Raw genomic sequence first — 72089 nt, 5'->3', positions numbered from 1 at the left:
ATGTGAGTGAAATCAGTATGAAAATTTATCCAATCGAGGACATGGAGGATGCCACAAATCAAACATTAAACATTTATGTTCCCCAGGGCAAGAGTGATGGGGACACTTGCATGATTGCAGATTACGGCAGGGAAGAGAGGTGGAAGCAAAGCTGGGAAGGGGTGCACTTCATTTGCAACGGGTTTTGGGAATTATGTAAATCCAATAGTTTTTGTCAAGTTTTTGGTGTTTAAGACTCCAGTGAAAGGTAGAAATTAGGTAGGTGTAAACCAAGTCTAGGATTGTTCTCCATTTCTTAGAGTGCTTCTTCTTCTAAATTGGAGCAGAAAGTTCAAAGAGACCTGAGAAACAATGAGTCTGATATTTTGATGACAATAATATCAAGGAGTGGCTTGTCAATGGCTGCTTAGTTTCTGAAGTTAGCACATGTGGCAGTGAGTGAGAATTGTTCCTGACAAGCTGTCAAAGCACCTATGAAGCACAGTACCTGAGGTTTTGTGTATACAATATAGAGCAATATGTGAATCTAAAGAATATAGAAATATATTATAGATAATAAAGAATACTGTGTAAAACAGTCTTTGTCACTGTCTGTGCCCTTCTTAAGGAGAGAGAAATATTGATTTTTTGTTCCACTTATTTATGCATTCATTGATTGATTCTTGTATGTGCCCTGATTCGGGACTGAACCCACAGCCTTGGCCTGTCGGGGCAACACTCTAACTAACTGAGGCACCCAGACAGAACCTTCACACTATTTTCATTTCCTTTTTTCTTCTTTGCCAAGCATGCAGTTCAATATCAAGTTAACTATGCATATGATATGATTCTTCTGAAAAATATTAATAATTATTTTAGTAAAGCTTCCATTTAAAGAGTGGCTTCTTTTTTACCAGAACTGTGCTGTAGCTTTTGGATATATTATTTTATTTAACCCATACAATAACACTGTGAGATATTCTTGGTCAGTTTTATAAATCAGATCAGATTACATACCTCACACTGAGAGAAGTTTATAATCATGTAGCCAGGATTTGCTCACAGTTCACTCATCATAAGGGAAATACAAATTAAAGCCACGGTGAGATATTATCTCATACCCGTTAAATGGCTATCATCAAAAATACAAGAAATACCAAGTGTTAAGGGTGTGCACAAATGGAACTATTGTGCACTCTTGGTTGGACTGCAAATTAGTGCAGTCACTATGGAAAACAGTATGGAGTTTCCTCAAAAAAAAAACAAGAAAAGAAAATGAAAAATAAAAATAAAAGAAATGATCCGGCAATTCCATCCGGTATTTATGTGAAGAAAATGATGACACTAATTCAAAAAGATATATTCACCCACATGTTCTTTGCAGCATTATTTACAGTAACCAAGATCTGGAAATAACCTAAATGCCTATTAATAGATGAACGAATAAAGATGTGGAATGTAATGGGATGTTTCTCAACCCTAAAAAATGGAATCTTTCCATTTACAGCAACATGGATAACATTGAGGACATTATGTTAACTGAAATAAGACAGAAATAAAACAAGTACAGTGTGATTTTACTTATGTGTAAAATCTAAAACAAACAAAAACAAAAATAAGCCAGATTCACAAATATAGAGAGTAGATTTTTGGTTGCCGGCGGTGGGGGCAGGAGCATGAGATCAGTGAACATCAAAAGGTATAAAACAAAGGTATAAAATTCCAGTTATAAAATAAAATAGATAAGTTGCCCTGGCCAGTGAAGCTCAGTTGGTTGGATCATTGTCCCATAGACCTAAGGGTCAGAGGTTCAGTTGCCACTCAGGGCACATACGCAGGTTCTGGGTTCTATCCCCAGTTAGGTTATACAGGAGAAGACAACCAGTAACTGTTTCTCTCACACATTGATGTTTTTCTTTCTCTGTCTCTCTCTCTCTCTCCCTTTCTCCCTTACTCTCTCTGAAAGCAATAAAAAAATGTCCTCAGGTGAGTATAAATTTTTTTAAATAAATAAAATAGATAATTCATGGAAATATAATGTACAATATAACAGCTATGGTTAACAACATGGTACTATTATTTGAAAAATAACATTTGAAAGTTACTAAGAGTAAATCTTAAAACTTCTCATTATAAGAAAACAATTTTTTGTAATTGTGAATGGTGGCAAATTGTAACTAGATATACTGTAGTGATCATTTTGCATTGTATATATTGAATCATTATGATGTACACCTGAAACTAATATAATGTTATATGTCAATTGCCCCTCTAATTAATTAATTTAATTAAAATCAAGGATTAAATTAATTAAAAATTTATACATAGTAAACATGGATGCAGAGAAAGAACATAGCTTTATAGAAATGTTTTTTCTTTTTTACCCTTCACATTTTCCCCAGTAGAAGTCTATTAAATTTCAGGCAATTAGAAAATTAAAAATAAGACTGTAGGAGACCGTTCTGAGTGGTAGGGGCCCAACTCCCCCTCAGAGATGCACAGGACTAACGCCCATGGATAGGTTCTCCTCTGGGGAATCAGGCCTGCAATGTGCCTAGGCCGCTTTGAGTCTTGCTTTTTGCTAAAAACTCCCTCACCCGGTTTGTGGCAAATATTTACAGCAAAATAAGTTTCTAAAATCCATGCTAAACCTTCCAAGGATCAGTGTAACCGAATCAACTACTTTTGCCTTTTCATTTGCAAATATCCCTCTTCTGCGATGTGATTAGCAGCATTGGCTCCTTTGTTTTCTGTAAAAGGTAACCATCTAAAGCAACCTGTGCACAGTAAATGAAGACCACCATGTAATGTGCTGAGAAACCCAATAAAGGCCGGTCATGGCAGAGGCCATGGGCTTCTGCTCCCCTTGAGGGAAAAGCCATGCTGTCCCTTTTCCTCCACCAGACTCGGTAGTCCATGTGAATGTCTCATTTCATCCATAATGACCCGGACACGGCGAGCCAGTGTCCGCATCATAAGACTCCTTACCCCTACCACCCCTTCCAAAAAAGAAATGTGCATCAAGCACAATGACTGGAATAGAGTCAAAAACATTTTTACCCTATGCCCTATGCACACACATATTTCCCATTTCCTAGCTAGCCCCTTGCTACTGGTGTACAAGTACATAAGCATTAGTAATGCCAAGTGATTTTATAAAACTTCTTAAAGCCAATTATCAACTGGAAACAAATATTTCTTTTAAAGAATGCATACCCCTTCTGAATGTTTATTTATTAAATATATTTACAATGCAGATATTTCTGAAAAAAATAAAACAAAAAATTGGTGAGTAGTGGATGGCATAGATATACTAAATATAAAATCCTTTAAGCACTTTAATGAACATTAGACAAATGGGATTGTTAATAATGCTTCCAATGTTCTGTTTAGTAAATTAGGTAATTCGCATGGCTCTTTAATTCCACCACCACATTTAAGTTTTTTTAGGGCAGCAGCATAGCCTAAGCTTCAGACAGTGGTTTTAATCCTTTCTCCATGCTTTGAAGCTAACAGCACCTCCAAGCTATAGATTTTGTATATTCAAAATGACACACTAGTATATGGAATAATCATATCAAGTAAAAACAAATTAGACAATAGATAAGTTTATGAATCTAAAATTTTAAGCAAGAGCACCTGATTTTCACAACTTGATAAAGAGGCCTACTCATGGTCAAATCCCATTAGTCTCAGGGTACAAGCACAGTTATTGGCAACAGCAACCCTGATAATAACAGAAGAATCAGAAATCTCAGAGAAAGGCCTGGCTCGTGTGGCTCAATGGATAGAGCCCCGGGCTGTGAATCAAGAGGTTACCTGTTCGATTCCCAGTCAGGGGCACATGCCTGGGTTATGGGCCAGGTCCCCAGGAGGAGGTGTGTGAGAGGCAACCACACATGTTTCTCTCACTGTCTCTCTCCCTCCCTTCCCCTCTCTAAAAACAAATAAATACAATCTTTTTTTTTAAGAAACCTCAGAGAAGGGAGTGTTGTTTACAGACTGCTCAGTCCCATCAGAATGGATCCACTACAGAGAAGATAATGAAGAGCTTTGTTTATCATGCTAAGTAGTTCGGACCTGCTTGATTTTGAAGGCAGTCAAAAAGGGAAATAATTTGAAAGCAAGCAAGTAAAATATTCATAATTATTTTTTAAGAAGAAAACTCCACATTCAGTTTGAATGGTAAAAGTTGTTACCCTTTGGTGAACAAACAGGTGGGGGAAAAACAGCTAGGCAGCTATAGACCAGGTAAAACTTGACCTGCAGTGGCAATTGCAAAGAAGAACAAAATTAAGAAGCATATATGTTGCGACTCAGCACCCATTCCCCGTCTCTTAGACATCAGAGCAAAGAATGATTTGTCTATAAATAGATGCATCAGGCAAGTAGAAGTTGAACCTAATAGCTACAAATTTAACAAAGCTTGTCTTACCTACTTGCAAAATTTACTCAGAATTACAATAGAAATATTGAATTTCAGGGGATGATAACAATCTCGTAAACAATTACTGGTAATGCTTATGAGTTGAATTCCGAGAGCAATGTTGTCATGTAATGGTAGATCATCTTCCATTCTTGAAATATGCAGAAATTTTTCCTCTAAAGCTAGAGACATTAAAACCATTTCCCCACAATGCTTACTCTCCACAAATCAGGATTATGGAAAGTTCTTAAAGACACATACAGGTCTTTTAATGACAGCAATTCCAGCCCACATGCTAAGTGGTTGGTGTTATTCATTAGGTCGCAATGAATTGCTGTCACCATGCTGTATTGAATCACAGACCATGATAAGTTCTCATGATAAAGGCAAACTGGTCCAAAATATATTTATTTGTATTTTAGTTGAACATAAACAACAGTGGGTATAAATAAATGCAGCTTGACGGACTGGCTTATTTCACTTCGCATAATATTCTCCAGGTCTACTGACACTGTTGCAAAAGGCAAGAGGGTTTTTTTTTTCCTTTTAACTGCATTGTATTCTATTTTGTAACATAACCCAACTTTTTTATCCACTCCTCTACTGATGGGCACTTAGGCTGTTTCCAGATCTAGGCTCCCATAGATAGCACTGCTATGAACATGGGGATATGTGTCCTTTTTTTTTTGTATTGAGGATTCAGGGCTCTTAGAATATATTCCCAGACATGGTATCTCTGGGTCAAAAGGGAGTTCGGTTTTTATTTTTTAGAGGATACCCCATAGTGTCTTCCATAGTGGCTGTACCAGTCTGCATTCCCACCAACACTGCACTATACCACATGATTTCATTTATATGTGAAATCCAATGAACAAAATAAACTAATAAACAAAATAGAAACAGAAGCATAGATACATGGAACAGACTGACCGCTGCCTGAGGGCAGGAAGGTACTGGATGAAAGATGGTAAAAGGATTAACCAAAGAGCATTTACACTTGACCCTGGGACAGAAACAATGATATGGGGTGAGCTGAGGGCGGGGAGGGTGTAGGGCTGGGTGGGGGTGGGCAGAGGAAGAGAAAGTGGGAAAACCCTATAGCATAAGCAATTTTTAAAAAGCAGATGGAAGGCTTTAAAAAATGATATAATAAATACAGCACCACAGCACCAGCAACCTTATTTTCACAGGCATGGAGGATAGGTTAGCATGTTTAGGGAGACAACTTGAGAGGCTAATATCATTAAAGACAAAAGCCAATTGTTACACCACTTTATCAAAGAACAAAACCGTAATCACCACATAACTCCAAGCTCCTTTTATTCAAGGCCTTGACACACGGGGTTATTAAAAACTCTCCTCAATCATCACAAGTTTCTGATTATTGCAATTAATAAGGGCTGCCAGGTAGGCACCACAAATCAGAAAGGAGATGAGACCCACAGAAGCCTTACATAGATCTGGAGAGGCTTATCTCACGGAAAATGCCATTATTTCTTAAAGCACCACTAAAGCATCACTAATAAACAATTTCAATATCGGCGTAACCACAATTTGGGAGGCAGATCCCTATGTAGCACTTCTAATTTTAGATTCTTTCATTTTTGCTGTGTTTTTGAACTCTCCGTTTTGCATTTTCCTTTCACACTTGCTCTGAGGAAATCTTTAATCTTATAAAACCAGAATCATAAAGTGATTATCATAATCTTCAGGAGACTATATCATGTTGCTGTTTTCAACTCTTCTAATAGTCCAAGTTTTATAAATTAGTACATTTTTACACCAAGATTTCAGAATGATATATTTAAAGTGACTACTTAAAACATTTTAATCTGTGTTTATGTTTGCCTTTGTTAGTCTCCCAGTAACCAAAGATATATGACTCTTAAAAGAGAGAGGAACTTTTTCCTGGGTAGAATGGTATTTTTAAAAAGCACAGCCTGGACTTTTACTTCTATAGTTTCCCGCCCCCTCCTTACCTTATAAATAGCATCTATTTGGACTCATTTAAAAGACCTTGTACAATATTTTTTTGATGCTTGAGGAATGAGATTTCTATGCAAGTGTTTTTATTTAGTTTGGGCCCACTTATTCTCTATTTTCATTCTAATTGTTTTTAATTAACCACACTGATAATTTAATTGTTTTAGAAGTATTACTATTATATTTTATTTGAAAACTGGATAAGTTCCAGTGTCCCTCTGGAAGGGAACCAACTAACTGACGATGTATCATATTGGAGTCAAAGATTTTAACACCAGCTGGACCCAAACAAGGGTGGAAAATGCAACATCTAGGAAAATTATAAATGTTGAAAGTGTAGGAAGCAAAATGTAGAGTTTATCCAAATAGCCTTGTACTTTTTCTTTTAAAAAAAGGAAGGGGACTTTTAGTCAGAATTATATAATGTAAACAATATTTTCAGACTATGGTGGGAGTTTTGCCTGTCTCCATAACAAAACTCCTTTTGAGACCTGTACAAGATTTGTTCCCCAGACCAGCACTATGGGGAGACCTTCCCCTGGGGCCTCATTAGAAATGTAAATGCGCTGGGCCTACGCAAGAGCTACTGATTGAGTCACTGAGTCAGAACCCTGCAATCTGATTTAGCAAACCCTGCAAGTAAAAGTGGTGCATGCTGATGTTTGAGAACAACTAGATAACAAACCTGAATAGGCTCAATCCATGAGCAGGCCAGTTATTATAACTTTACCTTAATGGCACATGTTGCATTCGCCGTCACGAGAAACAGAGGTTCGGAGACTTTCAGAATTTTCAAGATGTTACTTTATTGGCCAAGTTTTACCTGCCAGGGGCGAGCTCTCTGAGTGTCCCAGGACACTATGCTCAGGAGAGCTGCAGATGAGAACCGCGCCCCAGCGCTTACAGCTATGTCCTTATATAGGGGTATGCAAGCAAGCTTTGAACAGAAGCACATGTGGCTGTTAGCTATTGACTAGCTCTAAACAGCTGATTGCCATTGGCTTATTAGGGAAATTCAAACGGCTCTTTGTGTAGTTGGCGGTTAGCCCTTTTAGGAAGTAAAAATTTCCCTGCTCCTGGTCAGCCTAACTTTATCCGGGGCTCGTTCGGGATTGTCCCTTTTCAACATCTGTTTTGGACCTCAACAGCACACACTATCTTCTCGTTAGGGGCTAAATTGTGTCCATCCAAAGTGCACGTGTTTGAGACCTAACCCGAAGTACCTGGGAGTGTGACTGAATTTGAAGATAGAATTGTTGAAAAGGTAGAGGTAAGATAAGATCACCATTAGAGTGGCTCTAATCCAATAGGACTCGTGTCCTTATCAAAAAAGGAAAGTAGACCCAGACAAAAGACCTTAAAAAGGAAAAGATTGCAATCGATAAGATGAGGCGATAAGACTCAGAAAAAAAGTCTACCCTCTTGGTACCTTGATCTCAGACTTCTAACTTCCAGGATGGTGAAGAAGTAAATCTCTGTTGTTCAAGCCACCCAGTCTGTAATACCTTGTTACAGCAGTCCTAGCAAGCTAATATGCCTTCTAATCAACTCACTTAACCATCTAGAAATCGTTGTTAGTCACAGAAGACATATAGCAAAAAAGAAAAAGCATTACGCAACAGTATGTTTTATAGCAAAAAAACAACTCAAAGGTCACGTCTTAACGCTGATAGGCCTCAGACTTATAGTTGAATACTAAGAGTAATATTGTCACCAAACAAAAGTGGGGTTCTGCTGCTGTCATCACCCATAGGAAAATCCCCAAGGCACAGGGTGATGCAGAAGGAAAAAGGTCTTTATTAAAACGTTGCACAATTTGAGAGGCTGAGGACTCCCCATCTCCAGGCTCATCCCAACCACAAAATACAAAACCCAGCTGTTTCCAAAAGGACCAAAGCCCCCCAGAAGACCTTAAATTCCCACTCCTGTCTTTTGAAGCCCAAGGCTGCTATGCAGGTTGCTTTCCAGCTTCAGGAGCCCCCCTGAAGTCAGCGTGTGTTGTCAGAACAACCATCCACCACCTGACTTACGACCCAAATCTGCAAACGCTCCGACCCACACATCTGTCAGGTGGATCCAAGAGGAAGAGAGGACGTTTCTCTTTCCCTCTGTGTAAATCTGCTACCTGTGTGAGCCAGACGGGTCCTCAAACTTCCGCACGCTCTGTGAAGGTCTGCCCCCATCCCCGGCCAGCCAATCCATCTTTTTTAGCTAGACTGACAGGACGGCGCCTCCCACTTCTGCTATGTTGACTTGACCCTCACAGGCGACTATGTCCTCTGCCCACACCCACACCCAGAGACCAGAAGGGAATAGGAGAGTTTTCAGTCTTACGCGCGCTCAGCACAGCAACTTCTTTCTGCCATGCCTTTGCCCAGGGGTGGGGAATCTGGCATCAAGCACGCCGCTTGCCTCCCGTGGCCCCTCCCCTCTGCTTCCACTTGCACTCCTGGCACCAGCCAGGTTACTGGTGTCCATACTACTTTTATTATAGTACAGTCCCGGCTAGTGTTTTCCAGCCATAGTTAATAATAGAAACCAAGTGAGCTAAGTTCAGTATTTCACAAAGCTTAATGGAAATTTACCCAAAGATTTTTAAGTATATAACTAACAAATTGTTTTCTAAAATTTTAATCATGTTGAAGGGCCTGTTGGTTATACATCTGGGTTAAAATGAAAAGTTAGATTGTCATCTCACAAGAAACAAAAACATAAACTCCATGAAAAGTATAAAATCTAAAGTTAAAAAACAAGTGCTTTATTGTTGTTCAAGTACAGTTGTTTCCACCCCACCACATCCCCCGCCCCACCCATCCCCACCTCTTACCCTTGTGAGTAGGTTTGGCTTTGTCCATGTGTCCTTTATACATTTTTGATGGTCCTTCCTTTATTATCCCCCATTATCCCTCTCCCCTCTCCTCTCAGGTTACTGTCAATTTGTTCTTTATTTCAGTGTCTCTGGTTGTATTTTGCTTGCTTGTTTGCTTTGTTGATTAGGTTCCTGTTAAAGGTGAGATCATATGGTATTTGTCTTTCGCCACCTGGCTTATTTCCCTCATCATAAGGCTCTCCAGTTCCATCCATGCTGTTGGGAAGGGTAGACTCTTAATTGTAGAAAATGTTATAGGTGGATATATTTATTATCTTTGAAGACAAGAAGTCTTTATAAACAAGAAACAAAACAAAGAATTCATTAAAGATTAATTCTGTGCCTAAGTGCAAGTGTAAAATTCTTATCTAGTGAGACAACTTCCATGCAGAAGAAAACGGTAGTCTGGGAGAAAGGCACAGTGGTACTTTGGTACTGGTCAGCTTCAGAATTCATCATACCCTGTACTCATCACATTTTGACAAGAAAAAAAAAGTTTCAGCACCCAGCACTTGATCAGGACTGGTTGCACTTGTATGAGTCACAAGGCTGCCCTGCAGGAAAAGATGCTTCATCATTCGGTACTTGTCAGTCTTGGCACTCATCACGAGTTCCAGAACAAATTAATGACGAGTACCTAGGTACCACTGTGTGTGTAACATATATTTAAAATAAAGTGTTAATATCTGCTTTAGACTAAATTGTTTGCCTCCCCTCAATTACCAGTGATTGATAATTTAATCAGTCCAGCCTAGGTGATGAAGCATCCATAAAAACCTAAAAAGATGGGGTTCAGGAAGCTTCTGGGTTGGTAAATACATGGAGGTGCTTGAAGAGTGGGATGACCAGAGAGAGAAGAGAAGGGAATCTCCGCACCCCTTTCCAAATACCTTGCCTTTTTTATCTCTTCCATCTGGCTTTCCCTGAGTTATATCCTTTTATAATAAACTGGCAATCTACTAATACATTTCTCTGAGTTCTGCAAATTGTTTTTGGAAATTAATTGAATATAAGGAGTGAGTTGTGAGAACCTCTGATTTATAGCCAGTTGATTGGAAGTACAGGTAACAACCTGGACTTGTGATTGTCATCCTGAGTTGCAGGGTCATTGGAACCTCCAATCTGTAGCCAGTTAGTCAGAAGTACAGGTAAGAGCTTGGCTTTTCAGCTGGCATATGAAAGGTGAGGAGGAAGGGAGAAAGAACAGTCGTAGAAATTGCACCCTTAACCTGTGGGATCCGATGCTATCTCTCGGTAGATATTGTCAGAACTGAGTTGAATTCTTGGACACTAGCAGGGTGCACACACACACAGGAATTGAGCCCAGGAACCCTAAAGACTAGGATAATATTCTTAAAAAACAGTCTTCCTAAAAGGCAGTAAAAAATTAATGTATTAAAAATGAATGAAGATCAGGAACAAGAAATAGACCAAAGAGCAAATGACGAACAAAAGTATAAAAACAAGCTCAACTTCATTAGCAAAGAATGACATAAATATGATTTAGTTTTGGCAATCAGATCAGTAACAATAAAAAGATTACTGAAATACACGGTGGGTGATGTCAGGAAGAGGGTGTTTTTCTCTCAGGAGCACACACTGTTCAATTTAGCAGTACATACCAACAGTGAGAACGAGCATGCCTTAACCTGCCAATTCCACAAAGCATGCGCAAAGAAGGTAGAAGGATATTCATATTGAAATAGAATTATTTGGAAAAATAGCATTATTAGAAAGGGGGATGTGACCGGAAACAAAAACGGCTCTCCTTTAATACAAAGTTCTTAAAGTATGGTGCAGTTACATTATGTGATACTATTTAGCTGTTGAGAAGAACATCCTGTGTGAGTTGACATGAACTAAAAAAAGTGCAAAACACAACAGCACATTTAGTATAATGTCATTTTTTAAAAATAAAATTATGTCGGTGTATGAAGGGGGGTCAAAAAACCCACAATTTATTTATTAAAAAAATGTGTATTTATTCTTACATGTTTGAACTTCAGTCACCTTCAAAGTACTCTCCATTTGATGCAATACACCTATCCAGACACTTTTTTCACCCAGGGAAACAAAATAGTCACTTGGGGAAAGATCGGGTGAACAGGGAGGGTGGGGTATGGGGGTCATGTCATTTTAGGTCAAAAACTGCTGAGCCCTCAGCACGCTGTGGACAAGTGCACTTGTAAATCACCCATCATGAAATGGACAAATGTGTTGAAGTGTCTTCAAAGAAATTTCACTAAAGCTTAACGCAGCCTCTCACAACAACACCAGCTGGTACCCTGATACAGGTGGGTTCCTAGGACACTCACCTAGTGGAGAAGCCTGTACTACAAGGGGCCCGCCCTCCAGAAGATAATTCCAGGGTTTGGGGGATCCCCCTCATATAGTAGTGTGTAGGATTGCCTCATTTAATGTGAGAAAGTTAGTACAATGACAACAGGGTGTATTTTTAAAATATTTGCATTTATTTGAAGAACATTTGTGGTATTTTCTAAATTTGGATTTTGCAAAATGCTAAAATTAATTCAAGAGAAATTAAATATGAAACATAGGACTGAATTTATATCCTTTTATAAGTAGAAATGTAAAATGCACTCCAAATCTAAAATATATTTCCTTTAGCTTTCAATAAATCTGCCTTCATTTTATTAAGAATAAGATGTAGCCCTGGCTGGTGTAGCTCAGTGGATTGACCACAGGCCTGCGAACCAAACAACTGCGGTTCGATTCCCAGTCAGGGCACATACCGGGGTTGCAGGCCAGTTCCCAGCAGGGGACGCACAAGATGCAACCACACATTGATATTTCTCTCCCTCTCTCTTTCCCTTCCTCCTCTAAAAATAAATAAATAAAACCTTTGGAAAAAAAAAGAATAAGATGTAGCCCTGGCTGGTGTAGCACAGTGAACTGAGTGTGGGCCTGTGAAGCAAAGGGTCACCGGTTCGATTCCTAGTCAGGGCACATGCTTGGGTTGCAGGCCAGGTCTCCAGTAGGGGACACATGAGAGGCAACCACACATTGATGTTTCTCTCCCTCTCTTTCTCCTTCCCATCCCCTCACTCTAAAAATAAATACATAAAATATTTTTTAAAAAAGAATAAGATGTATATAAAATGGTCTTTTCATTATTTTCATAAACTATCTAGATTATTAACTAAAAATTAGCAAGTATGAGACTTTTTGATACTATAAAAACTTTCAACCTACTTGTCAGAACTGCATGTCACACCTTTATCATATTACTTGCAGTTGACACTTTTGCCAAAAGACAGCTCCCTATGGAAGCTTTAAGCAGAACACTTGATATATAAACTTACATGTCCGGATTACTAAAATTTAATTTTAAACAAGATTCTGATGTACTTCCTCTCCTATTAAGATTGGGTTGAAAATGAAAGAACTGTTCTCACTTGGAGAAAAAGGAAAAAAAAGGTCGTTTCATCTTGTTCCAGTGCTGTTGTCTTACCTCAGGTTTTCTGACAGTTTAATTAAATTCAATGGCATGGGGCATTGCAGTCACAAAGAAACTGGAAGTACAGAGACAAAAATATGTTTCAAACATCTTTATTTATTAGAAAAGCAACAATTTCAGGCAGTGCTGCCACTTGGCAACGTATGGGCATTATACGGAAATGTCTCACTTCTTGCATTTTTTTTTATTATAAAGTCCCATTTCTTTTTTTTTTAAGATTTTTTATTTATTTATCTTTAGAGGGGAAGGGAAGGAGAGAGAGAGAGAAACATCAATGTATGGTTGCCTTTCATGCGTTCCCCTGCTGGGAACTGGCCTGCAGGGAACCAGCCTGCAACCCCTGTATGTGCCCTGACTGGGAATCGAACCGCAATTGTCTGGTTCACAGGCCCACGCTCAATCCACTGAGCTCCACCAGCCAGGTTCAGTCTTTATTTTTATAGTTGTTTTTCTTCATCTAAAATTTCTATTGACTGCAAACAGCATGTGTGGCATTTATTTTGCCTTTTCTTTATAAATTGTAAGATGTTTAGAAGAATGAGACCTAAAGGTTTTCATCCTGTGATATCCCCCAATAATAAAAATGTTTAAAAAGAGAAACAAATGTGTTTCCAAGTTTCAATTATATTAGGAAGGCAAGAATGAGAGAAGTTGTTACTCAGTGTGGAAATCATTAGTGCTGTCCTGCAATTATTTTCCATTCTCCTGGGCATGTCAGAGTATTGCACTTACCTGCCTCCCTTGAAGTTGGTGGGACCATATCACTTGCTTTGGCTCGAGAGGTGTGAGCACAAGTAGTCTGTATTACCTCCAGCCCAAGCGCTGTCATCCAGTGCATGACCTGCCATGCTGTTTTTGCCCTGTAGCATGGCAAACAGCAACATATAGGGCGGCAGCTGCTTTGTCACCTGTGGTCTCTGAGTGATTACACTGAGCAAAGTTTCCCCTCTGAATGGACAGGAGCCACAGGTGAGATTCAAACGTTTGTGGGTTTATGGCACAGAGATTTGGGGGCTGTTATCACAAATATACCTCGGCTATCCTGATTAACTTCAGGGTCATCGTGTGGTAGAAATGAGCAGATTCACATCATAATTATGACCTACCTAAGTAAGATGTGGCAGGAAAAAGAAAAAAAGCAGGTATCACAGCAGAATACACAGAAAACGATAGCAAAAGGTAATGATAGAAAACAAGTTGAATTTCTTCCCATCTCCTAGCACAGTGATTTTTCAGCTGGCATGCCACAGAGTACCAGTGTGCCACAGAATACCAGTGTACTGGTGTGCCACAGAGTACCACTGTGCCACAGAGTACGGGTGTACCGGTGTGCCACAGAGTACCAGTGTGCCACAGAGTACTGGTGTGCCACAGAGTACTGGTGTGCCACAGAGTACCGGTGTGCCACAGAGTGCGGGTGTACCGGTGTGCCATAAGAATTTGTAAAATGTGTACTACCTGACTGCATAGTCAAGGGGCACTCCCTTAGGTTGACAAATTAAAAAATGACAACAGCCAACACAATAGTGACCATTTGGTGTGAATGAATTATACCTATATTGCTGATCTGGAAGTCAGATCAGCAAAAAATTTATTTTCCAGTGTGTCGCAGAATTTTAGTAATTAGTTTATGTGTGCCATGAGATGAAAAAGGTTGAAAAGCACTTTCATAGCAGATAAAAATGGGAGTTTAAATTCAAGAGTTCTAACTTTTTAAAAAAGATTTTATTTCTTTATTTTTAGAGAGAAGGGAAGGGATGGAGAAAGAGAGGGAGAGAGACATGAATGTGTGGTTGCTTCTCACACGCCCACTACTGGGGACCCAGGCATGTGCCCTGACTGGGAATTGAACCAGTGACCCTTTGGTGTGCAGGCCCACACTCAATCCACTGAGCTACACCAGCCAGGGCAACAGTTCCAACTTTTGTATGATTTTCTTAAAAAATAACCACTCTTGATAAATGCTAGTTCAAGTTTATTATAAAACCATTTGTTTGAAGTTTTAAACTAGTCAAATTGCAAACATTACAAATTGAATACCAATGGACACAACAAAATATGTCATTATTTACCCTCTTACACAATCCGACAAGTAGGAAAAACACAAAATACATTTATTCACACAAGACACAGATCTACTATTAGTTGACATGTCAGTAACAAGTTATGTCAGTACCAAGTGGAAGTCCAACACTATCTACTGGGTAGTAAGATATTCTGACACCCAGATGAAGAATTAAGAAAATGTACGTTTCCATCCTGTATATTCCAACCACGGTTTATTGATTTGGGACGATAATGGCAACACAGGTGAACCCAGCAATGAGTGTCACAAAAAATTCATTCTCTGTATCTAACAAGTGCTCTTACTTGGGTTCTAAGACCAGGCACATAACTAAAGCAAGTTTTTGTTTTTAAGTCTAAAAGGCAAGACTAGAGCAAACAAGACTATTTGTTACATAGGACAGGTTTTGCATCGTGTGTGTGTGTGTGTGTGTGTGTGTGTGTGTGTGTGTGAACTTTTAGGTATCTTCCACTTCAGCAATATGGATAAGTAGAATCAAATCTTCCCCTTTAGAAAAAAGTCTGCAAGAGCATATTTCTATCACCTAATTAAATCCATCAGTAAAACGTCTCATGTTTGGGATCATATCCACAGCTAATTATGAGTCATCATTCTCTGTCTTTGTGTTCATAATTAGAAAACCCATTTGCTGTTGGATTTCTTTTTCTTATTTTTTTTTTAAATTCATTATCATCAGGAAAAGCCTGGCATTTTCAAATCATTTGCCCATAATAATATAATTACCCAGAAATAATATGACAAATAACATGAGAAGTTGCTTACTACTTTACCCAATGACAAGAAAAATTCATTTACTCTGGTCTAATTGTGAATTTTAAAATAGAGTTTGAAACTGCAAAATCAGTGAACTTGTTGAACACTATTTATATTATTTATTTCCCATAGTCGAACATATATACTCCTACTTAAAAAAATCTATATTCACCAAAAAGTTATTGGTGAATGCTCCACTCTACTATTCTTGATGTAATAAATTGCCTAACAACATTGAAATATGATTAATAACAAGAGTAAAATTCTAAACTCAGATAGGCATCTGGTGGTGTTTGCTTTGTTTCATTTTCCTTGGGTGAAAGCCTAAAACAATGTAAATGAATATTCTTCTACTAGACATTTTTTTTCAATTTTTGGTGTCTACTTCTTAGGTTTCATCTCATCATAAACCCTAATCCTGTGCTCGGATAATATAGATAATTCTCCCAGGACATGTGCAGAACAACTTTGCGTGCTCACGCATTGCCACACGTGGTCACGTCCCCACATCTCCTCCGTTCAGACACACATGGCCAGGGTGACATCACAGCAACAGAGCAACAATTCTGCCAATCAACTGGAAAAGCCTCAAGGAGAAGAGGACCAGAAGTCTGAATGAGACTCTCTCCCCAGCCCCTCACCAGGGTCACAATACAAGACAGTGTGCACTGCAGCGTCTTGCCCAGCCAGCATAAGGAAAACCAACAGAGGTCTGGTTCCCTGTGTCTCAGCTCACAGGACACCAATATTTTGAAGCAACTGTGACAAATAGATATTACCTGGGAACCAGGCTTTCAGTCCTCTTAAAACACAAGAGAGCACTTAGGAATATAACAGCAATCATAAATTGTAATGGCTTTTTTTAAGCATCTACACTATATATACACACAAATATATGTGCATATATATACATATACAAGTATATATGCATATATCTCACAATTACCACTGTAATTGTCCATTTAAATTAAAAATGTACAAAATCTTTGCACTTCCATGCTCATTTCATATTAAGAAATTCTTGCGATTCAATTTGGTAAGTATTTATCAAACATCTACTATGTGCTCTATAAATAGAACAACCTAAATTTGTATGATTACTCATTTACTGGTCTTAAATTAAGAACATCACATACCAGTATGTATATGCGAGTTTCCCTTCTTTAACTTCACTGAATGAAATGGTTGCCATTAAATCTTCACTGAGGCTATTCACTTAATCTTTTTTAACTTATTCATGACAATTTTCCAAACTTCACAAAAGTAGACAACAACTTCTAATGTACATTACCAGTCAAAAACAAAAATCTGTGAATATGACTTAAGTCTAGTTGAACTGCCCAAATTTCACAGAGAATCTGAAATCAGTCTCACAGGAAAGATTAACTCTGAAATGAGCCCCAGTTAATGAAGGCAACAGAAGTGCATTTTACTATTACAAAGCAGAACTACCTACCCTATATTCTAATGAATGCAGGACATTTTGAAAGATTACTAAAACTTCATGGGTTGAATTACACAAACAAGCAAAGAAAGAGTCTAAAGTTTTAGCAGGAAATTTGGGAAAAGATTATTACCCCTAGAGCTCTTGGTTAACCACTATTATGATCTCCAAACACCTAGCTACTTCCAATCCTTCTCTTAACACGGGTAGCACAGGCTTTAGAAGATGCCCTCTGACAGATTTAACGAAGTTGCTTTTAACGGAAACTTTTGATGTCCTGCTGCTGTGTGTGTGTGTGTGTGTGTGTTTGTAAGTGGAAAGTAAAAACGTGCCACCTGCAGATAGAAACACACTACGTGCAGATAGTCTTCATATATTTATACATAGATTGTGTTTCTTCTTTTCTGTGACACAAATATGATTATTTAAAGTAAAGTGCCTTTGTCAGTGCTCTTTGCACCTACCACTGTATTGAAGTTCTGTCTGCATTATCCATGGCAGAGCTGCTTAGGAACTGCTCTAATGCAAATCACCTCTACCCAAGCCAAGATAGAGTCTTTGTTTCTCTAAAAATTATTTCTGTGCCCTTGAATTTCCAAAGGAAAAGGGGATTATTGGAAAAGTATGCAAATCTATGACTTACCAAGAAAACCTTCAAATAACAGTTGACCTTCATATACATCAATGTAAGCAGTCATATTTGTCAAATATGACAAGGACAGCATCATTCTAAACAGGGCTGCAAGACCAGGCAACCTGTCAGCCACGTCTGGTGTATATGGAGGTCATTATAATAAACCACAGTGAACCCCATGTGACATAACCATACATACATTAACTGAGGTTACACAATGAAAGGTAAAACAGGCCAGATCAAAATAGGAGGGTGCTCCATTTCAGTGAGCCTAGTCTATAAGGAACAGCTACAGAGCAGTGGCCACCAAATAGCTGTTTCACAATGCGGGTAGTTTTAAGATGTTCTTTGGCAAATAGGCCAAGTAAATGCTTTAGGACTCAACAGAGTCACTCATTCCAAAAGCATAAATAACACAGATAAGCCCGAAATTGTTTTCAACTTGACTTCCATGGCATTATTTCATCATGTTTATCTGCAGTTGGCAAAGCAAAGTGAAAATCTGCAATTACACAGTTAATTTTACAAATTTCAAAAGCTGAATCTGACAAAAGTGCTCCCCACACTATTTGCTGATGCCTAAATTTGACAGTTAGGCTTTATATACTCACCCAACTAACTGAAACATTGCCAAACTTCTCTTAATTTTGTCCTAAACTTACACTGAATGACTGTCCTATTAAACCGGGTGATTGCTGATTTATTTTCTCTGCAACTGGTGACTCAGAAATTGCAGAAACCTTTAAGGAATTTTTAATGGAGCTAAGCTCCCAACCATGTAAGCTGATGACATTCACTCCACAAAAGCGTCTGGCAACCTTGTAGAGATTCTTAAGGACAGCCTTCCGTAGAAGAATATAGACCCAGGGATCTAAGATTTGATTCCATGTTGCCATTCGGAGAGCAAAGAGTGTTGTTTCACAGGTCTCAGTAGAACGATTTCCATTTATTCCAATGTTGGCCATTGTCAGCTGCGAAATGAACAGCAAGGGAAATCAGTTAATAAACATTTTCTTAGTCCTAATGTTTGTTTTTTTTAACTTAACTAGCTATGATACATGGTATTCATTTCACCTTCCACACTGTGACATTGTTTTGCAAAATACTGACCAAAAAAATGAGCAATAGCAGAAATGTTGATGCATACATCTGAATCCTTTGAATTGAAATTGATATCAAAACTACAAAAATGATAACTTACATGGCAAGTCAAATTCGCACAAATAAGACTCGAGAGGCCCAACACTGTTTTTTTTTTACTTCCAAGAATAATAAGCTCAAAGCCAACATACATTTTTATATTTCAATTAAAAAATCTAAAATGTATTTTTGTGAATAAAATATAGTTAAGCTATATTATAGATAATGTATCGATAAGGGTTTAAAAAAGAAATTTAGAGCATCTGATATTAACTTGTACATGGCATATGATATTTTTCTGAAATGTTACTTTTAGAAATTTCTTCTTGATAACTACAATGATGTCAGTTATTTCATTTTCCCTTTCCTCCATCCATCATAGATATTGCTTGGCTAAAACCTTCCAAAAATTCAATGGAATTTTCTAAGGGCTTTGAGGAGATAAGTTCTCAGCTGCCACTGAGATTTGATATAGATTGGTCTCACGTGGCCATTTTCTGACCACCCGTAATGTAACAGACCGTTTTGTGGAATGAGTTCCATAAATGGTCCATGCTACATGCTAGAACTGGTCTAATCTCAGGTTTGAACCCAGCTTTGGACACCAAATAAACAGTTCTAGAACTGTTTATTGAAACTGAATTGTTGAAAAGAGTTTAGCTATAAAAACAATTAAGAAATAAAGGGCCCTGACTTGTGTGGCTCTATAGGTGGGAGTCACCCCACAAAGCAAAAGGTCGCCGGTTCAATTCCTGGTCAGGGCACATGCCTGACTTGCAGGTTCCATTCCCAATCAAGGCACATGGTAGAGGCAACCAATCAAGGCTTCTCTCTCATATCAATGTTTATTTCCCTCCCTCTCTCCTCCCTCCCATCCTCTGTAAATAAATAAATAAATAAATAAATAAATAAATAATAAAATGAACGAAAGGTGAAACAAAAATTAAGAAAGTCTTGGACCGTTATGACTCCAGGATTAAGAGAGGATATAGCAAAGCCTAAAATCCAAATGAGGAGGAAATCAAGTCTTCTTGATCTTCTTAACAGACCATTATCAGAAGGAAATGTCTTAATTTGGCCTGATGATACTAATGGTTGAGGGATAAACGTCCCTTATCAACACCTTCATAATTTACATAACAAAGTACAAACTCCTCAGCTGGTACCTTGATTATGCATCCGAAGTGCACCTCTACAGTCCACTCTCCCTGGGAACACCCTACGCTCTGACCACTGGGAAGGCTTCGCTGGTCCCACGTGCACCACACCTTTCTGAGCTTTGGCTTGCACGACTCTTTGTTTTGAACTATCCCCCCTTTCTTTGCCTGACATACTCTTACTCATATTTCGAACCCCATTGAAAAATAAGCTACCTCCACGAAACCTTCCCCAGCTTCACTGAGATGAATTAGCAGGTAGCTCCCTCCTTTGTGCTTTCACAGAATCTTGTACGTACCCAGTTATATCCCTTATCACACTGCAGGGGAATTATGCTGTGTATCTGCTGTGTGTACATATATGTTGTGCACATGCTAATTATGCTGCAGTAACTGACTGTATACCTACGAGCATCTCTTCCTCTACATTCTCTTCTAGTACCCAGAATAAAGCTGACACCTAGGATTTATACGGTAAGTGTTAAAACAAATAAAATTGTGTTACTTTTATTCATTGAGGCTATTTCTGGAACTCATCAGAGAAACATCTGGTCAGCCATCACAACAGTCTAATATTTTAAGCCTAAAATGTCAATAAAACAGCATGTAATAGTGAAGGACTTCAAGGTGTCAGTAGAAGGAACAGGATCCTACAGACCACGCAGATCCCTTGGGACATGATTCTTTCCCCCGAGGATCATGTCCCAGGGGAATAATGTACCAAACAGCAGACCTAAAGATTCTGTCTGTAAATCAGGACAAGCAAGTTTCAACAGAAAAAATTACAGTCCCCACACAATAGAGCCTGGGTCAGGTAAGGCTGTCGCTCCCCAGGTGAGCCAACAGGATTGAAGAAATAAACCTGCATGGACCCAGTTTCTTTCAGCAAAAGCAGAGTCAAGACCCAAGTGGCAGGTGGATGAGATAATATTACTAATATTTTTTCTTACTCATCAAATATTTATTAATTATCTGCTATGTGCCAGGCAATGTGCTCCGCACTGAGGATACAATGGCAGAACCAGTAGACACGTGCCTGCCCTCGTGGAACTTACAGTCTATTTCCTAGGTTTGGGGGTTGGGGACAGGCGGGTGGTTCGAGAATGAATGAACAAATATTTCTCTGGCCTCAAAAGTATTAAGTGCATGCATTTTCTAGTAATGACTAGGTGTGTTTCTGAAGATCTCAGAGCCCCATTAAGATACAGCTCTGCATAGATGGAACGAAGATGGTCAGTATAAACTGCATGAAAGAGCTGGGGCTAGTGTGGAGATGAGCACATTTAAAGTGCCTGAGTTACCTGGCATGCATTTTTCTGACTCTTCTGTCTCCTCTGCAAAAGGCAATGTCACCAACTGTGAAAAGACATCGAGTCCTCCACTGAGAGAAACCAGGGCCCAGGCTTCTCTCCAGAACACCTGACAGTGCCCTGGCCTTTACACCTGCTCTCTCTCCCTCTTTCCACCCCCTGCCCAGCCTGGAAGAGAGGTTGCTCTAGGGCCTGGCTGGGAGAAGCACCAATCACTTAGCCACCAACAAAGATATGGGTGGACTATTTATGTCACAGGATGATCATTAGTACATTATTGATAATAGTGTATCGCTGAATATTTGGGATCACTTATATACCCAACAAAAAATAAAAACATGGTGATTTCATGTAATGGAAAAATATGCAAGCATTAATGTCTGTGATTCAATATTAACATTTTAAAAAGCGAAATTGCATTGACTATGTGATCCCAATTTTGCAAATTAAATATATGTATGTTTATATATATGTAATTTTGCACATGCATAGGAGGAAGACTGGGGTATGGCTGTGTTTTCACTGGAAAACTCTAGATAGTAGAATTACAGAGGATTTTTATTTCCTCCTTTGATTTGTCTTTAATTTACTAATATTATTAGATAGACCATGCATTGCTTTTGTAATTTGTGCTCCCCCCCAAGTAAATTTATTGAAATATACTATTGCACTAAAGAACCAGAACTAATGTGCACCATTTATGAACGTCTATGTGTATGTGAATGAGGTGCATAGACTTCCCCGAAACATTCAATCCCTGACAAGACTTGCAGAAGCGAGGAAGCTGGGGTGAGAAGGAGGAAGCTCCGCCAGTCTTCATGGGCTCTGTCAATAGTCACTGCACAAGCCCTGAAAGGCTTCTTTTTTGACTAGCACACGTCATGTACATGGTCCCGTCACACACATAGCTTTTCATCTAGTTCCCGAGAGCTACTGGGCACACTGAATTATTATGTGTTATTTTCTAAAATGTCTTTCTTTGGACTTTGACATGTTGCAATTGTTCCTCACTGTTGGAATGATGATTAGAATCTTAACTGAGAAGTAGACAGGGCCAAGGATTCAGACACCCTATGGAAAAATTAATTAATTAATAGGATACCTCTGAACCACTCAAAATTAAGAAATACCGAGGTCAATGGAATGTATGGGGAGAAACGTTTATGTTCTTCAACAATTGCAGAGAATGAAATAGTTAACACTTTAAATAAAGTCTCCAAATCTCCATTTATTTAGGCTCCATAATACAATTTATGTCAATTGCTGAGATCACCAATATTAATGAATCTGCCAGGCTACTTTACTCACACATAACAGAGCTCATGTTCACTAACGTTATATTCTGGAAGTGATTCCATTATCCCTAACCCTACAAATTTCCTTTGTATGTCTGTTGGTCAGTGTCAGGACTCCACTGTTTGTTCACATTAAAAGCAACAGTAAATTCAAGAATTATGCTTTTTTTTTTGCACAATCCTAAAAGTAAACCAACAGAGCAGTGAGTAGTTTTTGAGTGTCTACCATGTCCATGTATTGTGCTAAATGCTAGTGAGGCAGAGATGAATATTTAGGAGAATCCTATCTAACATATGATATGTTTTGCTTGTTTATCTAGTTTTTATTTCTCTCTCTCACACTAGAATGTACTCTCGAAAGCATATTTTTGTCTGATTCTTTCTCTGCAATATTCCTAGCAACTGGTAGACTGTAAGGAAGCTGATATTTATTGAATGAATAAAGTCCCTCTAAGGAAAGACTGACAAAAGCAAAATTATGATGCTTTAAGTGACATAATACAGGCATGTAAAACATGTCACAGGCAGGGCTTTTTACTGGTATATGACCCCAGATGTGGTCATTAAAAAGTGTATTGTTTTGGTAATTTTTCTGGTACATCAAAACTTCAGTTATTTGGAGTGACTAATTTTGAATTTATGGTGATTCCACTGTAGTTTGTCTGAATTTCTCCTTGGTACTAATTTTTATGACAATTTAATTGAAACCATTTCTGGTAGAATGTCCAACTTCTTTAGGTACAAAACCATTTCTAGAATATTATAAATATTTATCTTCCCATGAACAATGTTTATCATGATTACACATGGTGGCATCCAGTCTCTGAAGTGGGTATTTTCTTATTTCAAGAAGCAGACCATTCCTTTTCTCCTTTGTATCATCAAAGAAGACTAACTCAGGGACAGTTCTTTGGAGTATGAAAGAGTACACAGAAGTGCAATTCATAGATTTACAAGTTATTGTCCCTTATAACACTGCCATCGAAAGACTGGTCTTTAGGTTTGGCATTTGAATAACCACAGAGATAAGGGGCTAAGTGTGATTATGAGATTGCAATCCAGCCTTACTGGAAGATGAAAAAGTCCATCTGGAAACTTTGCCAAAGGACCATCCATTCCGTGGCATCTCCATGTTAGAAGTTTAATCTATGCGTTAATTTGGATACTACTGACTAAAGAACTATGTGTAAATGGTTGGTTTTTTAAATGTCACAGCACCTGTGAGTGTTGGCAAGTGAGAAATTTCATTTTAATTTAACTTCAATAGCCAATTTGGAAAAGGCACATTATACAAATCACCAAATCTTATCAATTCAACAGGTGACTTTAAGAGTTAAATATATTTGTGGTGATTTAATTTAATAGGGTTTATTCTTGAAATTGATTATTTTATCTCTGCAACAGTGATCATAAAAAACTTCAGAAAAAAACTTACTCTTGTGCAACTCCAGAATAATAGGCTTAAAAATAAAGTTACCATATGGAAACATAGAGGCTTTGATAGGCTGTATCTTTGCAACTATGAATTTATCCGTACTTAATTTTTGTAAATGTCTACATTGTTGAATATTAAAGGTAACAGCATTTCAACCATTTTCAACCTATTGAATACTCATTAAAACTAACACAGTATTTTGCACATATGAATGATTTAGAGATAACACAGAAATATTACAATAGGAAGGAATAAAAGGACAAAAGGGTATGGTAGCTCTTATATGCCAACTTTTGAACAGCTGTGAAATGTTGCTCACCCCAAAGTGTACCTCAGTGTCTTAAAATATAAAAATAGTTGTGCAGATGAACTTCTTTCTGCTTGATTTGTTGGTGGAGAATTAACCAATAGCCAAAATGATACCACATTCCTGTCTTTGCCAAAAGACTTTGAAAGTTGCCAAGAAATGAGAAGACACGTCATGGTATATACAAACTGTTCCCTTCAAAACGGGACGTTCCCAAATCATAATACTGCACATGCATCTTCACTCCATGCCAGCTGAAGAAAGAATGTATAAAATAAAAAAATTTAAGTGGAACAGTACATAGGGGAAAAATGGTTTTTCAGTACATATCTGAAAAACCAAAAACTTAATCTTTCTAGAGAAGGTTCATTCGCAGAATCCATGTGTTTTCAGATCTGTATTTTTTTTAGTCTATTTAGTGGGAAGATTTGTGTCAAAACCCCAAGGAATAATTGTCCCCAGTTCTCTGCTGCTAATCCTTACAAAATAATGCTGTAATTTCCTTTTGTGACACTTTTTGAGGGAATAAAATATAGTCATTTAACCTAGAATAACAAAATAATAAACATTAAAAATAAATAAAATTTATATATATTATGTTGCATGGGGTCAATTAAGGGAAAAATAAGAAATGTAAAATGAATACAATGATAAAGTATGTTCTACAGACCAGAGATTGTACTGAGTAACAATGAAAGTAAATTAATCAAAACTGAATGAGAAGACCTGCAGACTCTATCACAGAATGTGACTGCTATCAAAACACAGGCTAACACCAACTCATAGGAACTGGTCATTCTAGCAGTTATGGCATCCTAATCATGGGAAAGGCAGAAAGTCTCCTGTAAACCACAGCACCATGCCATACCGCCTGGGAGTGATGGATTCAGTCATGAATAATAACAACAAAAGCTAGAACTGACTATTTCCCTATGCTGAGAAATCAGGCCAACTAATCCGCATTACAACCCTGTGACATATGTGAAAGAAAGTTCGTATATATTTTTGTTTTAAGGAATGCCTCAGACTTTTCAAGACTATTAATTTCTAGTCCACGCAAAAAATGCTTATTTACTTAAGATTAAAGGAAAGTGGTATGATTAAATGAGTTTTAAATTTTTAATTGTTTTAAGGTGGTATGTCACACGTCCCCCCAGAAGCCTTTACTGTCCTTAGGTATGGGTCATAGTCCCTGGTCAAAACTGGGAATGACTGGGGAGGGTGGAAAGGAGAGACAGATGCAGGGATGCCCACCTGGTCCGATCCCAGGGGGGTTGGAGAGCTTGGAAGTGGCAGTAGTGGGGCAGGGAGTGTATCCAAGGCACTGCGATGCACTTCTCTGCCTTAGAGGTCTTTACCTTGGCTAAAGAACTTCTGCTATCCCTAAATCTTCTCCATAATAAGTTGTTAGATGCAACCACTGTTACGCTTGCTGACTAATCAATCAGGTTAGTTTAACTTTAGAGAAAGTTTGGTCCACATACTGCAGGCCTTGGAATATCCCTGTCAGTATCTGACTCCTCCCACCACCACGGGGGCGGTGCAGAGGACCAGGTCGCTGGGGTGGCTGAGGACAGTAGGAAAAATGGAGTCCTCACCCCACAGAGTTTTCAAGGAAAGCGAGGAAAGGGAAAGGAAGTCATGCTGGCACTTCATACATGTCCATATCAACCCACTTCATCTTGACTAAAGTCCCGGTGTAGTTACTGTGTTTCCTCTACTGTGAATAAGAAAACTACATCACAGACATGTCAACTTGCCCAGTTCACAGTGCTGATATGGGGCAGAGGCGAGATTTCGACCCAAGTCTATCTGGCTTCAAAGCCTGTGATCTTTCGCTGCATCACTCCCAGTGATGACACCAGTAGCGCTGTGATATATTTATGAACAAGATGATAAAAAGAAAATAATAGCTAACCTTTACTGACTACATACTATGCTCCAAGCACTACTTTAATACTGTATATTTATTATCTTATTCAATCCCATTAGTAACTCTTTAAGGAAAGCAGTAAGTTCCCTCTTTGTAAAGAAGGAGCTAAGGTGCAGAGAAGTTAAGTAGCTCAAGGTAACACCTAAAACAAGGTGGAGTCAGGATTTAAAGAGCAGGAGATGGTAAGGACTCATGTATTTGGCCTCCTAGGCAATAGTAGACCCTAATTTAAACTCTCTGGGTTTCTATTTCTGTTTGCCTACACCTAGTGCTCTTCTAGCTGATTCTAGCACTCTCTTGCTCAGTACTTCTATTAAAATACTTTCATCAGTATAAATCAGAAACATATGCTAATAACTATTTTTCCACATCTCTTATGCCTATAACAGATGTACGCTGACAGGTAAGTCAGATGAGCTGAGTAACATACATCTGACGTGTCCTTCAGAAAGACGGCTGTGGAAAGGATGTAAGGGAGGAGGACAGCTATCTGTCTCGGAAAGGAAAGGTATTTTTTTTAAGTATAAACTAATAGATGTACAGTAATAGACTAAGACAAAGCTCAGCACCTTTTTATTCTTCTTCATACCTACTCCATAAAGAATGGCATGGTTTTCATTTTAGCAGTCTCTCTCTTCTCACTCTTTTGACTGGTCTTCAGATGTCCTTTCAGTTCTTGTCTTTTGTTTTTTTAATACAGGCTTCTAATTGTTATCCTTATTCCATTGTTTCAGCTCTTTGGCAATGATGAAAATAAAAAAATCAGTAGGCAAAGTTTGAGGTCTTAGAAGAAAAAAATGTGTGGATTAAAATATGTATGTTTGCTTTTATATTCTGCCTCATTATGATCATTATTCAAGGCATTTTACTCTGAGTTGTGTGTTTAACAGCACTGTGAATTCTGGCTCTTTCCAGCTGTGATCACCTACCTCAAACCCATAGTTAGGCTATCGAAATAATCGGTTATGCTCTAAACACTGGCAATAATAGATGCATAAGACACGTTCATCTTAATCAAGAAATGTTTATCTAAAACATGATAACTAAAGTAATTATTAGTAGCTCATATATGAAATAAAGAGAAAGCAACTAGTTAAAAATCAGTTGAAGTATTGGAAGCACGCTGTTATAGGAACAAAAGACTATTTTGCTGGCAATACTGTGGTAATAGCAAAAACAGATTGTAGTAGTACAGTGTTTCAGTAAAACATCCACCCTGAAATGCATTATGTTTTGCCAAAGAAATATTTCCAACTGGAAAAGCTGGTTTATTGCTACAGACATTTTGTAGTAATAAACTACAAATGTAGTAACATTTGTAATGTTATTGTCAATAACACTAGGGATAAGTTTTATTACATCTTCTTTATAGATGAACAAATTGAGACACACAACACAGCTAGAAAGGGTCTTGGCCAAGATTATAACCAACATCTAATTAACTCTAAAGTTTAATATGAGTAGAATTAAAAAATAAATCAACATACACTTCTGGTCAGGCCAAAAATCAGATGGTGCAGGTTACCCAGTTAATTTGATTAAAAATAATTCCATTTTGTGGTGACACTTGAGTCAGTCTGGCAGTTTTTTTTACACAGATAAAAGACAACTGCTTGATCATTAAGATTTTTTTTCCCTGAGCTTATTTTTCTGGAATTATGTAGTTACATTAATTTTTCTTTACGGCATCTAAATGGCAAAGTGAAGTTTATCTTCCTTGGCTATAACTCAATTTATATTCCAGCATTCACTTGATAACATCCCTCTGGCCTAACTCTGATCAAATTTGCCCTCTCCCCTGCAGTCCCCAGCACTTCAGATACATATCTTACCTTGATTCAGTTCCCAAGCAGAGAGCACAGTTGAACCTACAGAGTTGGGAGATAATAAAGTGGGCACTGTACTGCTAAATTAGTGGGGATTTGTTACTAAGCAATAGAAAACTAATATAGTACTTATAAGGGACTTAAATTAGGAAACAGAAAAGTTTATGTACAAAATCTACAATAGTAATTAATGGAAATATATAGGTGCATTGTAAGATCTGCAACAAGACAAGTATACCCATTATTACTATCACTGCTTAACATAGTATTATAATTCCTGGTTATGCTATAAGAAAAAAATGAGGTATATAAGGATTGAAGAAAAGAGACAAACTTTTGATATCTGGGAGTGATTAGCAGCAATACATGATTGGTGCTAATAAATAAAAATTGATGCTAATAATAAATAAATTGGTGCTAAACCAATAAAAGAGTTAAGCAAGTTGTTAAATACATGACCAACTCAGAAAATCGAAAATGTTTCTCTACATTAACATTACAAACCATAAACTATAATAAAAAATACCATGCAAAAGAGCACAGAAATTATGAAGTATTTCTGAATTTACTAAAGAAATAAACAAGGCTTTTAAAGGGACTTACATTTTTAACTTCTTTTCTGTCGTTCTCAAACTTTATACAATGAAAATATATTATTTTGCTAATAAAAATATATTATACTATGGTAATATCTAACATATTAGAACATTTGGCACCAATCAGAACAGCACAGGCAATAAATAAGTAGTTCAGCCACACAAGCATGCACATGGTGGAAAAAAGCCCTGCACCCTATTAATCAATTGATTATTTAATTTAATGAAGTGATTATTATGTGTCTCCCAGACTTGACTGGGAAGGATAAACTGTAGTCTTCTACTTGCTCTGAAGAGTTTTACCTCATTATTTTTCCTGTAGTCAGGAAAAGGAGACTAGAACACATTTAGATCAACAGGACAGGATGGCAGGGAGCAAAATACTGAGCTGGCACAGAAGGAAGAAGATGTCTGTGGAGCTGGAGAACGGGAATGTAAGAAAGGGGAACAATCTCATGGCCTAGCCCTAACCAGCAGGCTACCCATCCCATCCAGACGGAGGGGACTGAGTAAAGAAGTGTAGCTCAGACTGCCTCTCCCTGCATGAGCTCAGTGGTTCCCAGAATGTGACTGGCGCAGACCTTGCCCTTACCTTCGCCAAATTATGAACTAAGGTTGAAAATTCCTTGGGGTGCTTGGTTTTTCAGACCCAGGGGATCATCCAAAAATAGTAATGAAAACACATGGACAACCTTAAGTACTTTTACAAACAACACCAGAGTAATAAGTAAATTCAGCATAAGAAGCAGCTTAAGAGGGCAAATTGTTTTCACTTTATAAACACATGTAAGACTAGGCTGCTGAGACACCCCCTGTATACTCTAACTATGACTGATCCTAAACTGAAGGCAAACTGTCACCAAAGGGCACTGATGACTCACTCAGATCACTAACACAGGTCTAAGTAATCGAACAAGCAGGTCTGAACATGACCACCAAGGGCATCAAGATGGTTCTCCTTCCTTGGGGAATTGTCGTCAAACCTCAGAAAATTTCTTCCTTGTACTACTGTGAAACCATGGCTCCAATTCCAGCTCCCTCCCTTCTATTGTATAAATTCTCTGCAATTTTTTCCATCAAGTAACCAACTTTTGTGGTATTGTTTGCAGTACCAGAAATCCAAGCCCTTCTGTGGTTATACAGAAGACATTGAATTCTTAAGAGGTTTTGCAAATAACACCACAGAAACGGCCTCACTTAAAAGAACATGACTTCCCCCAGAATAAATAGGAGACAACTGTAGGTAATCCACAAGAAATTAGGCTCTGCATTCAGGTGTGGGATTTGCTAAAGAAGATGGTCTGAACTAGCCTTCAGATTTCACTGCTGCGGGTAACAAGAAAAAGATACAAGTTATAAAACCCCTCTAATTGCCAACTGCAAAGGCTCCAAATCCCAAAAGGTAAAACTGTCTCTGGTGGCACCTTAGAGAAGAACTGACCTTATTAAATGCACTCAAACTAAGAAGCACATCATGAAAAAAGTGGTATTACGCTCAAATGGCATTTGCTACAAGCTTGTGGAAAATAAATCAGCATGAAAAAGATGAGGTGATTTAATCCAAGAGCAAAAAAAAAAAAAGTTTACAAATCAATAATGAAATCAAAAGATAAGACCTGCATTTCTAGAAGAGAACTCACTACTTCACAAGCCCAAAGACTACCAGAGACCACCATGAACCTGAACTCAAGAAAGCTTTGATAGAGAACTCTCTACCCTTACTGGTTAGATGTAGGCTAAACACAGACGGTTTCTCAGCAAAGCTGCTCCTTGGAAAGCCACGGGTACTGCTCACAGGGTTCTTTTGTAACACAGCAGTTCTGCTCATGTCTCCTCAAATAAACTATGAACGCCTTTGAAGTTAGGATCCCATTTTAGTCATGTTTATATACTCACGTAGCACATGTGCAAATGTCCATGGTAGTCACTCAATGAATGTTTTTCAAATTACCACTGAGTTTAGTAAAACTCAGTACCAAACGGAATACTTGTTATAATAGTAATAACAACAATCACACAGCACATTTCACTGGATACTTACCAGGTAGGTGTCATGCGAAAACTCACGTTACTTGATTAAATCAGTGATACATTCAGTGTTATTGTCCATATCTTTTTTTTTAGTTAAAATTGAAGCTTGCAAAGATCCTTAATAATTTGCCGAAGGACATGTGGCCAGTATGTCCAAAATTACACACCCTACATTAGGCTTTAGGAACCCACCTAATTAGCAGGAGATTCAAGTATAAGCTCAGGCAATTCAGCATAGTCATACATTGTAGCATCAACACTGCTAAAGATGCTCATTGGTATAGACAACATAAATTAAGATACCTTTGCATATAATAGGTGCCTGTTAAATATTTGGTAAGTGAATGCAGAATCGAAGTGGGAAACTCAATTACTTTTTCAAGTCAGGACCTATGAAAGGCCTAACTCTGGAATGAATACCACCAACCCTTGCTTTCCCATACCACAGATTGGAGAATAATAGTTAAGCACCTTGACTCAAAAAGCACAGCCTCTTCTTGAGTCAGAATTTGCTAAGGCTCATTAGGTGGAGCCATTTCTCTTTCTCTGCCCAGAAAGATTCACTTCTGTGGGGCATTCAGATTTTAAAATGTTTTAAAGCCCTATGGAAAAGTTCTGCAAAATAAAATGATATGCTTTGTTCATGTTCTACACAGCTGGAATAGTGAGAGCTATGATATTAACATCAACAGTATTTTTTTAATTCCAGAGTCAAAACCTACAGAAACTCCAAACAAGGGAAATGGGAACTTCAGGCCCATGGCCCATGTAGTATAGAAGGCACACTTTCCCACCAGTGTATGTATGTGAGTGTCCTCAGCATAATCACAAATGCCACAAGAGCTGAAATGTTCTCTTTTGTAGTAAATTATTATTAGGGCATTTCTCTATCATCAAGAAACAAAACAATTTATAACTAAAACACGGAATTTTTTCATTTGTGTGTATGTACATGCATATGATTAAAAGAGAGTCAAATAACTTCATCTCAAAAGCAAAATGCAACTGGATAATTTCATATTTTTAATTAAATGAATGCTCATCAAGATGGCCTTTTTATGAAACCAGCAGAGAAGATATATTGAGAGTGTCAACCAAGTAAAATAAGGCATAAGTAAATATGTTTCCTTTAAAAATTTTGCCACAAAATATAATTTTTTCTCACACCTAGTGGAGAATAATTTTGAAAGTATTTTCTTTGTTACTCGAAGCTATCTTTAGTTAACAATGATTTATTATTTGCCTTATTTCCAAATGTAATTTTGAGCCAAGTAATTTATTCGTTACTCCTGTGTGAAATGAAATTTCCAGCAAACAACTTGTCTGCTATATTGCTGCTGCGTTGTAACCCATCCTCTGTCCAGCAGCCAAAGTGCTCTTTTTACACTACCTATCGATTATATCATTCCCTTGTTAAGAAAGCCTTGAACGGTTTTCAACCAAATTTTAACCCAAGCTCACCACTGACTACAAAGTCCCTTCCTGTCTATCCTCAAATCCGACACCCTCACCCTGTGCTCCCTTTGCTCCAGTTCATGGCCTTCCTTTCATCTCTCACTATAAGCTCATTCCCACCACTGGGTTTTGTACTGATTGCTCCCTCTGCCCGACCACCCTGCCTGCATATCTCCCCTTAGCTGCCTCTGTTTGTCATCCAGGGCTATCCTCATGATGAGACTTTCCTTGACCATCCAACCTAAAAGAGCCGTGTCTCCACCCTCAGTAACAGCATTTACCATTATTTGAAAACATCCCATTATTTGTTTACTCACTATCTCTCTCTCTCTAAAGAGCCCCAACCCCTGGCAACCACCACCCCCAGAGGTGTATAACCTCCTTGGAAGACAGGATATTGCCTGTCTTATCCAGCTCCATAGCTTTAGCACCTAGAACAGTGTCTGACACATGGAGGGCACCAAAGAAAAGAATTAATGAATAAATGAATGAGCATTTTTAAACATAGCATATTTATGGAGAGGTTATAAGTGCTTCTTTGTAGTCAATTCTCACTAGGGTCATAGCGTGGCTCTCTTCGAAAGTCAAGGACTATGGCATTCTCCAGCTGCAAACACGCCTGGGTAAGACTGCAAACAGTAGTGTCTTCATGGCAAAACTACCAGATTTTGCAAGAATCTGAAATAAACAGGCTGCTCAGCGAGAGATGAACATATTTTCAAAATGAAAGTTTGTTTTGTTGTAATCAAAATTCTGAAACTGGCTCCTCTCTGGTTTTGATCAAAGCCTCACTGGTCCCACAAAACATTCAGCAAGGACTTTTCTCCCCTAGAAGGGGTTTAACCTTTCAATGACAAAAGAGAAAAAACATGTCTCAAAGGGTAAAAATATTCTGCACCAAATCTAGAACATTTTAATACTTGAAAGCAACTAACAAAACTGCCACATTTTTTAATTTATCCAAATAAACTAAGACCCAATTAGGGTGCGGAGAGAGGAAGGTAGACAACTAAGGTCATTGTCAATGCCCTGGAAGGGAGAAGAGAAGCAAATTTTTAAAAATTTATTGAAGGCAAAAAAAAAAAAAAGAAAAAAGAAAAAAATTTACTGAAGGCAGTTTTTTGGCAAATTTGTTCAAAAATTTACTTTTAATCAGGCCTATGTCAGTATAGCAATAAAGTATAAAATAATCCTTCTTCAACTCATGTTTATCTTCCTCCACAAATCACAACCAGTTCAATGTCTTTGAGCAGCTTTGGGTCAGAGCACTTCCCAAGGCACCTTGACGTAGGCCTGAAGTCATTTTCATTTTCACTACAATTTCTGTTATAACACATGGCCGATGACACTGTATAGCTATTCATGATGCTGAATGCAAATTATCCCAAGCCTTACATGATTGTACCCTTTGGCTAAACCTTCTGAACATACAGAGTTATAAATATTTTCTGTGTCTAAGGAAATAACACAACTGGAAATGTAATAAGGGTTCAATGGGTTAACATCTATAAAGTGCTGATGTTGGTATACAGTAGTAGGAGCTATAGATGAGGGATTTTAATTAATTGATTCTTACACTAGAAAACAAAATTTTAAGCAAAAACTTTATATTTCAAATGATCACCACAATTACAGTTTTACAGTTCTATTTCAAAAACTTTACTCCTTTCTTTCAAATATAACATTTTAAAAATAAAATCCTTGTGTGATATCCTATGTCCTTCACAACCACAGTTGTGTGAATGTTGTTTAAATCACTGCGTCCACTTGCAATTAAAGGATTCTAACAAATGAGTGGCATATTCCTTGAACCTTCCAGGTCATGGGCCAGGCACCACAGGAAACATAGCAGAAAAATATGACACTGACTCTCTCACTAAGAAGCTCCCTATCCATTTACAAGATTGGGAAGCCACAAACTAAGAGTACAAATTTCATGATTACATAGAATTTGACGTTCTATCTTATCCATAGAAAGAGAGATAAGAATGTGCACTAGAATAATCAGAGGTTTCCAGGTGAAAATTATTACAAATTAAGTAAAAACAAACCAAGGCTTTCAGAACAAATAAAAAGAAAGTCAGGTTTGGATGAATGGTAATGTGCTCTAGTCACATATTCTTTGAGATGTGGGTTTTAGCCACCAGAGCCACATATACATTTGACTACACGTCATGTTAAACCATGAAATATTGGCATTATGTTTACAAAACACTGGACTTTCTTCCAGCAAGTTTGGAAGAAAAAATACCTGATACCTTTGGCAGCATTCATATATGAGCATTCTCTTTTACTAATTTTAATTATAAAAGCATTATTTAATGAACGATTTTCCCCTGTACTTAAAGTCATAATAGCACACTCATCCCTCCCACCCCTCTGGAGGCGGGGTGGTAGGTCTGTCACTGAGTAGAGAGGGCTAAAGCCATGTCTCTCCCCTTACCCACCACAATGAAGGATCCTAACAGTTTCCCAGAGATCCAAGTAGCCTCCCAAAATACTGACATTTATCCTTAAGACTGAAACATTTTTTAGTGTTCTGACCTTATAGTGGGGGTAGCGTGAAGACGGGGGAAATAAATAAATACCTCAGGACTCATTGGTTCCTAAGCTTTGCTCAGCGTCTGAAAACAGTGCATCATTCGGAAATTGCTCTGAGGCATGATTTTTTAACTGATAGCTTGCTTGTCTCTTTATACTGTTTAATAGATAAATAATCTCTAAGAGAGTTGAATTGATTTAAAGGAGTGTTAGGCAACCATGTAAAACAAACCAAGTAATCCAAGAGAGAGGTGGCATCAGTGCTGTGGTTTCATATTAATGTCAATTCGCACTTAAGGGAGTATTAGCGACAAGGGCACCGGTATAGGTAAAACAGGTTATTCATTCATCTTTATAACCAAATATAAAATAGCTTGCTAAATAGACCGTGTGGAAATCCACATCAATTTAAAACTATCTAAATAAGCAGGCTGGTATATAACGACTATTTGCCTTAGACAGACAAACCTGAAGTGCGCAATTAGGAGAAAGTAAATAGCACACACCACTGTCTTTTCCACCATCCAGGAAAGCTTTTAGCAAGCTGGCTGCGGCATCTGTGTTCATAGATCAGCCTGCTGTGAGCTTACAGAGATGAAAGAAAAGGGCAAAGATCTCCTCTCAGTGCTGTGCATTTAGAACTGCTTGGTTTGTTTTTGTTGACAGAAAACAGCAATTCTTTATATTCCCTTGAAATAAGATATAGTCTGCCTCACTCTTTTTAGACTTTCAGTGGAGAAAAGAATCACTACATTCTATTAGAGCTTTAAAACCACCTCTTGCCAACAAAGTTGATAAAAACTATAGAATTTAAAAAATGTTTTAGTATATCAGATAGTTTTTTGTTTTTGTTTTTCAGAAAAGAGTATCAGAGAGAAGTATCGATACTGGATACTGTCCATCACAATATGTCATTAGAGAAGCATGTCAAGATAAAACTGCATCAGAAACTAATTCTCTCTTCACTGCCGTAAACACAGGAATATTGATGGAGATATCTGTTGCTATTCTCATGTTGCAATTTGGGAAAAGCTTTTATATTAGGAAATAAGGAATAAGAAGGCAATCGCACAGTTTCTTTCTATACAGAGTTCTCGTCCAGTTCTTCCCTCTCAGAATAAGTGCATTTCTAATTGAAGCAGACCAGAGGAAATGCTAAGTTGGAGGAATGTTCTCAGAATGTTCGTTTCTAGTCTCGAACAATTCCAAACTAACGCTCGGAGCAGAACTGGGTAAGAGACAATTACAGCTGCTGAGGTCCACTGTTGTCTGCAGTAGAATTTTCCTGGGCCTAAGCAGAACTGACCATGCTCTTCAACTTATTGACTCCCTTCTGATGTAACTTCATACCTTCCCAAATTAGCAGAACGAAAGCAGCTGCCTGAATACAGGCAGCAGAACGTAAGGACAAATTTACTCCCCACTTTGCATTTTCTTTTCACTATCAGAATTCTGGAGCCTAACCAAGAGGTACTGGGGGCATGATAGAGGGGCAGGAGTGGGGAAGCTCTACTTGTCCCGTTTAAATATTATGATGATGCTGTATTGCATTAATAAGAATGGCATGAGAAGTTTCTTAGATGATACCAATAATAGTAAATGCTCAAGAAAATCCAAATTACTCAGAAAGTCTATTGCCATTGTTTCAGTAGTAATACTTACTTTCAGTATGAGATGAAGAAGAATTCAAGGCAAAATGTTTTAAAGCAGAAATTAATAAGGTGGAGTATTTATACATGGAGTAATCCATAACAAAGATAGAATAGACATGAATTTTGAAGCCTTAATGACACTAAATTAAAGTCTAAATCATCAAAGTCCATGGAAAACATTAGAAATACATATATAAACTAACAAAACACAAGTGTAATGAAACTCTAAGTTCTCATACACATTATTTGACAGGACAGTTAAAAATAAGGAAATGGGATCCTATAAAAATATCTTGATTTAATAGCTATGTGTTGAACTTTATAACTTATAAAAAAGAGAGAGATTGTATTCTTTTCAAAAGCCCATAAAATATTTACAAAATCTGATAAGAAGTCAACTAGTTTGAAAGCAGTAAGATTTATTAGTTGATATAAGAAATTGTTAAACTATCAAACTAGACAACCCTCTGAAAAGGCTCATTTTAAAAAATACAAATGCTACCAATATTAGTAGAGAGTAGGAAACAGAATGACTGCTTCAGGGGCGCGGGATTTTCTCTTGGGGGATAAAAATATTCTGGATGAGATAGTGGTGACGGGTGCACCACATTGCAAACTTACTAAAGGTCACTGAATTATACCCTTTAAAATGGATACAATAGTAAAATTTTTGTTAGGTGAATTTTGTCACAATAAAAAATAAATGTGTCAGGATCAGTGCTTTCTTATATAGTGTTCTGAAATAACTACAAAATTATTATTCAAAACACGACTTTTATAATAGGGCAGTATGATAATGATAATGAAAGGAGCAGCCTAGACTGCAATTAATAAATTGAACACAAGTCTCAATAAATTGTGAAGAAGATGGTAGTTGCACATAAAGTTAGAGATAACTCAATAGGATATAATAAAGGGTCCAGAAAGACCCAAACACATTGAACAATTTCAGGGGTAGTAAGGGCAGAAATTTCAAACAGCTGCAGAAAGATCATTCAATAAATGAGCTGGGGACAACTAGTTAGCCATTCAAAAGAAAGTTCATATTATTAACTTGGAAGCTAAACTATAAATGTATTAAAACATAAATACAAAAAATGCAAAGGCAAAAGTGCTAAGGAAGAGATAAATATTGATACTATCTTAGCCTGAGAAAAGTATTTCTTAGCAGTGAACAGAAAGCAGTAACCACAAAGAAAATTATTGATTAATTCACTACTTTTATAAATTAAATTCCTAAATTAAAAGGCTAACCACAAGCCTGGAAAAACTATTGCTTTTATGTTAATTTTTTATATATTAGCATCATCTGTTCTTTGTTATCCAAAGAGTCCTGGAAAATCATTTACAAATTCCCCACACATTCACAGAAGAAAAAAGATAATACCCAATAATATAGGAAAAAGAAAGTTTAAGTTCTCTATTAATCAAAGAAATTAAACTAATATATTTTCCCTTACTGTATGATGAAAAGGATGCACCCAGAATGCTAACACTGGTTATCTGTTGTAAGTGTGCTCTGAAAGATTTCTCTATTGTAATTTATAGTTTATTTTATTTTTCCAATAAAATTTTACAGTTGAGGAAAACACTGTATTTTTTAAGTAGCTTGAAGAACTATAACACACAAAATTTAATATTCCTCTATAAAGAGAATACATCTGTGGAAATAAAGGGAGGTCTTTCCTTTCTAACGGAGTTCCTTAAACATGCGTGTGCCTCTCTCCACACTTCCACCCATAACGGCCAGCTTTCTGCAGCCTCCACAGCCTGGTTCTGCCCTCTCCACACTCCTGCATTCTCTTTCTCTGACATTCATGTGGTTTTTATTTTCCTTGTTTTCTGGTCTTCTATCATGAACATAAATGTCAGAAGCAAAAGAAGGGACTATCTAATCAAAGTAATAATAATTGCTGCTGCTGCAGCTACAGCAAAGTTCTTATTTAATACTCACCAACGTGCCTTTGGGCCCAGAGGTCCCGCCATTATAACTACAGCAGTAAGTCCTCTGTCTTGTGCCCACACAAGGCCGAAAGATACAAATAGTTATATTATTCCATATTAAAAGTGGAAAGAAAGAAAATGAGTGATATGTGTAAGAGTTAAAGGTTGGAGAAAAGAGTTCAAAGGTCATGGGTAAAATAAAGGAGCTAGAAAGTATTTTTCTCAGAATTTGCCTCAGGGTTACTTTCCCAGGTCAGGTTTCTGTCTCTGTGATTTACTCTCCACCTGGACAGTCCCAGCCTTTTGTCCAGCAAAAGCCTGCTGAGACAATAAATCAATGAGCCAGATTACAAGTAAATTAAAGCATAAATAACTTTTAAAATTTTTATTCCTTTATATTATTAGTGTTCACAGCAATTTGTTTTTCCTTATTTTCAGTTTTCTCTAACACTTTCTTAACCTAAATTCTTAGAAAGAGTTGGTGATTTTTGTAATGATTTAGTTCACCATTTATTTCTTTTCCAAACTGAAGTCAGTTTCCTTATCAAAAGGCTGTAGAAAGTACTAATTTGAATTATTAACTTTTTATCATTTGATTTAATGAAACATGTTTCATTAGTCATGTTTTTATTTCATTAGAAAACTTTTCCAGCTTTTAATATTAATTTATTATAACCTGCTATATTTTAATCTTGGTCAAACCTGAACCAAATTCTAAAGAGTTTCTTACCTCTAGGAATTGTATACATTATCTTTTTTCTCTCTGGTTTTTGCAATTTACATTACCTAACTTAGGATCACACTTATTTCCAGTAATTTTTCCTTCTGAATGATACACTATAGAAATTTTTCCCTTTATAAGTAATCAAAAATAATCTCATTCCTATATTTTTACAACGGAATACCTGCTATTCTAACAGAAAATATAATTGAATATCTTCATATTTCAATTTCCTACCTGTCCTCTCCTTTCACTGATGTCAGCACCATTGCTTAAAGCCGCAGGTACTGTGAACAGTTAAATCACAGAGCTCTGGCTGGCGCAAGGTCGGCGCTCAACAAATATTTGTCAGATAAATCAACACACTGTGCACCACCAAACTGGAAGTGACAGTTCCCCACGACAGCACCCATTATTCACTTAATAACCAATTTAAAAGTGCTTTTGGACATCTTGTTGGCAAAACTACTGGCTGGCAGCATTAACTTTTAATGTCAATAGGAACGATAATGATAATAGTATAATAACTGAAACATATGGCACTTTCTATGTCAGGCACTATTCGACTTACATATACTAACTCATTTACTCCTCACAACAACCTAAGGAGACAGGTACTATTACTATGCCTCCTTTACGTAGGAGGAAACTGAGGCACAGACTGGTTAGAGGCACACGGCCAACAAGTGGAAGGAACAGAACTTGAACCCAGACCCTTAAGTAGCTCACTATACTGCTCCTCCGAGAGCTCGTATCTTAACTCTCGTCTTAAAAGACAGTATATCTTTTACTCTACTAAATTAGAAGCTCTCTAAGGAAAGAACTTTATCTTTTAATCCCTAAAATATGACTCCAAGAATACTGCCTTATACATAACAGTCTCAATAATTTTTTGCTCGTTTTAACTTGATTCCAATGATTAGGAAATTAACACCTTGTAAGTTATTATAACTACAAATTATTAGAATATTTAAATTTGAACAGGATATAAAAGGTTAGCAGACACCTTCACTTCTGGTGAGATAGTGAAGTAACTTCACGAGAAAATGTCCCAGAAAGCTTTCTGAAGCTATGAGCTCCCTCTGCTCCTTTCCACTGCAACCAAACTTTCCTAAGAGAGGAGAAACACATCTAAACTAAACACAGACGATGATTTCTAAGTGAGATGGTGGGTGACAACAATAGCAATAGACTTTGGGGGAGATTTTAGTTTTGGTGAGTATCTACCATGTGTCAGTGGCTGTGTTTATGAGATTGTAGGAAGGTTAAATCATTTTTTTGGCTAGTAACTACTGTAATTATTATAATGAGTTCACAGATGTGCAAACTTGGCTTAGAGTGACTACAGCTCATAGCTAGGAGATGGTGTGGCTGGGGCCCTGTCCTTTGCATGTACTTGAGTAACCACAGTTTTCTAAAGGGAAGGCTCCATTGGAGACTGTGCACAAAATCCTAAAAGAAATTCTTCTACATAATCTGACTGCCTCTATCTCCTTCACCATCACACCACAGCCACACTCCATCTTGGCATTCCATAGTCTGATTGTATTTGGGGATTCGATAACTTAGGAGGAGTGAGAAAAGAACACCACCTTCTCTGTATAAAGCCATGATTATACCCATTCCTCTGTGACACCATCCTTACACCCAGGAGAAAGGAGAAATGGAATGATAAATTTACACAAGCTTTGAAAGATAATATTTGCACATAGAAAAGACAAATTTCTCCTATTAGATAAAGTCCTTTCTAAATATAGATAAATGGCATTGATATACCAGGTAAAATTTGGTATGGTTATAAATGCTTTCCAAAGCAAATATAAATGGAATGCATTTTATATACCTCCTGTAAGGATAAGACTAAGCAAATAAAATTAAGACTGATAATGCAGAGAGATTTTCATCAAATAAATTGTTCTTCAAATGTTTTGGGGCTTAATAAAAAAAATGAAATCTATTTAGTTAGATTTTTATATCCATGAGTTTATAAATTTAATCCATCTGTTTCTGATTTGTTTACACTTGAATCATTCAAGTAAAGTTTTGTAAGTGCTGTCTCAATGTCTATAATATCTTTGGGCATTTTTATAAATCTTTCTCCTTAAAAACAGGAAGTCATGCTTTTCCAAGAGTAAATAAACTTAAAACCCCAAAGGTATTCTAGACCTCCATGCATATCTCAAGCAACAGACTTTTGTGTAAATTCGTAACCCTTGATTGGCTTTTGCTGGGCCACTTTTACCCATACACTTCCATGAAGGGGGATAATATACACAGCTCAATATATTTGTCAAGCCATACTGTAAACCTGTGTATAATAAAGGAGTCTATACGTATGAACAAATGGACTTCTGGAAGATTGTCTTAAGTCAGACTCTGCGGGAAATGGACTTTGAGACAGAGTTCTCACGTAGAAAGTTTTCTGGGGAGTGGGAGGTAGTAAGGGGCCAGGATTTGGCAGAGGAAGCAAAACTGCAATGAGAGAGCAAGGAAGGCCTCAGCAAGCTCTGAAGCATGGGGGACCCTTCCGAAATGTCCCAAGACAAGGCAAGGGGGTAAGTTCTCTGTATCCCCATATCTACCTGTCACTATGCACAGAATGACCAAAGAGAGGGGTGCACAGCCATGGGGAAGGCAGCTCCCTGCGGGAGAGGGTCATTTCTCCAAGAGCAAGACTCACTCAAAAGGGTGTGTGGCTGGGACACCACAGTAACCACTAAATAAATAGGTCTGTTGGAGTTGTCTGAGAATTAATCCTCTGCACATATAAAACTTACCCAATCATTTAGTCTGATTAGCAATCAAAAATGAGCCATATGTTTTCTCGATCAGCTGGTAGAAACTTGAGGTATGCAAACCTATTATATAGAAAAATTTTAACACTTACTATAGAGATTTTATTTATGACAATGAATGACCAATATCTGTAGGTCTTTACTCAAAGAAGTTTTGTCCTTTTGCCTCCTGACAGGATCCCTTCAAAGATAAAACACCAGTAAAAAATAAATGCACTGGGGGATGGCAAGGGGTATGCATGAATGGAGAAAGGCAGTGCTAAGATAATGGGGCAAACAATAACTTTGAGTAAGTAGTATCACCTAATTTAATACTTGCCATTCAATACTTGGTTCCTAGTTTATTCATACAACAAATATTGGTTTATGGCCTACAGTTTGTAGAAGCTAAAATACAAACCACTAATATAGAACCTAATCACCAAGGACCAACACTAACTGAGGATATTCACATGTAAACAAATAATTGCAATAGCATCATCATAGAATAATATGATCATAGTTTATCAATGAAATTCCTCTGGGTGATGACAAAATTACTAAATTCTAGCACCAAATTCATATGGTACAATGTTGAGGATTCTCCAGGACTCCACTTTCAAGTAACAGTCTTGGGGAAACTGTGAACACAGATGCACCTTTCAGACGTCTCCACTGCAAATGCCAATTACAAGAAGGAGACGTACACTTGTGGCTGACCAACTGAGTCCTGACCTCATCGGTAGAGTGCTTCCAACTGGAAAAGCGTGCTGCCACTGAATGAGACCTCCTTTACAGGAAATCCACTTAGCAAATTGTTATTGACCCAATAATGTGCCATCCATTTCCTAGTCTAGGAACTGAGGACACAGCAATAAACAAGGTCCCTTTTTCCAAGGAGCTTCCATGATGGAAGCAGAAGCCAAAAACCACTAGAGAAACAAAGAAATCCTGTGTTATTGGATACTGCTAATATGTGCTGAGAGAAATAAAGCAGAGGAAGGAAAGAGAGGAGAGAAAAGGCACTTACAAAGACAGCCCAGATAGAGGAGGTGATATTTAAGAGAGGAGAAAGGGAGGGAACACCAAGGCTCAGGAACAAGGATGTGCTCCCAAAATATCCTAGAACCAGTCCCCTGCCAGCATCTGTATCGACTTCATGCCACTTACTCCATGCCCACCCAACCGCAAAAGCAGCCCGAATTCCCATAATGTAAACTACATTACTATAGCTCCACAATATACTTTTTCTGCTTGATATTAATGTTGAGTTATAAGTGTCTGAGTGTTTAAGAGTTTTGTAGACTAGAACCCAAGTGTCATCACCAGTCCTTTATCCAGACAACATTTGCCACTTCCAAATCCCAAACACGAGAGCATGTCCTGCTTCACCAAGGAAACCGGCTAACACAACTCATGACAACATTACCTCTGCAATCAGCAGCAATCCAAGAATAAAACAAGAAGACCTACTTTCCAAGAGCTGACATAATACTTTGAAAGGGTCTATTTTGTTTTTAATTTTAGAATGAAGCCCATTAGAAACCCTTTCACTTGGTGCAATTAGATCTAATGGTGGATTGGTCAATTAATTTTCTTAACTTGGTAAATGATTTACACATGCGCGCATTATGTATGTACATGTTTATGCATTTTCCACATTTCCTTTTTACTTAAATGTGTACACCCATTCACCACCTTTTTTGGTGTAGTGGTAAATGCACACGAAACTACACAGGTTTCTATGATACAGTCATAAACATGAAAATGAGGGCCCACCTTGCAAAGAAAATAGTCTTCACTCACAGCCGGGATCTGCTATGATGCTGCTTTGCTCCATCATTTGCCATTAGCCAGTATCTTTAGTAATTCAGTCTATTAACCACCCAAGTCTTTGGTTTATATCTGACAAACATCTTAGTGACCAAATGTTAAACTACATTGACTAAAAATACTAACATAAGAGTAGCAATCTTACAAAAATCAAATTCAAACTCTATATACACAGGAGAACACATTTCTTAGGTAAACTCACCTACGTAAGAACTCATTTTGTTCTTCAATTACTTTATTCTTTTTTTAGTTCAAAATGATCTCCTATCCCCAAGGAGAAGGGAAAAAGATCACTGAAGTTTAATAGTGTCAGAAGTCTACAGTTGCTAACTTAGGAAACAGATGAAAAAATGACCATTTGGCTTCAGTATTTACTTAACCAACTCTTAACCAACAAAACTCAGAATCCACATTCTGGTCAATCATTTGCAATCTCTAGACATTCATACTACTTGTGTTACAGTTAACTGGTCAACAAGTATTTATTGCTCTGCCAAACTGATGAAATAAGCATAGCAATAATAATAACTTCTGTTTAGGGCTACACATTCTAGAAATAAAACTTTTAAAAGAATTCTTATGTGTATAAAGACAGAAACAAAGAATATTAACAGAATGTGACCTGATAGCGCTAGTAAATGTCTTTTTTTTCCCCACTCGAGAAACATTGAAAGAATGTCTTCAAGACTCATTTTTTAAGAAAAGCATTTCACCCAGTATACACAGAAGACAATTTATAGTTGCCACTTGACTCTAAAGATCTTTCTGTTAACTAAATGCTAAAGGGAATTACCAGCTAATAAATGCCTATTGTCCTTTCCTGTATTCTTTAATTGGGACCACTACTAATTTATATGTATTAACCATGTTTAAAATTATAAAATCCAGATATTATAAAATTTGCAGAGTCATTAAAAGTTACATTTTAAACTAATATTATGTTTGTACTATATTTTAATATCTCAATTCCTGACAGCACACACACACACATTGTTTCCCCTTAGGAAAAGTGACACGTTAAATTAAAAAAAAAGAAAAACACCACAGAGGATTTCTAGGGCAATGAAATTATTCTGTATGATGCTGTAATGGTAGAAACATGTCAGTATGCATTTGTCAAAAACCACATAATGTAAACCACCAAGAGAAAACCCTAATATAGAGATTCTAATCAAGCACAATATGTCAGAATTGGCTCATCAACTGTAAAAAATGTACAACACCAGTGCAAGATGTTAATAATAAAGATGGCCGAGGGGTCGTGAGAGACCTAAGGGGGTAAATGTGAACTCTATGCTTTCCACTCATTTTACTGTAAACCTAAAACTAATCAAGAAAAAGAAAGCCTATTAAAAACAGAGAGAAAGAGAGAATTCAAACATCACGATCATCTCACCTTTGTATTTAAATTCAGTCATCAAAATTCATAAAGTATCCCCTTTGTCATCAGCTACAAATTTAAATCATTTTAGAAATGATGCTACTATTGAACGGTTTGGGTGCAATAAATCCTGTCAAGCACAAACCCTGTCATCTGAATTTTCTCCTTTCAGCGTGTGCATCTGTATCTTTGTTACAGCTTCCAGCTTAAGAATGACAGTGAACATGGGTCAAAGACTGTGTACAGATATCCATTCAAGTTACAAATCCAACAATTCCTACTCATTAATTATGAGCAACGGCCCACGGTGTAAATTAGAGCAATGACCAGGAAGCTGTCACCAGTATAGTACCTCTGTGGGAATCTAGAAGCCTGGTTTCAGAGGTGTTCTTAAAACTAAGAAGCTATTAAAATAGAGAGTGGAGAATAATGGCTCAGTCCTTAACATCTATGCCACTCTTCTTAGGTATTTAAGGAAGAAGGAGAAATGTTCCAAAAGTAGATATTCATGCTGGGTGTTACTTTAGCATTCCCAAGCCTAGGTTTTTCACTAGGGCTTCATTTAGAGCAATCTCAATGGCCTCAACCTAATGCTCAAGCCCCTTACGTCCAGGCCAGGAAAGGCATTCATCCTTGAGCATGAACTTGCCAAGAGGCCCCAAGTCTCCATAAGAAACACCAGGATTGCAAAGAATGCTTGAAATAAAATATGGATCCACCAAGGAAGATCTGTGGTATACCTACTAGGCATCTAGTGCAGAAATAATTTTTATACTAAATAGAAGTACTGATACATCAGGGTAATAGGTGTATCAATAATTCATAGAAGTTAAATTCTATGTTGACCTCTGAAAATGTTTCATGAAAATAAAATTGTTTCCACTAGGAAATATGTTCAGAACATAAGGGAAATTGTAATTTCCATGTTAACTGTGAAATTAAAAAAATTAGGAAAAACATAAATTAACTATTCATAGTAAAACTGAAATTTGTTTTAAAATAAATGAATAAATATCATCTACAGTTAAGGGAAAAAAAACCTGAAATTTGCTGTCCTCCATGGTCTTACAGTAGTTAATCTACCACTCTGATTTCTCAAAGTCAAAGCCAGAATTAAGCAAAATTTTAAAGGTGACTCAGAACAAAAAAAAACCAAAACAGCAATGACTGCCTTAGTTTCCCACATTATGTCTCTCATCGATTCACAATTTCAAGTATTTCATTTTTTCTCCGGAACTATGACTTTCATGTAAAGAATGTCTTTAAGTATTTTAATTCCTTCTTTTCTGTATTCCTTCCTTTGTATTCCCTTTCCAACCCCCAAATTAATTTGAATTCTACTCAGACTCACTTTTTATTTTGAAAAGCTACTTTATTTCAAAGTTTAAAGGGGGAAAAAAAGCATTTTTCCTAAGGAAACTCCCTTTGTCAAGTGGAAAAATTAAACTCTTTTTACTTCTCCAGAATGAACACTGGAGGTATTCCAAGTATTGACAGGACCATTCTCTGCTACTAAGATGCAAATAACTGTGCCATGAGCACAGATCAGATCCCTGCTTGGGTCCCCTAAGGCATCCTCAGCTGACAACAGCAGGCCTCAAAAGGTTAACTTGCCACTTACAGACCCAGCTTAGCCTCCCCTTGGTCGGGTTCTTAGGACCAACTCAGGAACATCCTGAAAAAATATTTAAATGACTTAACTATTCAAGAAGCTAAATCTGAATGATGAGGAAATAATGTGAATAGAAATAAAGAAACATTCCAAAAGTCCAAATGCTTCTGTAAAATACAATTGGCTGTCATAGGATCTTTCTGTGGCAGCAGCCCTCACAAACTTTTCTGGGCATCAGGGACATCGGGCTTGACCATTAAAACTCCACTGGCAGCAGTTCCTGGACAAGGAACCTGTCGGGGGCTTAGGAAAACTGCATGAGTAATAAGGACCTTCACACTACCGTCAAGGTCTGACCATGACCTTAGTGTTAGGTTTACCTTTGTCTCCTCCCTCCGCCTCACTTCTACCTATGTATCACCTGTACACTATCTCTGGATACCAGTCTGTTTCCACACTGGTACAGAAAAATTCATGAAAACCATCTTTGATGCCATCAGCAGCTATTTACAGAAGGATTTTTTTCTCTTTCAATGCATGTTGTCACTCTTTCCATCCTAAAGGAAAAGGTTAAAGGGAGTTAAGGTCATACTTATCAACCTTTTGTATTTTTTCTTCTACCTGGAAAATTATATAAATGACTCATATTGTTGCCCATTCCCTAATCTTTCCCTTCATTTCCAAATAAAAACATCAAGCTGTCAAATATGGATTTGGGCTAAATTATTTTTTTCAAAGGAATGCATGATAAGGGAGGAATGCCTGGCTCTCCTGCTGACCGTACCTCTCTCTGCACTGTTGCCACTGTTCCAGGGTTTGTGAACTCGTGATTTCTTTACCTGACCTATGCATATAGTTCACCTGAACTATCCAGCCACCTCCACTCATCGCCTCCATTGGCAGGCTAAGACCTGGTTATAGTGTGTTTAGAAAGCCCGGTAGCTAATATGCCTTTTCTATAAAACAAAAGTCTATGTGACTTTCTAGTAAGACTTCCAGGGGCCCATTCCAATATTGTATTTCTCACATTTCAGAAACTAAGCATATTCAGTATATTAAAGCTATGTTCCTTCTGTAGAATTCCTTTATACTGCACTGCAAGTAAGTAACAATACACTTAGAATTCTTTAGCAAGACCTTCCTGTCAACACAGGGCTCATGGGGAAATAACCATGTATTTCATAAATAGCTTAATTCAAAGCAAGAGCTGAGTGCTGCAATAACCTCCAAGTAGGTGTAAACCCCAGCATTTAAAAGACTGAATAGTGTTACCCATGACATTAATAATATTGAAAAAGACAACAAATCTTGTATTGATCATGGAAAAACAGAAGAAAGCAAATATTGTCGAAACGTTAGACTCTTACCAGAAATGGACTCCAGCAAATGCAGGAGACACACATGATAGCCAGGAGTTGGATGACCATTTCGAAATGATGAGACCTGCCTTGTCTGTGGTGCTGACTTCTAAATTTAACTCTTAGGAGTGTAATCCCTGTGATGGCATTGCACAAGAATGAAACACCAAGGGCTAAGAGCCCCAGAAAAGAAAAAAGTAGAAGGTAAAACCTGTCTTCCCAGTCTTGGATATGTTCTGTTTTGTAGAAACACCAGGTCCTTGATGCTTGAATTTTATAGTCTCGATGCCCAAAGATGGGTAGCAAAGCTATGAAAATAGCAAACAAGCACACACCGCTCAACATCACCTTCACATGCTTGGACGTAATTTTTGTAGAATGAAATATTGGTTTGGTGACTCCAATACATCTCTCAATGGCCATCACACTGCCTAGAAAAAGGGGGCACAGACCAGAAAATACCATGGAGATACCAAAAATGCTACAAAGGATGTTAGATTGGTTAAAGCGGATCCAGTCTTTATCAGAAGCATACACGAATACTGCTATAGTCCCGTTGACAAGGTGGCCGAAGAAGTCTGTGATTACTAGGCCACTAGCCAAGAGCAGAAACGATGCCTTGGACTTCTGTCTGAATCTCTGATATGCCTTCATGAGTATGGCGATGGCGAGGCTGTTTGATACTATTCCCACCGTCATGAAGATTACTGAAAAGAAGACTGAAAGCCGGTGTTCCGTCTGGCAAGTTGTATTTGAAAGGAGCCCAGCTGCAGCAGACACTGACTGTTTGGAATTGTTCATGGACATCGTTGTGGAGAAGGAAAAAAAAAAGCCGGCTGCTCAAGTCATCTCCCTCTCAGGATAGTGCAGGCTTTCGTCCAGGCATCTGCAGGAGAAAGACAGGAATTTTGAGCACTGCCTAACTAACTGCTCATCTGACAGTTAACACTGGAGGGCCCCAAGTACCTTGTGGCAGGACTCAGCGTTATCTAACCTATCATCAGCAAGGTTGCATCATCCTGAAAGCAGCGCACATCTGCCTCTGGTGCCAGATTTCATTGTCAAGGTGAAGAAGCTGCCAAAATTGAGCTCCCTTGATTAAACTTTTCACAGGTTTACAAAATCACTAACAAGATTAGCTTTAAACCCAATCATGTTTTTAAAAGTATAAGAGTCTACTTAAATAACTAGATGATCTTTTAAAGTTTCTGTTTGTTGTTGTTGTTTTTTCTCTCAACTGGGCTTTGTTTCCAAACTGCAGATTATTTCTTAGGTGAACTGCCTGTTTGTCAGGTAGACAAAACAATCTTCTCCAGACCTTGGGAGGGGGCAGCAAGGTCACTCTGGAGCTTTCCTGAATACGTTCTAGACCTATTTGATTGAGATCAAATACCAGCACACCACACACATCATCACCCATGGAAGGCAGAGTGGTGAGTCTCTAGGAAGGATTTCTGGTCCAGCTACCACCTGAGCAGAAATCCTGGGTTGCGATGGAAAGAAAAAGAGGTGAGTTGTGCTTACTGTGAGCACATCAGCCCAGATGGTGTTGATTAAGCTGCAGCTTGAGGGAAGCAACATCCAAAACGAAGTATTTACTGTCCCTCTTTCCCTAGTGACTAGAAGCCTGAGTCACAGATTCTCCATACCCACGACCACAGCCACCCCCGGCCACGCCCCGCCCCCGAGGTAATCGGATTGGTGTTTCCGAGCAGCTTTCCCGGAGGCTGGGAATTCTGGAGCCAGCCTTTCCCGCGACCCGCCTGACTGGGTCTCCCAGAGCTGTCCGGAGGACCGCCGCCTCCTTCAAATCTCAACGCCGGACTTTCTCCCGTTAGTACCCCGTCGCCCTCATACGCCTGCTTGCAACATCATTCCCAGCCTCCTAACTTGGTGAAACTTTCTGCAATCGCTCAAATGCTAGGGGACCGGTTTTCCTCCCATCCCAGGGGGGAGCCAAAGGCCTGCGCTGGCCGGGGTGCCGGACTCAAAGTGTCGAGAACACGGAACTACGGGACACGAAGGGGATCTCTTTCTTGCCCATTTCTCTACTCTGAGACCTTGTCTACCTGGCCCCCATACCGCAGCTGAGAATCGGCACGGATCATCCCGAGTACCCTCTCCCTACGGGTCTCCCCAGCTAGGGGCATCTGGTCCAAACTTGTTACCACGCGCAAGCTAAGGTGCTCTCCAGGGCAGGGCTCTGCAGTGGGCGCCTGGTGCCCGGGGCTGGGTGGCTAAACTTCAGTAGCGCTGAGCATCAGGAAGCCAGCGCTCGGGAATCCAGGGGTAGGAGGAGTGGTTACCTTGGCTTCCACGGGTTGCCGGCAGGGCTCAAGGCGGAGCAGAAGAGTGCGCCCCTCCGCAAGCCATCGCGCGCCCCTCCCCCCTCTGCTCCGCTACCACCGGTGGCTCCCGGGCGCAGCGCCGCGCTCCCTCTCCGGGTCCCGGGTCAGTCTCCCGCTGAGTCTTGCTGCGCTTCCCGCCTTGCGCTCCCCCCAGAGCAGAACCAGCAAATCGCACCCGCCTCTTCGGATCTCTCAGCACCTAGCTGCGCTCGCAGTCCGGGCAGGATGGAGGACAAGGGTGACCTCCGCCCCTTCCTCTTCTCTCTCCTCTCCGCCCCTTTTCCGTGAGCCAGGAGCCGGACCAGGAGAGAGGAGGGCATTGCGCTAGGATGCTATGACCACTAACAGCATCAGGGCTGCCCCCTGAACAGCCCGGCCACTTGGGGAAAAGTTTTGTTTTAAACCCATTTTCAAGCTAAAGGCGCCATGTCTAAGGCTGCAAGTTAGGAATCTGGAGAGCTGAGGAAAGTCTACATACAGCTGTGACAGCATGTCGGACTGTCAGATTGTAGTTTGCAGACTGAGCTCCAAAGGGATAAAGCTGCAAACCCAGCTCGAAAGGATAAAGAAACCAGGTAGAAATATGGAGATGGTGTATTTGAGGACGGGCCTTGTGGCCGATAGCCTCAGGGCAGGGATTCAAGCCAGGTGTTGTGAGTGGAAAGAGTCACTGTTTAGGACTCACTGTCACTCAGAGGACTGGACTATGTTGCAAGCTTTCCAAGTAATGTGACAAGGGATGTGAGGTATTCTTGAAGGACGCCTGCAGATAAGGGACTAGTTACCTTTTAATGATTTAAGAATTTCTAGTGATATGTTTACCCAAAGAGATGTGAGCCTAGCAAATTTTGTGGAGATCATTTTACGATCAAGTAAAGAAATATCCACTATTTCATTGGAAATTATTATTTGAGCCATTTTAATTCTGTTACTGCTTTTGACAATATTGTTTTGACCCAATTCCTATTAATTAGTTCTCATTTTCCAGTTAAACAGCTACAGGAATCATTACGGATGTCTGCTCTCTTTGTTTTAGTAAAATATCACCACCATCTATGGGAAAAACTAGGGCCACAGGGAAATAAATCCTCCTTTCTCCATTCTAAAATCAGAAGGGGCCTCTAAATTCCTGGAAATTAAAAAGGATCATAAAATGCTTAAGCAAGATAAAATATATTAGCCATTAACTATAGAAAAGAACAATTGCAGTTTTCCCCTGTGGTAGATATTGAGATTTTTTTAAATGACATGTTTATAACTTGTAAAATAAACTGTTACTCAGGTCTGGTCAGGAAATTGTACAATTTGGTTAATCAAGTGTTCTGGTTAGTTGAGAAATATTACATCTGGATGGCTACTCTCCAAAAAAAAAAAAATGTAATGAATCACAGTAAAAATGTGAATGACCTACAACACTCTCTTTTAATGATTAATAGCACTTTACATCGCAATTATCTTTTACTTAGGTCTTTCCTACTGAACTGAATTCCTGCAGAGATTCCTTCATCCCTTCATCTTCACATAGGACCATGCTTGGTCATTTCTCAGACGCTGTTTGAATTCATTGATGTTACCATCAGCATTTCCAGTATTGTATCAGTATCTCTCACTGCAGCACCTCATTGACATCAGCAGTTCTGGGTAAAAAAAACAAACCAAAAGAAATAATTAATGCAATGTCAAATCATAACATTCACTATGTAATATATTCAAAAATATTGATTTGGTTTTCAAAGTACTAGATAAATCCAATTTTTTTAAAAAGTATCTAATTTGCATGTATTCTTGGAGTTCCTTTTTTAGAATCCAGTCCTTAATCAAGATATATTTAACCTGAGTATCAATAAAAGACTCTAAGGCATCCACACCCCTCTTCCCAAGATAGAAATAGTTTTAATACTATGAATAGTGTTAATAGTTGTAATATGGGGACTAGTAGTATTATGTAGTTATAATTTGGGAAATCAAATAACTAGGTACTCTTAAAAGAAAAAATACACAGAACACACACACACAAGTGCCCAGGTAAGAAAGAAGAGCTGGTGAATCAGCAGATGAGGGAAATAAACAGATCAAAAGTTCATGGATATTGGGGAGTGGCTGATAAACTCTACTGATAAGTGGTAGGTGATATTGTTACTTCTGAGAAGTGGGAACTCACATAAAACTATTCATTACCCTTCACTCAACAAATTTCTTGAGCACCTACTTTGGGTCAGGCTCTGATTCTAGGGAGCAGAGGTATAGCTGTGCAAGCAAAGCATGCCAGCCTCCACTCTGATGCAGCTTCCAGGCTGAGGGAAGGCCCTTCGGTGGCATGCATGCATGCTCAAAACCTTACTGTGATTCTACATGTCCAGGATTCCTTGTGTTAAATTCCAGCCCCTCTGCAAGAGGATAACATACCGTGGCAGGTGTGTGCTTGGCAATCACCATTCAGGATTAGATACAGGACATTTTGCTCAAAAGATGTGTACACTATAATTAAAGACAGAGAAGCAGGGACTCAGGGATACTGAGGTTGAAATAAAAACTCTAAAAATTAAAGGGAGTGTTGGAAGTTAATTTTTATAGTTTTAATAAAAATGTCAAAGAAAGCTTTCCTAGAATTTGCCATAAAAGATTAATAGTAGAGACATGCCCCAGTTTGGTAGTAATGGAAATAATAACTTCTTCTGTCATTTTATTTTTATTATGTAGCTATTTGTACATAAAAAGTAGCATGGAATACAGTTATGTGTTGAATGATAATATAAAATAAACACTCATGCACCACCTACCTAGTTTAAGGACACATTCACTTCCTAGGTTTGTTGTAATAAAGTACCACAAACTGGGTGGATTAAGCAACAGAAATTTGCTTACTTATTTACTTACTTACTTATTTACAGTCTGGAGGGTGGAAGTTCAAAAACAAGATGCTGTCAGGGCTGGTTCCTTCTGAGGGCTGTGAAGGAGAATCTGTTCCATGTCCCTTGTGTAGCTTCTGGTGATTTGCTGGCAATCTCGGACGTTTCTTAGCCTGTAGTTGCATCATTTCAATCTCTACCTTCATCTTCTCATCTCATTCTTGTGTCTCAGACCTCACATGACTATCTTCTTATAAAGACCACAGTCATATCGAAGTAGGGGTACGCCCTACTCCAGTATGACCCGATCTTAACCAGTTACATCTGCAATTACCTTATTTCCAAATAAAGTCAAGTTCTGAAGTTCTGGAGGTTAGAACTTTGACGTATCTCCTGGGGGTGGGGAGAGCCATTCACTCCGTAAGAAGAACTATACTAGAACATCACTAACATTCTTATACCTGTCTGTATGTTTCTGCCTCCATTCAGATGCTCCCTACCCTTCCCCAGAGATAATGGAGATAACCACTATCCTAAATTGTATTTATCATCATTCTCTTCCATTTTATTGTTCTGTCACATAAATGTGCAGATAAACCAATATAGAATTTAAATTTTCTTGTTTTGTAACTTAACCTTATGGAACTTGCTTTTTCTATGTAAGATTTGTAAGATTCATTCATATTGTTGTATATGGCAGTAGTTTATTCATTTACAAAGTTCTATAATACCTCACAGTTTAGATATCCAAATGTTTTAAATATTATTTTGTGATTAACCATTGGGGTTATTTCTAGGGTTTTTAATTTTATTCCTTTTATTCATTTATCTTTAGAGGGGAAGGGAAGGAGAGAGGGAGAGAAATATCAATGTGTGGTTGCCTCTCACGCATCCCCTGCTGGGAACTGGCCTGCAACCCAGGCATGTGCCTTGACTGGGAATCAAACTGTGATCCCTTAGTTCACAGGCCTGCACTCAATCCACTGAGCTACACCAGCCAGGGCTATTTCTCGTTTTTTGTCCTCAAGAAATATTCTGCTATGAGTGGTCTTACATTCAACACCCTGTGCCAGAGTTTCTCTAGGACATGTGCCTAGAGTGATATTACTGCTTCATAAGGTATGAGAATGCACAACACCACAAGGTAATGCTGAAATCAATTCATACCACTTAGAATTATTCCCTTTTGGCCACATTCATTACAATGCTTGGAACCGTCAAGCTTCTTAATTATTATCAACTAGATGGTTGCAAAATGATATCACTTTGTGGACCTATATTATATTTCCTTTTGCATTCATTTTTCTTCTACAAAATATCTGTTCACCTCCTTTGTCCAATTCTCTATTGGGTTGTTCATCTTTTTCTTAATTATTTATATGTTCTAGACACTAATCCTCTATCAGTTATGTTTTGCAAACATCCTTTTCCAAATCACAACTTGCCTTCATTTTGTCTATCATTTTTTTACAAAGAGTTCTTAAGCTTAGTGTAACCAATTAAGTATATTAGATCTCATTTTTTGTGTTTTATTTTTGCAATTTTCTGTTGAATCTTAAAAGTCCTTTCAGAATTATTTACTGGATTATAAATATATTCTACTACATATTTTCTAAATATTTTAACATTTTTGCCTCCCACATTTAAGTCTTTAATGTTTCAGATAATAACTTTTTAACATTATGTGAATTAGAAATCCAACGTTTCTCTCCATATGGATAACCAATTTTTGTGGGATCACTATTAATTAATCTCTTCATTATGGGATGGATTTTATATCCTCCAAACTTATATATTCATATTCTAATCCCTGGTAATTCAGAATATAATCTTATTTGGAGATAAGGTCTATACAGAGGTAATCAAGCTTAAATGAAGTCATCAAGGTGGGCATCAGTCCAATGTGACTGCTGTCCTTAGGAATAGGGGATTTGGAGACACACATACAAGAACAGAACATGAAGATGCCAGCTACAAGCCAACAAGGGAGTCCTGGAATGGAATCTTCCCTTGCAGCCTTCAGAAGGAACCAGCCCTGCCAACACTGATTTTGGACTTCTAGATTCCAGAACTGTGAGACAATAAATTTATGCTGGTTTAATCCACTCATTTTGTGGTATTTTGTTATGGCAACAAATTTATACACTCTCCCTCCACCACTAATCTGAATATATATATCTTATACATCAATTTTCTATATATGCATAGAAAAGTTATTATTTATTGACTGCTTACCATATCATAAAAACTATACTAGGTGCTTTAATCATGGTATCATATTTAATCCTCTAAGCAAAGGTATGAAGTCCAAATGGCCATTTTCTCTCACCTGAATTATGGATACCAACTCCTCCTAATCATCTCCTTCTTTGCCCCCAACCCATTGCCCCATGCAATCAGATTGATCTGTTGAGTATATGCTCCAAGACCAGACTGGCCAAGTTCATGTTCAGGGTCCTCCACTTATAACTAGTTTCATAATTTTAGAAAATTACTGAATTCTTTTATGCCTTGGTTTTCTCATTTCAGCAATGCAAAAATAGTAATAATAACCACCTCATGAACTTGCTATAAAAATTAAATTAGTTAAGTGCTTTGAAGAATACCTAGTGTTTTATATGTAGTACATACTATCTCTTTATAAAATGTTGGGCCCCAATTTATGGGGCTTAATGGCTTCCCATTTCTCATCATTTCCCCCAAGCAGACTCTGAGAGCTTCAGTTCAGAAAAAGTTAATTTTTACTATTAATTAGATTTAGGAAAACTGTTAAATCCTTTACCAACAAGTATTAATAGATACTAATGTGCACTGTGAATCTTCTAGAAAGGAGCAAATGCTCATTGAGCTCCACTGGATTTGGTCCCCCTGGGAAATACTGTTTGGAAAGTGAGTTTGTTATCCTGAGAATAAACTCTGATTCAAGGCAGCTATTCTTCCCCTGGGGCTTAACCCTCATTCCTCACCCCTAGAACTCTTTGCCTCAGCAACATTGACATTGTCAGCTTCTGAAACCTGCCTCTTAGTCTTCGTTCATCTTTGATTTTGAACAATCTTCCTTCAAACCTTCACACATTGCTTGATTCCTATTCAGGCTTCAGGGCTGAGCACCCCATGGGTTAGTGTGCGTTCTGTACACTGGGCTACCCTCATGTCTATCATCACCATTGTGTTTTCAGCACTCTGCACATACCATGGAGGTACTCAGGAATGAATGAATGAATGAATGAATGAATGAAGGCATACCGCAGATGTGGAAACCCAAACACAAAGAAGTAACGTGCCTGATTAGAATGGCAAGCACATGTGACAAAACCAAGTTTGTTTCACCACAAAAACTGTACGCTTACCAACTTTTTACATTGACTCTGGGTTTAATAAATCACAAAGTGCTGTCCTTTATACACAGAGCTTGTTGCTGCTAATCCTGCCACCAAAAGAGCAGATGCCTATATTTTTTTTAGGGCAAAAAAATTTGCAATAACCCATCTATGTTTTTTCATAATATTCAAGATCAACAGTGGCACTTTTTTAGCACTAATGTTTTGTTAACTCTTCATGACAGGATCAGAAATAGAAAGTCTGTGAGGTGGGAAGAAGGGGAAGGTTGCTATGCCCAGCACTGTGACAGGCTCTCTTAATGAACACATTAACACCACCAGAAGGTTATTTTCATGTTCATTATACATGAGAGAGGTGAGTAAACCAGCTCAATGAGCATGAATTATTTGCCCAAGATCACAAAGCTATGCCGAAAGTACGATACAACCCAAACCTGAAGTACCCAGCTCTCCCTGTTCTATTCAGAGGACACAGAGCAGTACAGACCCTCTTAAACCACCTGTCAATTTCCACCTGCCCTTCAGCCTGGACCCTGCTTCTGGCCACACCCTCCAGAGCCTGGATGCCTACCACTATTTTTTATTTATTCTACCAATTTGTTGGACTCTTAAAGTGAGCAAGGCATTGTGCTAAGGCCACTTAAATGCAAAGACATGTAGCCCCAGTTCTCCTGCCCTCAAAGAACTTAAGATCTAGAATGGCATGCTAGTTGTTATTAACAATTCCCTATTTTTTAAACTTGTTCTTACTTTTAAAATTTATTAATTTTTAGAGAAAGGGAAAGGGAGAGAAACATCAATCTATGTGTGGTTGCCTCTCGCAAATCTTTAACTGGGGACCTGGTGCGCAACCCAGGCACATGCCCTGACTGGGAATCAAACCTGCAACCACTGAGTTCACAGGCCAGCACTCAGTCCACTGAGCCACACCAGGCAGGGTTCAACTTTTCTTCCCAGTGCACCTTCATGTTGTTCCATACTCCCATTTGCTCTTTTGGAATTTTCCTTCCTGACTTACCTGATTCCAATATTTGGTATCGATAGCTAGGATTCAACTTAAAAACAAATTTAATCCACCTAGTTAACTAAATGGCCTTGAGCAGGTGGGACACAAGACATAGTGTTTGACAAGAGAGAAAATAACAAGCAAGAGTTTGCTTTGTGAAACAGAATGGACCAGGCACAGCAGCACAGAAGGGCCTGAAGGCACGGAGGCCCCCAGCACTGGGTGATGGAAAGGAGGACAGTGTTACACAGAGTACTTTGCCTCCTTCACTTGTTTTGCTCATGCTTGCATATGAAAAGATATAAATTTACATCTACTGAGAACTAAGTTTCAAGGACCATGTTAAACACTTCACATGTATATTTCATTAACTTTTCACAAGAACGCTATAAAAACAGGTACAACCATGATTCTCATTTTGCACTGAGGCACAGAAAGGTGAAGGTGTTAACTCACATAACAGTAGAGGAGGAATTCAGTCCTAGGTCTGATTGATCCTGAGCCCCTTGACCTTCACCCCTGGCCCATCCTGCCTCACTAAAAATGATAAGCATACCTTGCTAGGACACACAGGGTTGTCCAAGGCCTGGTGGCTGTCTGGCAATGTCTTTTTGTAGCTAAGTGGTTATCAGGGTCCTCTTAATTCCTTGACTGCATTTAATACTTGTCCACAGTTTTCACATGAACTTCACTTTAGTGAAACTTCAAAACACCAGCAACCAAATTCAAAGTGAATCTGAAACCAACATGAAGAATAATGAGAGCATCCCTGGAGAAGTAAAGAAATTCATCTCTTAAAAAAATGACCATTAGTCTTTTTTTAATAGGAATTTTATTAAACATCTAATTTGCTTTGGGGAGTATGATCATTTTAGCAATTTGCTCTTTCCAAATTTTCTGCACAATTTATTCTTCCAATTTTTTCTTGCCTTTAATTTTTCCTTCAATGTCTTATATTATTTTACTTTTGTTCAAATACAGTTGACTCTATTGCCCCCCCAATGCCCCCCTACCCCATCCCTCCCCACCTTCCACTCTCAATTCTATCCCCTTTGCCTTTGTCCATGTGTCCTTTACACATGTTCCTTAGGACTCTTCCTTTTCTTTCCCCATTACCCCCCTCCCCTCTGGTTACTGTCAGTTTGTTCTTTATTTCAATGTCTCTGGTTATATTTTGCTTGCTTGTTTGTTTTGTCAATTAGGTTCCACTTATACATGAGATCACACGGTATTTGTCTTTCACCACCTGGCTGATTTTACTTAGCATAATGCTCTCCAGATCTGAACATTAGTCTTGAATGGCAATTCAAGTAGAGATTGAAAGGGGAAATACTGATAGGTTCACAGTTCCTCTAACTCAGCTCAAAAAGAAAACTGCTTTTCTAGAAGATGGAGCCTTCATTGTGGAAACAATAACAACAAAACCTGAGCTCCAAGGTAAGACTGGTTTCTTGGACATGCAGTCAGTGCCATCTTGAAATTCTGAATCATTGTATCTTTGATACTGGGTTTTGTAAGTGAGGTCCAATAGGATGATAGAGCAGACACCAGGACTTAGAATCTCTGATGCTTTCCTGCACTAGCCCTCCTCACTCTGATGAGCCTACCTGGGACAGGTTTTCAGCTACCAAGACCCCAGCCAGACTCCCCCTCCCTACTTCTACCCTATAATTGCTACCAATCTCCACCTAGGAAGGACCCTGGCCATGAGCTTGGGTAGGGTTGGGTCAGGCATATAACCTGTGGCATCTCCATAGCTACTGGCAGTTCCACTCCAGGTGAGACTTGTCTGGGCCAAGGCAGAGGCAAGCCTCTCACCCACCCTTGTTCAAGCATTGAAAACATCTGGACACAGAGGCTTAAGACATTTAGGGGTCACCCATCTATCATGGGCTGGAGTAGTGGGTCCACAGAGACAGGGGACACCTGGCTTGACTCCCCTAGCCCCCACCCCCTGCTGGGGCACTGCACATAGGTCCCTCGTCTGTTGGAAGGAGGAACCCAGTAGCCATGAAGCCCAAGCAAATACACACCCCAAATTATAGTGGGGGATCTTTAGGTAACTCTGAGGGTCTCCATGGGCCCCATGAGTATCTCTATGTCCCCAAGTGCCCCTCAGCCTGCCTCATGCCTGGGGGATCCTCTCTTCTTCCAAACTTTCTCATTCATTGTCTTGTTTGTCTCTGACCATCTAGAGGGACCCTCAAAGGACAAGCCCTACAATACAAATCATGTGATTTCCGTGACTTCACACACCAAGTCAAGTCACTGGTATTTGCATTTGAATTGCACAATATAGAGATAAACAATAAAAATCATGTTAATAATTAAACATTTTAATTTGTCTTTACTTAGAACACCAAATAGCAAATAAACAGCACCATGACAAGATGCTAAAAAGATTAGGAAACAAAAGAAAAAGCTTTATTTTTTTACCTTCAACAGCATTTCTTTCTGCTTTTTCTCTCAGCTTCTACACATTGAACACTGGATCTTAGTCATCCATATATCCCTATTGTTGTGCCTAGGTTATAACATACAACAATAAGTATTCAGTGAGTGAATACATTCCTATCACAATTTTGCCTTTTTGCAGGAAAAACTTTCACCTGCTAAATTGCCAAAAAGTCTCCATCCTCTGTATTTTTGTCTCATCCATAAAACTTAGCATAATTCCTTTGTTTGTTTATTAATGTGTACTAAAGATCTATATATATTTTTTTCACTTGTCTCAATAACCATATCTCTCAAGATAATATGAAGTAAAAATAAAAACCACAGGCTGAATATATTAAAACAAAAAATACTCTCAAATTATCCAACACACATGGGAGGAAAAATTTCAGAGGAAAATTCAGGCTGATTCTCAGCCTGAATTATGCAACTAATTACCCACATTCTCCAGGACAACATGTGGAGACGTCTCGGCAGGGCCGAAGCACACATCCCATTTTCGAACAGCCGGTGATACCATACTCTAACGCCATCAACTTCCATTGTAAAATGGCCAATGATTCTTCCATTGTAAAATTTTTAAAAATCAAACTGAAAATTAAAAGTACTGTATGGTCATGAGTTTTTTTTAGTTCAAAACCATCTTGGCTTTCAGAGTGTGGCTTTTTCTGACAGTGAAAGGACCTCCTCTTGTGAAAGTGTGTCAGAGCCAGTTATCGCTAAACAGAGAGGACAAAACTGCTGTCAGAACACTGTGTCCTTAACAGAGGGAACTTTGACTTTTTCATGAGTGTTGGAAGTTTGTTCTTTCACATAATCAAGTCTTTATTCTCAATAGGATAATCATCAGGCAGAAATGTCTCTCTTTCCAGAATGCCTCGCCTCTACATGGAATACCTGCTGTGTATGTCGGCTACAGTTGATGCTTTAAACACAATTGAGTGAGAGTAAAACTTCGTCTCAATGTAGATTCTCCTGACGTCTCAATTCCCTTAAACAATCCCAGGTATCTAACTTGTCAAAATATTAGTCACTGTCAATGCCTCCACTCTCCCTACCCCACCAATAGCTCAACACACCAAGTCAGTCATGAATTAGCTGATTATCTTGAACACATGACTTGCCTCTTCTGAGCTTCGAATGTCGTATCCACACACTTGACTGCAAAATGCAAAGGAAAGAACAGGAGGAAAAATACCTAGGCTAGAATGGTCTTTAGGATTCTGTATTAGTCAAATTTCTCCAGAAACACAGATCAGTAAGGGGTGTGTATGTGTGCATTACTACATTAGGGTTCAGTCACAGGTGGGGGATCCAGGTTCAGCCCCAAGGCAGTCTTCTGTAGAATTCTCTCTTGCTTGCAGAAGCCTTTTGCTCGAGTCCGGTGTTCACTATGCATATGCACACACATATCCTATTTGTTCTGTTTTCTGGACAACCATGCTACAAACTTCTAATCCTACCCACTGGCCTGCTAAATGAAATGAGCCCTCCCATACACCATAGAGGAGGGCAGGGCACCAGCCAGTTGGGAAAGCATTCAATGCAGAGAACCAGTCACACAAGAAACAAGAGCATAGAATAAGAAACCAAGAGAAAAGCCAGTTTGTAAAGACTAAGTGAATGTAGTGAAATCAGTGAAAGACTCATCTCACTGGACACGCAGGTACCTGGGCCTCAGCCCACAAAGTCCATATACAAGGTCTGCTGCAGTAACCCTTGGCTACTTGTCTCAGTCCACTGATACACCCCTATCTAAGATTAGAACAGGTCCAGGTATCTGCAAAGGGTAGCTGGAGAGTACAAGGCTAGGAACTCCTTGCGAATATTGGTTTATTCATTTATTCAACAAATATATACTTGTTTGGCTTAAACAAAATTCTGGATGCAATGATTCTAGACTTTCTGGAGTGAGTTGGCCATGAAATGATAAAGTCAAATTTTAAGTGGGTGGGAAACCTTTACTGAAACTGGCATAGTAGACATAATCCAAGTATAACATGGGAAAAGGCAGGGAAGTTCAGCTCAAAATCATACCATGTCTGCAGCTGATTTTTTATTTTACCCACATCAGGATGTGGAATGGAAAACACACAGGCTAAAGCTTGCTGCCACTGCAAGGCGGAAAGTGACTAGAATATCAAATAAGGCCCTAGGCCAGGACCATGCTGGCTGTCACTGCGTTGTTGCCATGAGTCCAGGCCATTCCGCCACACAGGCCTGCGGCAGCCCAGCCGTAGACCTGCGGCGAACTGAAACTTGGCTGCCACAGACCTGTGGCACAGACTAAGTTCTCATACTTTGATGCCCATGCCTCACACATAGAATCTGCTACAGTGTCAAATGCATTAAATCCAGATGTAAACTACACTGAAAGTGGGTGCTGTCATTCAAAACTATACGCCAAAAGACAAAAAAACATATAGGAAGAAATTATTTCAGCAAAATTATGAGTTTGACCTTAAAATAAGCAATCAGAAATTGATAAAATAGAAGAAGTCATCGATATCAGGGCTGAAATTCAGCGGGCTTCAAATAGAGTCCTTACATACTTACACTCAGGAGCAATAGATCATGTAACGTCTAATCATTGTGTTGTACACCTGAAGCTAATATAATATTATATGTGAACTCTAATTAAAAAATAAAAATTATTTAAGGTCATAAAAGAATAAATAAGTTGCAAAAAAGAGCAATAAAAAACGTTTGTCTAAGACACATAAGCAGCTGATTGATATTATTCTTCCACACTGTCTAATGTTCTAAAGTAATTTACATATCTCTGTGTCTATGGTTATCTACTCCTTTCCCCAATCAATAATTTATTCCAACTGAAAACAATTTAACCGAACTGACCAGATAGGTATTTTCTTGCAGAAAATAGCTGCTGGTAAATCTGTAAGTCGGCTTCCTCTCCCCAGTGGCAGGCTTTACCGGCCTGTGCCATCAGCCTGCAGCTGCCTATCTAGTCTTCGGTCACCGTCCCTTTCCTCTAATCCCCCTGGCCTTTTTTCATTAAACACCTCAGGACATTTGTCCTGCAGTTCTCTCTGCCTGGAATAATTTTCCCACAGATATTCGCTTACCTAACTCCTTTACCACCTTCCCCTCTGTGCTCAAATCCCACCCTCTCAACTCTCAATGAGTCTATTCTATGGACACTAGTTATGCCGTAAACCATCCGCCACCCACCGTGCCTCAGCCACACCTCTGCATGGATCAGGTCCCCTCTGTCCCTCTCACCAGTGCTTCTTTTCTTCTTTCTCACCATACTTTTTACCTTCTATCATATTGTGTGATTTATTTATTTATTGTCATCGTTGTTTACTGTCTGTCTCCTTCTGTAGAATGAAATCTCCATGAATACTTTTGTTTTCCCAGGCTGCTGTAACAAATTACCGCAAAATTGGTGGCTTAACCCAACATGAATTTGTTTTCCCACAGTTCTGGAGGTCAGGGTGTGAAATCAGTTTCACCTGACCAGAGTCAGCACGTGGGCAGAAAGGCTCTGAGGGGAGAATCCGTTTTTCCCTTTTTTCATCTTCTCATAGCCTCCCACATTTCTTGGCTCATGGGCCCTTCTGTCTTCAACATACACTGCTCTCATCTTCATTGCGTCCTCACATTGCCTTTTCCTGTTCTGAAGGAAAATCTTCCTCTGCCCCCTCTTGTAAAGACACTTGTAATTACATTTAGGGTTCACTGGGATATACAAGAAAATCTTTTTTTTAAGTTTGGTTTTTATTTTATTTATTTTTCAAGTACAGTTTTTTGTCTATTTCTCCCATCCCAGCCCACCCCGCCCCATGCTCCCCACCTCCCTCCCATTTCCACCCCCCTTAGTTATTGTCCCTGTGTCCTTCAGACTTGTTCCTCCAAATCCCTCCCCTTTTTCCCCTTAAATTCCCCTCCTTCTCCCCTCTGGTCACTGTCCCCTTGTTCTCTATTTCAGTGCCTTTGTTTTTATTCTGCTTGCTTGTTTGTTTTGTTGTTTAGCTTCCTGTTAAAGGTGAGATCATATGGTATTTGTCTTTCAACACCTGGCCTATTTCACTCAGCATAATGCTTTCCAGTTCCATCCATGTTGTTGCAAAGGGTAGTAGCTCCTTCTTACTCTCTGCTGCATAGAATTCCATTGTGTATATGGACCACAATTTTTTGATCCAGTCATTTACTGACGGGCACCTAGGTTGCTTCCAACTCTTGGCTATTGTAAATTGTGCTGCTATGAACATTGTGGTGCATAGGTTCTTTGAAATTGATGTTTTAGGATTCTTCGGATATAATCCTAGCAGTGGAATTGCTGTCTGTAGATCCTTAATCACAACTGCAAAGTCACTTCTGCCACATCGGTAACATATTCACCAGTCCCAGGGATCATGATGAACATTTCTGGTGGGCATTTTTCAGCCTACCACAATGAGGATAGGAATTTCATCTGTTTTGTTCCCTCGAGTAGCTCACACCCAAACCTTCAGCACAGTAGGGGCTCAGTAAACACCTGTCAGATTAGTAAAGTTAAACTGCTATAAAAAGTAGCATCATATAGGCAGTTTAAAATATTTAGTTCAGAACTTGAATGTATCATACGCAATCTTAAGAATCATTTGCAGAGATCTTTACAATCTGCTAAAGGCATCCAAAGAAGCCACATCTTTGAACATTTCTTTCTAAGAAAGAAATGAATTCTCTCCTGAATTGAATATTCCCTGAATTATGAGGTTGAAATATGTTCCCCTTCCTGTTTTCTTTTTTAATGATTATTTCACCTTTCTGTTTTGTCTATTTACTATAAAATATCTGTGAAGGACAAATTCTCAGGATACATACCTTTAGATTTATTAATTCAGAATGATTAGCTAGCCAGTCAACAGTTAGAGCAAGACATGTTAGGCTTGTCATGCTCTTAAAGATGCTTATTACTTCCCAGAAAAGAATTACAGCTCCAGATAATAATACACAATGTTGGCTCCAAAAAATGTGTATTTTGCCACATGATTGTTTGGGATTCATAAAACTGGAAACAATCAGAAGCAATGGTCACTCTCAATTAACAACTATTGCATCTTTAATCCACTGCGTTGAGCAATTTATCAAGCTATGAACAAAGGCTTTATTTATTTATTTGTTCTTGTTCCAGGAAAGATGTGACTGTGGCTTAAAAGAGGCTGTTTGAATAAACAGATAAAGAAAAATGCAAGTTTAGAATTAAAAATCAAGACTTGGCAAAATACAAATAAGAAAATAGGACATCAGTACCAGAGACGCTTAAACACATATTTGATCCGCATTATGGTATTACTATATTTGAGCCTCATATTTGGATCTAAGCTTCTTAATGGGCATTATGTAAAGGAAGAAATAGTCATATGGTTGTTACAGACAGAGAAGGAAGGGGGTAAATATGAATTTTATGAGGGAAAAAACTTCTTAGCACAGGAGAGATTCCATGACACAATATGAAATGACACTGGAAACATGAAGATCAGGGTTTGAAAACCAGCTTCACTACTTAACCTCTTTAAGCCTCAGTTTTCTCATCTGCTAAGAGATATAAAAAACCTACCTTATTGTATTATTGTAAATAGTAAATTATGTGATACGTGCAAAGCAATTGGACAGGGACAGCACTATCTACCTCAAAGAATAGCTGTATGAAGTGATGCAACTTATGAAAAGTAATCACTGTCAGGCACAGCAGCAGGCACTGTGCCAGGAGACTCAAGCAATGCTGGTTATTATGAATGTTCACTAGCAGGTTGTGTATAAAAGAAATAGCCTACGTGGGAGACTAACTGGTAGCTTAAAGCTAAATATTAGGCTCTAGTGTACTGTTTGCATCAATAACAACATGATGGAACTGGAAAGCATTATGCTGAGTGAATTGAAATAAGCCAGGCAGTGAAAAACAAATACCATATGATCTCACCTTTAACAGGAACCTAAACAACAAAACAGACAAGCAAGTAAAATATAACCAAAGACACTGAAATAGAGAACAGGCAGACAGGGAACAGAGGGGAGAGGGGAGGGGATTTTAGGGGAAAAGGGGAAGAATTCACAGGAACTAGTATAAAGGACACATGGACAAAAACTAACAGGGGTGGAAATGGGAGGGAGGTGGGGAGCACTGGAGGGGGGTGATGGGCTGGGATGGGAGTAAAAGACAGAAAACTGTACTTGAATGATAATTACATAAATAAATAAATTGTTTCAAATGAAGTTAAAAACAACTAAGCATTACTACAGCCATATTACAGAAAAAAAAAACCAAACTTTTTGGCCAACCCAATAGTAATGCTTGCCTCAATTTTCAATCTTTCTTTACAAATATATTCATTTTAGGCTATAAAAAAATAACAACATGATGGAATTAGTGGGACAATTTTTTAAAATATTGTCGACTTGACTGTAAGTCATAATATCTAATATGTATCGAGTGTCTAATGCAGAGCCAGTCATTGTGTCCAGTGGCTCACATGTGCCATACCACTGAATTCTCATTTCAAACCTATGAGGTAAACACTATTCTGCCCCTCACTGTGCAGATAAGAAACTGAAGTTCCAAGAGTCTGAGTAGCCTCCCTAACCAAGCCCAGCAAGGAACTGACAACTCCAGTTTTCTCCGCGTTAGACACGGAACACAGTCTTGTTCTCTCACAACGGAGTCCAGAAGCTCAGGTTGGTTCACCCTCTCTCAGATCTTGGCCCCACACACAGCAGCTGCACTCCCAACCTCACTGATAAAACCAACATGGGTCAAGGTTGGGACAATGCTTAGTCATGATACTAAGAATTACAGAGTCTAACAAAACTTAAAGAATGGTCACTGCAAATTTTACCCACTTCATAGATATACAACATTTTATGAATCCATAACAATTTCTATTATAATTTTTATGTATTTCACATAAATTTTATACTTTAAACATATAATCTTATTAGCCAATGTCACCATAATAAATTTAATAGAATTAAAAATGTTTTTATAATACACATATTTATACTTTAAATACTTTAATTTATCTACAACATTTGTCCCATTACAACTTCATTTTAAATAAACTTTTTCACATTTCTTTTTAAACCAACCAGTTCCCATACAAAATATGTAATTCTATAAGTAGTTTTCCATACTATCAAAAACTAAAAATACATACCAGATATGATATATTGTAATTTTCTCCTTCATGTTTCTTAAAAGTCACTGCACGACTGGATTTTTTAATGAAGTTTCCTGGAATGCAGAAACAAGCAGTCTGGATGTTCATTTCAGAGTCTCTTGCTCCCCCCTCCACTCAGTCCTCACACAGCTCATTGCAGCAGATAAGCAGAACGCCATCTCTGTGAAGCTGTGTCACACACTTAGGAAAAGCGCATGCCCAGTGCTCCTGATCCACCTGCAGTTCATAACCTATTAGTTGTGACCTTCAGCAAGTTATTTGGTCTCTTTGTGCCTTGATTCCCTCAACTGCATATGTGGGGCTTTTAACAGTTCTGACACTGTACTAATATTTCCCAGTATAAACCAGTCATGGCCTATCTGGCTCCTAAAATATAAAATACTTTCATGCCTGTGGGTAAAAATAGCTGCCTACTCAGGCACCTCGGTGCCCACACACACACAGTCTCCCCCCAGCCCCACCCCCTGGGTCTGCTCTGTACTCTCCACGACACTGGGTTTAGAAAGCAAAAAGCTAACACCTTGAAGAACAGAAGCCTGGCCGCCCTACTCCAGCTCTGTGCTCTGAATTCATTGCAGTGGGCCAGAGCCCATGCCTTACAGGCTGCTAAGTGTTTTAACATCACTCTGCCTACCTCACGGGGCTGTTGTAAGGCAAAAATAAATTCATATTTATTACAGTAAATGGTCAATAAATGTTTATCACTACTCTTATCAAAAATATTAGGGATATGCAGTGATAACCACATGCACCACTTCAAAACATTACCCACAACTATTTCCTCAATCATCCCATAGTATCAATTCTTAAGGTTCCTTAAAGAACAAGGCAAGTACTTCTCAGACTAGTGAAAATGTGGATATAGTTATATTTTACCCAATGAAAACACGAGCTTTTCTAATATAATAAATGCTTTTCTAAAATATTTTTCTCTAGCATCTAATAAGAACTTTATTAAATGATGAGTGTTTTAACAGCATTAGAAAATAAAAGCAAAGTTTCAAAATAATAGTTCAGAGTGATTCATTTTATTTTTTAGAATTAGATGGAATATTTGTTTCAGAAAAAAAGTTGAATTATTTAGATCAAGCCTTAAAAAGCACTTCACTTTAAAAACTTCATGAAAACTACATTTATAAGCAGACACCATTTTCTTTCTCCTAGTGGCTGCCAGGGATCTAAGTTTAAAAACAGACGTTGCCTGTTTTTAAACGTATGCTTGTGCACGTGTGTGTACAGTGAGGAGGATGGTGGGCTGTAACTAGTGCAGGCTCAATTAGCCAGCTATGAATTAGCAGTAATGACCAGTGGCTCAAATGAATTCACTTTTAAAAAAACCAAATAACAATTAAGGAAGAGATGTTTGAGCACCGAAGCATTAATAATCTTCCCTGAGTGCGCTATGACTTTGCCCACCAGCATTTGCACTCTGCAGGCATTGAAACCAGATTTTACCATTCATGGCACTCCAAATTTATCTAGTATTTTTATGAAGCTCAAGATACTTTTACAAAAACTAAAACCTAGGTTCTGGATATATTCCAGATGAAAAAAATTGTAAGGATAATACAAAAAATTGTTGGCCACCCACCAGCATCACTGTTAAACCCAGGAAAGTAAACCAAGTAATTCAGAAGGACAGGAAGTTAGAGGTCCAAAAACTCTGTTTGGGGGGACTCCCTAACTCAGACTGTCCCCAGTAGCTGCAGACAACTGGCCAGGTAGGGCAGGACTGTGGCACCAAATAGTCCTGTTCTCCCCAAACATAGTACCTTCTGGGAAGTGAGTGCTAAACTACTCTGGCTGGACCATAGATTCCAAATAAACGCTTGAAACTTACTATTCCTCATTTTAAAAGGGAAGAGAAAAAAATGTTTCCACTGAAAAAGTTGTTTTTCATTGCTTATAAAAGGAAAAGCTAAAAATATGTATAATTTCAATTAAATATCCTTTTATTGCTGTTTGAAAAAATTTATTGATGGCTAATGAAAATAGGAGTTTATACTAATAGCAATAAATTTTTCTTATTATTTTAAGTAGAATTTCAAAAAAACTGCCAAATAAAATCTACATTATGGTTAGGTTGAAAATATTTCTCAAGAAAAGACAAGAAAAATGTTCAGGAGGGAAAAAATATGTTCCTGGAGATAAATTTTAATTTTTCCTGTTGTGTTTTAATCAATATTATAAATCTTAATATGTACAATAAGAATAAAATACCAAGTTGCAAAAACTTTGGATTACAAAATATAACTTCCCTACTCTCTTCTCATTTCCTTTTTATAGTGAAAAAAAGGTTTGTGGAAATATCATAGAAATACAAAGCATAACCAAAAGGTGGAATAAAAAAACAAGATAGTCAAGACAGAAGTAACAGGGACAAATATAATTATTGTTTGCAAAATTTCTATAATTTTACAAAAAATAGTATCAGAAATTCATAACTTCCTTTTCATGAAATATCATTAAAAGTGCAAATTTATTTACTGAACAAATAATATTTGAGGCATTGCTGTGGCACTGGACAACCCTGTGATGATATATCGGTGAACAAAAAAGACCAAAGTTCCTTCCCTGACGGGGGTCACATTCTGAATGGAGGAGACACTGGGCTCTTGTACTAACTGTCTTTCATGACCGTTCCTATCATGTTCTTGTTGACTTCCTCTCATACTTAAAGCTTCCAGTTAGACGGTAACCACAGTAGTCCCGAAAAGGATGTCTGGACCCAGTGGTAAAAATGTGAAAAGTGGTTGAAGATACTTTGAAGGTAGAGCCAATGAGGGGTGGAAAGAAAGAGAAGAGTCAAAGACAACTAAGTTTCTCTTAGCTGAGAGGGGTAAGAGTAGGAGTGGAGAAGGTTTGGTGAGGGAGATAGGAAGTCAGTTGCAGGTATGTGAAGTTTTGGATGCCTGTTAGAAATACGAGTACAAGGACTGAACATACAGCTGTACATATAAGTCTGAAGATAAGATTGGAGATATGAATTTGGCAATTGTTCACCTATAGGTGATATTTAAAACTATAAGACTGAATGAGGTCCCCAAAGGACTAGGTAGAGAGAGAGGAAAAAAGATAAAGGGCTCTTACATGAAAGTTCAAATTGATGAAGAAGAGCAAAAGTGACTAAGAAGCAGCAAATAGATAGAAGGCAAGTCAAACAAGTATGACATTCTGGGCCAAAAAGGTAAAAAAAGTATAAAAAACAAAAAAGTGATTAACTGCAACAAATGCTACCAGTAGGTCAAATTAAGTCCTAAGAATTGATATTCAAGAAAGTGAAAATGTATAGTAACTTTGACAATAATATTGTACTAAAATACCATATTAAATATTAAATACAGTATACTCAACTCTATGTGCTATATATAGCACTAAATACTGAATAAGTATATATTAAATACTATAATGATGTCCTTGTGCTGTCTTACAAGAAAAACTGGAAACTGAGTAATGGAGTCAGGTCTCAAACCAAGGTCTTCAGATCCTAACTTTGTGTTCTCTTTCTAACATCTCTTCAAAGGTATGTCCTACTTTTTTTATTTGGGTAGTGATTACTTTGTGATAATTTATCGATGTGTATACTTAGGATTTCTGTGTTCTTCAGTATGCCTATTTTAATTTTCAAAGTTTATTGAAACTCATTTTCTGGGTGCTGTGTGAAAAATGAATTGGCGGGAGAAAACTGGAATCAGAGAAGCTAGGTTAGAAGGTTTGCTCACTTTATTATAGACACTTTTCTAGTTCTAAAGATGGGACAAAGAGTAAATTTATTCCTTTGGTTGTACCAGACTTTACACACACTACAGACTCCCAAGAGAGCAGAAAACCAAGAACCAGCCTTGCTGTTTCCTTCTTCTCTTGTTCCTAGAACCAGGGAGCGAGAAGGAGAGGGGTTAGCTCAGGGCACGGGCAGTCCCTTCGGTTGGAGGATGGGTGCCACCTGTGAGTCATGAGTTTTCCAGAAAGACTGGTCTTGCTTCCTGTGGTCAGGGGAAGCATAACATTTGATCCAGAGAGCCTTAGGAAATGCAGAACCAGCGGCAAGGTCAAAGTGGGTGTCTTGTTGCCTCAGGCTGTCCTAGACAGAAAGTTTAAAAAAAAAAAAAGAAACTTTGCTTTTACGGGGTCAGCCCAGTGCCACGCTGGATTCCAGGCATTCAGGGGTTGGCCTGCCCAAGCACCACAAGAAATCCGCACATTCTTTTAAAATATTTCATTAGATTCCAGTAATATTTTTATATTGCAAACAAGCATTTACACCTAAATTCAAAGAAATGTTACATTGTTAATTTTCTTTATAAACCCTATTGGCTTCATTCGATCTGTGATAAAAGAGGAAAAGTGTCATTATAAACTGGCATTTGGAAAAGGTACAGGCCTCAAAATACATCTACTGATATTTGAGCTCTGGAGAAATCCACATGAGAGATGATAGACTAAAGTGGTGGCATAGTGATACAAAAGAATGGATAGATACTAAATATATTTTTAAAATGGTACTGATAGTACATACATTCATTCCCAGGTTTCTAGATTTCATAAGTGGGCCATTATTGGGTTAGGGAAGATGGGTTGTAGACCTGGGTATAAGAATATCCAGAGCTTTGTTTTGAACTTTGAAGAGACACTTAAATGAAAATACAAGCTGGATATCAAGTCTGGAGGTGAAAGGTGAGGCCTGATATGGAGAGATACATGTGAAGAATATTGGCATATACACAGTAGTTAATACCATAGGCAAAAGAAAAATAACCTTGGAAGAAATAAAGATAAATAAAAGGGGAGGGTCACTAAAATAGTGAACACAGTAGAAACAAAGAAAAATCAACACAAATGCAACATGAAGCTCCTTATGCAATTAACAAGAAAAGTTTCCATGGGGCCTGGGGCTGGAAGCCACATTAGAGCTGGTTTAAGAGAGATTGGAGGTGAGGAAGAGGAAGCATCCATA

The 72089-nt window shown here is 38.3% G+C and overlaps 1 protein-coding gene across 14 annotated transcripts; it reads right to left on the bottom strand.

Moving 5' to 3' along the window:
• Positions 1 to 14997: 14997 nt before the first annotated feature.
• On the bottom strand, positions 14998 to 67554 carry PTGFR (prostaglandin F receptor). Of its 14 annotated transcripts, XM_053655601.1 has the most exons (8): positions 67112 to 67554; positions 59934 to 60021; positions 58054 to 58233; positions 53183 to 53543; positions 52708 to 52779; positions 51784 to 51938; positions 47963 to 48839; positions 14998 to 18623 (listed from the first exon to the last, which is right to left on the bottom strand). In XM_053655601.1, the coding sequence occupies exons 7-8, from the start codon at positions 48758 to 48760 to the stop codon at positions 18294 to 18296; spliced, it is 1128 nt and encodes a 375-aa protein (XP_053511576.1). In that variant the 5' UTR covers positions 48761 to 48839; positions 51784 to 51938; positions 52708 to 52779; positions 53183 to 53543; positions 58054 to 58233; positions 59934 to 60021; positions 67112 to 67554; the 3' UTR covers positions 14998 to 18293. The 14 variants fall into 14 exon arrangements, with proteins under 14 accessions (XP_053511576.1, XP_053511578.1, XP_053511574.1 ...); XM_053655603.1 differs by lacking the exon at positions 52708 to 52779; XM_053655599.1 differs by lacking the exon at positions 53183 to 53543 and having other exon boundaries at positions 67112 to 67553.
• Positions 67555 to 72089: the final 4535 nt, after the last annotated feature.

The sequence above is a fragment of the Artibeus jamaicensis genome, unplaced genomic scaffold (assembly GCF_021234435.1).
Source record: "Artibeus jamaicensis isolate MK-2021 breed Jamaican fruit bat unplaced genomic scaffold, CSHL_Jam_final scaffold_1019, whole genome shotgun sequence".
NCBI lineage: Eukaryota > Metazoa > Chordata > Mammalia > Chiroptera > Phyllostomidae > Artibeus > Artibeus jamaicensis.
The sequence above is the reverse complement of the archived record's forward strand: the minus strand, read 5'-3'. Positions and strand labels throughout refer to the sequence as shown.

Bases quoted from the DNA above. Each gene is read 5' to 3' on its own strand.
- PTGFR (XM_053655601.1), bottom strand. From the start codon at position 48,760: ATGTCCATGAACAATTCCAAACAGTCAGTGTCTGCTGCAGCTGGGCTC. The intron at 18,624-47,962 runs GTAAGAGTCTAA...TTCATTTCGCAG, and splicing joins TTTGCTGGAGTCCATTTCTG to CTGACAATGGCCAACATTGG.